Source organism: Sminthopsis crassicaudata, chromosome 5, assembly GCF_048593235.1.
Source record: "Sminthopsis crassicaudata isolate SCR6 chromosome 5, ASM4859323v1, whole genome shotgun sequence".
In the NCBI taxonomy this organism is placed as follows: Eukaryota; Metazoa; Chordata; class Mammalia; order Dasyuromorphia; family Dasyuridae; genus Sminthopsis; species Sminthopsis crassicaudata.
The window spans coordinates 37069850-37141938 of NC_133621.1; the positions used below are offsets into that span (position 1 = coordinate 37069850).

Consider the following 72089-nt stretch of genomic DNA (forward strand, 5'->3'; position numbering starts at 1 on the left):
GGTCTCCAGCGCCCGGATCGCCGTGTCCGTGAGCTTCACGTGCACCACGGTGAGATTGTCCTGGCCCAGGCTCCCGCCAGATAAGCCGTAGCGCCGCTGCTCGCGCAGACCCCCCGCCGCCGGCCCCCCCGTCGCCATGTTAAGCTCCTCAGGAGGCTGCTGCTGCCGCTGCCGCTTCTGCTAGTGCTGCTGCTGCCGCTGCTTCTGAGGCCACTGCTGCTGCTGCCGCTGCTTCTGAGGCCGCTGCTGCTGCTGCCGCTGCTTCTGAGGCCGCAGCTGCTGCTGCCGCAGCTGCTGCTGCCGCTGCTTCTGAGGCCGCTGCTGCTGCTGCTGCTGCTGCCTCTGCTGCTGCTGCTGCTGCTGCCTCTGCTGCTGCTGCTGCCTCCAGCACAGCTCCCCGCGTTGGGCGCTAAATTGGAGTGTCCTGTCTGCTCTCAATTATAAGCCTTCTCTGGGAGGAGGATTTTTCTCTGCTTTTCCTTCCGTTCTTGCGAATCTTCTCTTGTCCAAGCGTCCCCAGTCAGCTCCACCGCAGAATCTGCAATTCCCTTCTTCCGGAATCCTGGCTCCTTAAATACTCCCGGAGAATGGGCTTACAGACCAATCAGCAAGCTCTTGCGAAGGTGTCAACTCCTTTAGAGGTGGCAACTAAAGGTGTCAACTCTGAGCTAGAGAACTGTTAAGTACTGACTTAGCCCCCAGGAAGGAACCTAACGGGAAATAGAGGGAGGAGATAGGGCTCATTGTATGAATCACTCTGATATGAAGGAAGGAAAAATGAAATGAGCAGAACCTGAAGAAATTATCCATAGTAAGCATTATTGCCAGAATGGTCAACAATGAAAGAAATAGATAATCTTTTTTTAAAATCATTTTTATCATTGATCCCTAATCAATCCAATGATCAAAGAGGACTATGAAGATCCCCTCAGGAAAATGTTATCCACCTCTGAGTGAAGATTAAAGTATGTTTAGTTTTACTTTATTATTATACTTGCCTTTTCTTTTGGGGGGAGGCAACACGGTTAATAGGTATTCCATGACCTTACATATATAATCGATAACACAACAGGTGGGGGAGGGTTTAGAAAGAGGAAGAGAATTACGACTCCATTTTTTTAAAGGAATGTTACAAAATGTACAAAAACAATTTTCTTCAAGAATAGCTAAATCTTTTCCAGCTGATCTTTTTTCATGATATTGCTGTTACTGTGTACAATGATCTCTTGAATTTAGTCACTTCACTTTGTATGAGGTCATAGAAGTCTTTCCAAGTTATCTGCAAACTAATGTGTTTGTCATTTCTTCTAGCACTATAGTATTCTGTCACAACCCTATACTACATCTTGTTCAGCCATTCCCCAACTAAAGGGCATCCCCTCAATTTCTAATTCTTTGCTATTATAAAATGATTTTTGGCCAATATTTTCTTCTGTGCTTCAAAGGAAGGGAACAGACAGTCGTAATTGTGGGCCACACCTGAAAATGTTTAACTGTCTATGAAAGCTAATTAAATAGCTGAGGGGTCAAGCTGAGCTGTATGATTTATTAGCCAAATAAAATGAGGCATGATAAATAGGTCAGTGGATCCCCCACTGATCAGTCAGCCCATAGATCCTGAATACAGAGTGAGACAGATTAAAAACAATTAATCAAATAAGATGAATTAATAAAAAAAAAAAAACAAAAAAAAAACTAAACACTTAACCAGGATACAAAATTAGGCAATCAGATTTCTAATTGGAGTAAAGATTCAGGATGTTCCAAATTTTTTTGGGGGGATATTAAACAAATACAATTCCCTAAAATAAGAAAAAGAGATGTCCTCTTCCTCCCTTCCAAGTGTTTATGAACAGTCAAAAACCATGGAAATGATAACTGACCAGATTGGGGTCAGTTTTCAGATAAAACATACCGGTTGATGAAGATAAACCCATGTGAGAAAAGTCCTTGCATAAATCTGTGATGGGCCAGGTTCCCTGGTCAACATAACCGACCTTTTCAGTTAAGGTCTAGGCTTAATAATCTAGTTTCCTGATCATGCAGGTCTAGATTCAGACAATGCAATGAGATTTCCCCCAATTCCCTTGACTGAGTAAAGTTTTCTCACAAGACATATCTTGGACTAGGCTAACTGAACAGAAAAGGAAATGTGCTAGCTCCACAATGAAGTGCCAATAAAGAGGCAGTTTGCTTCACTGCTGTTTGCTGTTCCAATTCCCTCCGGGCTTAAAGAACTTTGTGATGCTATGTGATGCTAGAAGACTTTTGATAAATGTTCAATTTGGGTTGCCAAATCTTAGCACACAAGTATGTCCTTAGTATATACACGTTGAATTGATGAGTGGCATCCACTTGTCAAAAATGGCATGTATGAGATGATCTGAACTTTACAAAATCCCCAGATCTCAGTACAAGGGTTCTTATAGGGCATTAAGTCATACTGTTACCAGAATAGGAATTCTCTTCACCCTATTCCCAACAAGTTGTCCTATTCAGGCTTATTTCTCCTATTAGATGCAAGTTCCTCGAGGGAAGGAGCCATTATGCTAATCTCTCTATTCCCCTTACCCTAAGTGCCCAGCCAGAATATGGGTTTATTTTTTTTTTTTCAAGATCAAGAAGATCTTCATCTTCTTTTTTGTTTCTTAAGTTTGTATAAGTATAACATTTTTGACAGTACATATGCATAGGTAATTTTTTTTTTTACAACCTTATCCCCTGTCCTACCTTTTCTTCCGGGTTTCCCCCTCCTTCCCTCCACCCTCTCCCCTAGATGGCAGGCATTCCCATACATCTTAAATATCTTATAGTATATCCTAGGTACAATATATATGTGCAGAACCCCATTCTGTTGTTGTTGCAAAGGAAGGATTGTATTCTCAAGGTATAAATAATCTGGGAAGAGAAACCAAACCAAACCAGACCAAACCAAACCAAAAACCAATGCTCCTAGTTTACACTCATTTCCCAGTGTCCCTTCTCTGGGTGTAGCTGATTCTGTCCATCATTGACCAATTGGAATTGGATCAGCTCTTCTCTATGTTGAAGATATCCACTTCCATCAGAATACATCCTCATTCAGTATCATTGTTGAAGTTTATAATGATCCCCTCGTTTTACTCGTTTCACTCAGCATCAGTTGATATAAGTCTCTCCAAGCCTCTCCGTATTCCTCCAGTTGGTCATTTCTTACAGAACAATAATATTCCATAACATTCATATACCATAATTTACCCAACCATTCTCCAATTGATGGACATCCATTCATTTTCCAGGTTTAGCCACTATGACAAGGGCTGCCAGAAACATTTTGGCACACCTTTCCCTTCTTTAGTATATCCTTGGGATATAAGCCCAGTAGTAGCAGTGCTGGGTCAAAGGGTATGCACATTGTGATAACTTTTTGGGCATAATTCCACATTGCTCTCCAGAATGGTTGGATTCTTTCACAACTCCACCGACAATGCATCAGTGTCCCAGTTTTCCCACAGCCCCTCCAACGTTCATCGTTATTAGTTCCTGTCATCTTAGCCAATCTGACAGGTGTCCAATGATATCTCAGAGTTGTCTTAATTTGCATTTCTCTGACCAATCGTGGTTTGGAACACTCTTTCATATGAGTGGAAATAGTTTTAATTTCATCATCTGAAAATTGTCTGTTCATATCCTTTGACCATTTATCAATTGGAGAATGGCTTGATTTCTTATAAAGTCAAGTCAATTCTCTGTATAATTTGGAGATGAGCCCTTTATCAGAACCTTTAACTGTAAAAATGTTTACCCAATTTGTTACTTCCCTTCTAATCTTGTTGGCATTAGTTTTGCTTGTGCAGCAACTTTTTAATTTGGCGTCATCAAAATTTTCTATTTTGTGATCAATACTGGTCTCTAGTTCTCCCTTGGACAACAGCTCCTTCCTCCTCCACAAGTCCGAGAGGGAAACCATCCCATGTTCCTCCATTTTATTTATGATTTCGTTCTTTATGCCTAAATCTCGGACCCATTTTGTTCTTATCTTAGTATGGGGTGTTCAATGTGGGTCCATGCCTAGTTTCTGCCATACTAATTTCCAGTTTTCTCAGCAGTTTTTGTCATGTGACTTCTACCAAACATTTAAAGAACAATTAGCCCAATGTTATATAAACTATTTGGGAAAAGAGGGGATGAAGGAAGGTTGAAAACAGAAAGAAAACAATAGACCAATCTCCTTAATGAATATTGATGCTAAAATCTTAAATAAGATATTAGCAAAAAGACTTCAGAAAATCATCCGCAGGATAATACACTATGATCAAGTAGGATTCACACGAGGAATACAGGGCTGGTTTAATATTAGGATAACTATTAGTATAATTAACCATATTAATAATCAAATTAATAAAAACCATATGACTTTGTCAGGAGATGCAGAAAAAACATTTGATAAAATACAACATCCATTCCCACTAAAAAACACTTGAGAGTATAGGAATAAATGGACTATTCCTTAGAATAATCAGGATCAAATATTTCTTTATCCCCAAAAGACAACATCCTTTCCTATTAAAAACACTTGAGGGTATAGGAATAAATGGACTATTCTTTAAAATAGTCAGGAGCATATATTTAAAACTATCAGTAAGCATCATATGTAATGGGGATAACCTGGAACCTTTCCCAGTAAGATCAGAAGTGAAACAAGGTTGCCCACTATCACCATTACTATTCAATAATGTATTAGAAATGCTAGCCTCGGCAATAAAAGTCGTGAAACAGATTAAGGGAATAATTTGCTATTGGCTAAGAAATAGATTAGTGGATCATTGGAACACCTTAGGTTCACAGGACAAAATAGTGTACAACTATAGCAATCTAGAGTTTGACAAACCCAAAGATACCAACTTTTGGGATAAGAATTCATTATTTGAAAAAAGCTGTTGGGAAAAATGGAAATTAGTATGGCAGAAATTAGATATGGACTCACACTTAACACCATATACCAAGGTAAGATCAAAATGAGTCCATGATTTATGCATAAAGAATGAGATCATAAATAGATTAGAGGAATATAGGATAGTTTACCTCTCAGACTTGTGGAAAAGGAAGGAATTTAGGACCAATGGAGAACTAGAGATCATTATTGATCACAAAATAGAAGATTTTGATTACATGAAATTAAAAAACTTTTGTACAAAAAAAACAAAAAAAAACAAAAACAAAAAAACAAAACAAAAAAACTAATGCAAACAAGATTAGAAGGGAAGTAACAAATTGGGAAAATATGTTTACAGATGAAGATTTTGATAAAGGTCTCATTTCCAAAATATATAGAGAACGGACTCTAATTTATAAGAAATCAAACCATTCCCCAATTGATAAATGGTGAAAGGATAGGAACAGAAAATTTTCAGATGATGAAAGTGAAACGACTTCCATTCATATGAAAGAGTGTTCCAAATCACTCTTGATCAAAGAAATACCAATTAAGACTACTCTGAGATACCACTACACTTCTGTCATTTTGGCTAAGATGACAGGAAAAGATCATAATGAATGTTGGAGGGAATGCGGGAAAACTGGGACACTGAGGCCTTGCTGGTGGAGTTGTGAAAGAATCCAGCCATTCTGGAAAGCAATTTGGAACTATGCCCCAAAAGTTATGAAAGTGTGTATATACCCTTTGATTCAGCAGTCCTACTACTGGGCTTATATCCCAAAGAAATACTAAAGAATGGAAAGGGACCTGTATGTGCCAAAATGTTTGTGGCAGCCCTATTTGTAGTGGGTAGAAAATGGAAATTGAATGGATGCCCATCAATTGGAGAATAGTTGGGTGAATTATGCTATATGAATGTTATGGAATAGTATTGCTCTGTAGGAAATGACCAGCAGGGTGAATATAGAGAGGCTTGGAAAGACTTCCAATGAACTGATGCTGAGTGAAATGAGCAGAACCAGGAGATCACTGTACACTACAGCAATACTACTGTATGGAGAAATATTCTGATTGAAGTGGATATCTTCAACAAAGAGAAGATCTGATTCAGTTCCAGTTGAGCAATGATGGACAGAAACAGCTACACCCAGAGAAGGAACACTGGGAGTTGAGTGTAAACTGTTTGCACTATTGTCTTTCCACCCAGGTTACTTGTTCCTTCAGAATACAATTCTTACTGTGCAAGAAGAAGTTTGGTTTTCCACACATATATTGTATCTAGGATATGCTGTTAACACATTTAACATGTGTGGGATTGCCTGTCATCTAGGGGAGGGAGTAGAGGGAGAGAGGGGGAAATTTGGAAAAAATGAATACAAGAAATATTGTGGTAAAAAAATTACAAAATTAAAAAAAAAAAAAACGTAACCCAAAGTTTGCTAATAGTGAAACTTTCAAATGGCCAAGTTTCAATATTTTAGAATCTTCCAGCAATTCATTTGAAATTTTAAATAAATAAGCTTAAGTTTATTCACATCTTCTGGTCTAAGCAGAGGTCTAGTGCTGTTGGTCGAATTCACCTATTAGTCTTTTGATGTGAGCCAACTTGTTATGAAGATAATCACATCTGGATTTTTCTTCGTGGTAATTGGGACTAGCCTTATTGAGCTTCTGATATTCTTTTAAGACCTCTTCATGAAGAGTCTGATACTCTTTGGAGCCTGGAGAAAGACGCTGACGTTTTGCATCAAGTTTCCTAAACCTTGTGGCCACCGTCTCCATTCTGGCATGCAAAGTTCTATACTCATCATACTCTGTATTGAAGTCATCTGTATAATTCTGGCGTTGCTCATGTGAGCCAATAGCAATATATTTTATTAAGTAATCTGGCAGTTCAATAGTTGATGAAGGGTCAGTGGAGGTAGGGCCAACCTCTTTAACTCCATCATTTGAATCCAGACTAGAGCTATTTAGCTTGGCAATTTCCTCTTTCGTCTTAAGGTCTTTCCCCTTTTCCTCAATGGGCTGTTTTTGAATTGGGTCCTTTTCCTTATGTTTTTTAGATTTTTCTTTAGATTTTTTATGTGCCATTGAATGCTTGTCTTCCATGGGCTTTGCACCCTTCGACAGGATTGAATCAGGGGGTGGGATTTCCAAAGAAGTCCTAGAGGTATCTTTGTCCTGCTGGCGCTCAAAGATGCTACCATTTGGACTACAGCTGTCCATAGGTAGATCTTGAGTCCCCCTGCCTTCTGGAGTGCTAGGGGACTTGGAGCTAGACTTTGCAGTCTGAGGAGGATTTGAAACTGGAAGGTGGGTTGAAGGAAGAGGTGGTGGAGTTGGGCTGGCAGCAGTTGGAGGAGGAGGAGGAGGAGGAGGAGGAGGAGGAGGAGAGGGAGGAGGTGATGGGGGTGGGGGTGGAGCCCCAGCATTTTTTTGAAGGGTAGAATTCAAATGACCGTTGCATGTTGGAGGAGCTCTCTTTGTCAGGTGAGATATCCGAGGTTTTTTATTCCTTAAAGGATCTATGAAATCTGAATCCAAGAGGCGTTTCTGAGAAGCAGAAGGCGCAGCCTCTTTCCTAGAACGTTGAGGAGCTTCTGAAGCGCTGGTGCTCGAGTCATTCTGGGGAGATGGATTCAATTTTCTCGATAGCACTAACTCCAGGGACTCTCTCTCTGTCTCATTGTATCCCGGCCAATCTTTTTGGAGCTCTTGAAATACAGAATCCTTTAAGGAATAAGAGAGGTCCTTGGGATTCAGCTTGGCCACCCGTTGAAGGATGGCTCCGAGGGAGTCCTTGTCTTTTGGAGAAACGCCATCTCTCTGTAATCGAGCCAAGAGTTCTGGTTTCTTGTAAGTCTTCAGGGCCAGGAGGTGAATCACCCTGGCCCTGTAGGGCCGCCCAGAAACACTGTCCTTCAGCTGGGTCTTCCGGAGGGTAGGTGCAAGCTCAATAGGAGCTGCCCTTTTTCTCTCGGGGGCTGCCTGTGGCCCAGCTGGAGGCGCTTTCCCAATTTCTTCTCTTCTTCCTGCAATGGGTCCTCCGGCTTTGCTAACGTTTGTCCCTGGGTTCCGGGATTCCTCTTCTGCCTGCCTCCTGCCTTCTCTTGGCACTTGAGAGGAGTCCTTTGTTGCCCTGACTGTAACTTGATCTTGAATAACTCCCAGGCAGTGGAGCTGTGAGGCCCCAGAAGTGGAGACAGTTTGGCGGACGCACTCAAAGCTTTCCTGAGGGTGATCTTTGCCAGGGGTGGACAGGGAGAAGCTAAAGTTCTGCACTTCCTTTGGACGATCCTTTTTGGGAATTCTGAGCAGCCCCTCGAATCCCTGGAACTGAATGGAAGGTCTGGAAGGAGTTCCATGCTTGTGGCTCTGGTAGGTCTCCAGCGCCCGGATCGCCGTGTCCGTGAGCTTCACGTGCACCACGGTGAGATTGTCCTGGCCCAGGCTCCCGCCAGATAAGCCGTAGCGCCGCTGCTCGCGCAGACCCCCCGCCGCCGGCCCCCCCGTCGCCATGTTAAGCTCCTCAGGAGGCTGCTGCTGCCGCTGCCGCTTCTGCTAGTGCTGCTGCTGCCGCTGCTTCTGAGGCCGCTGCTGCTGCTGCCGCTGCTTCTGAGGCCGCTGCTGCTGCTGCTGCCTCCAGCACAGCTCCCCGCGTTGGGCGCTAAATTGGAGTGTCCTGTCTGCTCTCAATTGTAAGCCTTCTCTGGGAGGAGGATTTTTCTCTGCTTTTCCTTCCGTTCTTGCGAATCTTCTCTTGTCCAAGCGTCCCCAGTCAGCTCCACAGCAGAATCTGCAATTCCCTTCTTCCGGAATCCTGGCTCCTTAAATACTCCCGGAGAATGGGCTTACAGACCAATCAGCAAGCTCTTGCGAAGGTGTCAACTCCTTTAGAGGTGGCAACTAAAGGTGTCAACTCTGAGCTAGAGAACTGTTAAGTACTGACTTAGCCCCCAGGAAGGAACCTAACGGGAAATAGAGGGAGGAGATAGCGCTCATTGTATGAATCACTCTGATATGAAGGAAGGAAAAATGAAATGAGCAGAACCTGAAGAAATTATCCATAGTAAGCATTATTGCCAGAATGGTCAACAATGAAAGAAATAGATAATCTTTTTTTAAAATCATTTTTATCATTGATCCCTAATCAATCCAATGATCAAAGAGGACTATGAAGATCCCCTCAGGAAAATGTTATCCACCTCTGAGTGAAGATTAAAGTATGTTTAGTTTTACTTTATTATTATACTTGCCTTTTCTTTTGGGGGGAGGCAACACGGTTAATAGGTATTCCATGACCTTACATATATAATCGATAACACAACAGGTGGGGGAGGGTTTAGAAAGAGGAAGAGAATTACGACTCCATTTTTTAAAGGAATGTTACAAAATGTACAAAAACAATTTTCTTCAAGAATAGCTAAATCTTTTCCAGCTGATCTTTTTTCATGATATTGCTGTTACTGTGTACAATGATCTCTTGAATTTAGTCACTTCACTTTGTATGAGGTCATAGAAGTCTTTCCAAGTTATCTGCAAACTAATGTGTTTGTCATTTCTTCTAGCACTATAGTATTCTGTCACAACCCTATACTACATCTTGTTCAGCCATTCCCCAACTAAAGGGCATCCCCTCAATTTCTAATTCTTTGCTATTATAAAATGATTTTTGGCCAATATTTTCTTCTGTGCTTCAAAGGAAGGGAACAGACAGTCGTAATTGTGGGCCACACCTGAAAATGTTTAACTGTCTATGAAAGCTAATTAAATAGCTGAGGGGTCAAGCTGAGCTGTATGATTTATTAGCCAAATAAAATGAGGCATGATAAATAGGTCAGTGGATCCCCCACTGATCAGTCAGCCCATAGATCCTGAATACAGAGTGAGACAGATTAAAAACAATTAATCAAATAAGACGAATTAATAAAAAAAAAAAAAAACTAAACACTTAACCAGGATACAAAATTAGGCAATCAGATTTCTAATTGGAGTAAAGATTCAGGATGTTCCAAATTTTTTGGGGGGGATATTAAACAAATACAATTCCCTAAAATAAGAAAAAGAGATGTCCTCTTCCTCCCTTCCAAATGTTTATGAACAGTCAAAAACCATGGAAATGATAACTGACCAGATTGGGGCCAGTTTTCAGATAAAACATACCGGTTGATGAAGATGAACCCATGTGAGAAAAGTCCTTGCATAAATCTGTGATGGGCCAGGTTCCCTGGTCAACATAACCGACCTTTTCAGTTAAGGTCTAGGCTTAATAATCTAGTTTCCTGATCATGCAGGTCTAGATTCAGACAATGCAATGAGATTTCCCCCAATTCCCTTGACTGAGTAAAGTTTTCTCACAAGACATATCTTGGACTAGGCTAACTGAACAGAAAAGGAAATGTGCTAGCTCCACAATGAAGTGCCAATAAAGAGGCAGTTTGCTTCACTGCTGTTTGCTGTTCCAATTCCCTCCGGGCTTAAAGAACTTTGTGATGCTATGTGATGCTAGAAGACTTTTGATAAATGTTCAATTTGGGTTGCCAAATCTTAGCACACAAGTATGTCCTTAGTATATACACGTTGAATTGATGAGTGGCATCCACTTGTCAAAAATGGCATGTATGAGATGATCTGAACTTTACAAAATCCCCAGATCTCAGTACAAGGGTTCTTATAGGGCATTAAGTCATACTGTTACCAGAATAGGAATTCTCTTCACCCTATTCCCAACAAGTTGTCCTATTCAGGCTTATTTCTCCTATTAGATGCAAGTTCCTCGAGGGAAGGAGCCATTATGCTAATCTCTCTATTCCCCTTACCCTAAGTGCCCAGCCAGAATATGGGTTTATTTATTTTTTTTCAAGATCAAGAAGATCTTCATCTTCTTTTTTGTTTCTTAAGTTTGTATAAGTATAACATTTTTGACAGTACATATGCATAGGTAATTTTTTTTTTTACAACCTTATCCCCTGTCCTACCTTTTCTTCCGGGTTTCCCCCTCCTTCCCTCCACCCTCTCCCCTAGATGGCAGGCATTCCCATACATCTTAAATATCTTATAGTATATCCTAGGTACAATATATATGTGCAGAACCCCATTCTGTTGTTGTTGCAAAGGAAGGATTGTATTCTCAAGGTATAAATAATCTGGGAAGAGAAACCAAACCAAACCAGACCAAACCAAACCAAAAACCAATGCTCCTAGTTTACACTCATTTCCCAGTGTCCCTTCTCTGGGTGTAGCTGATTCTGTCCATCATTGACCAATTGGAATTGGATCAGCTCTTCTCTATGTTGAAGATATCCACTTCCATCAGAATACATCCTCATTCAGTATCATTGTTGAAGTTTATAATGATCCCCTCGTTTTACTCGTTTCACTCAGCATCAGTTGATATAAGTCTCTCCAAGCCTCTCCGTATTCCTCCAGTTGGTCATTTCTTACAGAACAATAATATTCCATAACATTCATATACCATAATTTACCCAACCATTCTCCAATTGATGGACATCCATTCATTTTCCAGGTTTAGCCACTATGACAAGGGCTGCCAGAAACATTTTGGCACACCTTTCCCTTCTTTAGTATATCCTTGGGATATAAGCCCAGTAGTAGCAGTGCTGGGTCAAAGGGTATGCACATTGTGATAACTTTTTGGGCATAATTCCACATTGCTCTCCAGAATGGTTGGATTCTTTCACAACTCCACCGACAATGCATCAGTGTCCCAGTTTTCCCACAGCCCCTCCAACGTTCATCGTTATTAGTTCCTGTCATCTTAGCCAATCTGACAGGTGTCCAATGATATCTCAGAGTTGTCTTAATTTGCATTTCTCTGACCAATCGTGGTTTGGAACACTCTTTCATATGAGTGGAAATAGTTTTAATTTCATCATCTGAAAATTGTCTGTTCATATCCTTTGACCATTTATCAATTGGAGAATGGCTTGATTTCCTATAAAGTCAAGTCAATTCTCTGTATAATTTGGAGATGAGCCCTTTATCAGAACCTTTAACTGTAAAAATGTTTACCCAATTTGTTACTTCCCTTCTAATCTTGTTGGCATTAGTTTTGCTTGTGCAGCAACTTTTTAATTTGGCGTCATCAAAATTTTCTATTTTGTGATCAATACTGGTCTCTAGTTCTCCCTTGGACAACAGCTCCTTCCTCCTCCACAAGTCCGAGAGGGAAACCATCCCATGTTCCTCCATTTTATTTATGATTTCGTTCTTTATGCCTAAATCTCGGACCCATTTTGTTCTTATCTTAGTATGGGGTGTTCAATGTGGGTCCATGCCTAGTTTCTGCCATACTAATTTCCAGTTTTCTCAGCAGTTTTTGTCATGTGACTTCTACCAAACATTTAAAGAACAATTAGCCCAATGTTATATAAACTATTTGGGAAAAGAGGGGATGAAGGAAGGTTGAAAACAGAAAGAAAACAATAGACCAATCTCCTTAATGAATATTGATGCTAAAATCTTAAATAAGATATTAGCAAAAAGACTTCAGAAAATCATCCGCAGGATAATACCCTATGATCAAGTAGGATTCACACGAGGAATACAGGGCTGGTTTAATATTAGGATAACTATTAGTATAATTAACCATATTAATAATCAAATTAATAAAAACCATATGACTTTGTCAGGAGATGCAGAAAAAACATTTGATAAAATACAACATCCATTCCTACTAAAAAACACTTGAGAGTATAGGAATAAATGGACTATTCCTTAGAATAATCAGGATCAAATATTTCTTTATCCCCAAAAGACAACATCCATTCCTATTAAAAACACTTGAGGGTATAGGAATAAATGGACTATTCTTTAAAATAGTCAGGAGCATATATTTAAAACTATCAGTAAGCATCATATGTAATGGGGATAACCTGGAACCTTTCCCAGTAAGATCAGAAGTGAAACAAGGTTGCCCACTATCACCATTACTATTCAATAATGTATTAGAAATGCTAGCCTCGGCAATAAAAGTCGTGAAACAGATTAAGGGAATAATTTGCTATTGGCTAAGAAATAGATTAGTGGATCATTGGAACACCTTAGGTTCACAGGACAAAATAGTGTACAACTATAGCAATCTAGAGTTTGACAAACCCAAAGATACCAACTTTTGGGATAAGAATTCATTATTTGAAAAAAGCTGTTGGGAAAAATGGAAATTAGTATGGCAGAAATTAGATATGGACTCACACTTAACACCATATACCAAGGTAAGATCAAAATGAGTCCATGATTTATGCATAAAGAATGAGATCATAAATAGATTAGAGGAATATAGGATAGTTTACCTCTCAGACTTGTGGAAAAGGAAGGAATTTAGGACCAATGGAGAACTAGAGATCATTATTGATCACAAAATAGAAGATTTTGATTACATGAAATTAAAAAAACTTTTGTACACAAAAACCAAAAAAAAACAAAAACAAAAAAACAAAACAAAAAAACTAATGCAAACAAGATTAGAAGGGAAGTAACAAATTGGGAAAATATGTTTACAGATGAAGATTTTGATAAAGGTCTCATTTCCAAAATATATAGAGAACGGACTCTAATTTATAAGAAATCAAACCATTCCCCAATTGATAAATGGTCAAAGGATAGGAACAGAAAATTTTCAGATGATGAAAGTGAAACGACTTCCATTCATATGAAAGAGTGTTCCAAATCACTCTTGATCAAAGAAATACCAATTAAGACTACTCTGAGATACCACTACACTTCTGTCATTTTGGCTAAGATGACAGGAAAAGATCATAATGAATGTTGGAGGGAATGCGGGAAAACTGGGACACTGAGGCCTTGCTGGTGGAGTTGTGAAAGAATCCAGCCATTCTGGAAAGCAATTTGGAACTATGCCCCAAAAGTTATGAAAGTGTGTATATACCCTTTGATTCAGCAGTCCTACTACTGGGCTTATATCCCAAAGAAATACTAAAGAATGGAAAGGGACCTGTATGTGCCAAAATGTTTGTGGCAGCCCTATTTGTAGTGGGTAGAAAATGGAAATTGAATGGATGCCCATCAATTGGAGAATAGTTGGGTGAATTATGCTATATGAATGTTATGGAATAGTATTGCTCTGTAGGAAATGACCAGCAGGGTGAATATAGAGAGGCTTGGAAAGACTTCCAATGAACTGATGCTGAGTGAAATGAGCAGAACCAGGAGATCACTGTACACTACAGCAATACTACTGTATGGAGAAATATTCTGATTGAAGTGGATATCTTCAACAAAGAGAAGATCTGATTCAGTTCCAGTTGAGCAATGATGGACAGAAACAGCTACACCCAGAGAAGGAACACTGGGAGTTGAGTGTAAACTGTTTGCACTATTGTCTTTCCACCCAGGTTACTTGTTCCTTCAGAATACAATTCTTACTGTGCAAGAAGAAGTTTGGTTTTCCACACATATATTGTATCTAGGATATGCTGTTAACACATTTAACATGTGTGGGATTGCCTGTCATCTAGGGGAGGGAGTAGAGGGAGAGAGGGGGAAATTTGGAAAAAATGAATACAAGAAATATTGTGGTAAAAAAATTACAAAATTAAAAAAAAAAAAAACGTAACCCAAAGTTTGCTAATAGTGAAACTTTCAAATGGCCAAGTTTCAATATTTTAGAATCTTCCAGCAATTCATTTGAAATTTAAAATAAATAATCTTAAGTTTATTCACATCTTCTGGTCTAAGCAGAGGTCTAGTGCTGTTGGTCGAATTCACCTATTAGTCTTTTGATGTGAGCCAACTTGTTATGAAGATAATCACATCTGGATTTTTCTTCGTGGTAATTGGGACTAGCCTGGTTGAGCTTCTGATATTCTTTTAAGACCTCTTCATGAAGAGTCTGATACTCTTTGGAGCCTGGAGAAAGACGCTGACGTTTTGCATCAAGTTTCCTAAACCTTGTGGCCACCGTCTCCATTCTGGCATGCAAAGTTCTATACTCATCATACTCTGTATTGAAGTCATCTGTATAATTCTGGCGTTGCTCATGTGAGCCAATAGCAATATATTTCATTAAGTAATCTGGCAGTTCAATAGTTGATGAAGGGTCAGTGGAGGTAGGGCCAACCTCTTTAACTCCATCATTTGAATCCAGACTAGAGCTATTTAGCTTGGCAATTTCCTCTTTCGTCTTAAGGTCTTTCCCCTTTTCCTCAATGGGCTGTTTTTGAATTGGGTCCTTTTCCTTATGTTTTTTAGATTTTTCTTTAGATTTTTTATGTGCCATTGAATGCTTGTCTTCCATGGGCTTTGCACCCTTCGACAGGATTGAATCAGGGGGTGGGATTTCCAAAGAAGTCCTAGAGGTATCTTTGTCCTGCTGGCGCTCAAAGATGCTACCATTTGGACTACAGCTGTCCATAGGTAGATCTTGAGTCCCCCTGCCTTCTGGAGTGCTAGGGGACTTGGAGCTAGACTTTGCAGTCTGAGGAGGATTTGAAACTGGAAGGTGGGTTGAAGGAAGAGGTGGTGGAGTTGGGCTGGCAGCAGTTGGAGGAGGAGGAGGAGGAGGAGGAGAGGGAGGAGGTGATGGGGGTGGGGGTGGAGCCCCAGCATTTTTTTGAAGGGTAGAATTCAAATGACCGTTGCATGTTGGATGAGCTCTCTTTGTCAGGTGAGATATCCGAGGTTTTTTATTCCTTAAAGGATCTATGAAATCTGAATCCAAGAGGCGTTTCTGAGAAGCAGAAGGCGCAGCCTCTTTCCTAGAACGTTGAGGAGCTTCTGAAGCGCTGGTGCTCGAGTCATTCTGGGGAGATGGATTCAATTTTCTCGATAGCACTAACTCCAGGGACTCTCTCTCTGTCTCATTGTATCCCGGCCAATCTTTTTGGAGCTCTTGAAATACAGAATCCTTTAAGGAATAAGAGAGGTCCTTGGGATTCAGCTTGGCCACCTGTTGAAGGATGGCTCCGAGGGAGTCCTTGTCTTTTGGAGAAACGCCATCTCTCTGTAATCGAGCCAAGAGTTCTGGTTTCTTGTAAGTCTTCAGGGCCAGGAGGTGAATCACCCTGGCCCTGTAGGGCCGCCCAGAAACACTGTCCTTCAGTTGGGTCTTCCGGAGGGTAGGTGCAGGCTCAATAGGAGCTGCCCTTTTTCTCTCGGGGGCTGCCTGTGGCCCAGCTGGAGGCGCTTTCCCAATTTCTTCTCTTCTTCCTGCAATGGGTCCGCCGGCTTTGCTAACGTTTGTCCCTGGGTTCCGGGATTCCTCTTCTGCCTGCCTCCTGCCTTCTCTTGGCACTTGAGAGGAGTCCTTTGTTGCCCTGACTGTAACTTGATCTTGAATAACTCCCAGGCAGTGGAGCTGTGAGGCCCCAGAAGGGGAGACAGTTTGGCGGACGCACTCAAAGCTTTCCTGAGGGTGATCTTTGCCAGGGGTGGACAGGGAGAAGCCAAAGTTCTGCACTTCCTTTGGACGATCCTTTTTGGGAATTCTGAGCAGCCCCTCGAATCCCTGGAACTGAATGGAAGGTCTGGAAGGAGTTCCATGCTTGTGGCTCTGGTAGGTCTCCAGCGCCCGGATCGCCGTGTCCGTGAGCTTCACGTGCACCACGGTGAGATTGTCCTGGCCCAGGCTCCCGCCAGATAAGCCGTAGCGCCGCTGCTCGCGCAGACCCCCCGCCGCCGGCCCCCCCGTCGCCATGTTAAGCTCCTCAGGAGGCTGCTGCTGCCGCTGCCGCTTCTGCTAGTGCTGCTGCTGCCGCTGCTTCTGAGGCCGCTGCTGCTGCTGCCGCTGCTTCTGAGGCCGCTGCTGCTGCTGCTGCTGCTTCTGAGGCCGCTGCTGCTGCTGCTGCTGCTGCTGCCTCTGCTGCTGCTGCTGCCTCCAGCACAGCTCCCCGCGTTGGGCGCTAAATTGGAGTGTCCTGTCTGCTCTCAATTATAAGCCTTCTCTGGGAGGAGGATTTTTCTCTGCTTTTCCTTCCGTTCTTGCGAATCTTCTCTTGTCCAAGCGTCCCCAGTCAGCTCCACCGCAGAATCTGCAATTCCCTTCTTTCGGAATCCTGGCTCCTTAAATACTCCCGGAGAATGGGCTTACAGACCAATCAGCAAGCTCTTGCGAAGGTGTCAACTCCTTTAGAGGTGGCAACTAAAGGTGTCAACTCTGAGCTAGAGAACTGTTAAGTACTGACTTAGCCCCCAGGAAGGAACCTAACGGGAAATAGAGGGAGGAGATAGCGCTCATTGTATGAATCACTCTGATATGAAGGAAGGAAAAATGAAATGAGCAGAACCTGAAGAAATTATCCATAGTAAGCATTATTGCCAGAATGGTCAACAATGAAAGAAATAGATAATCTTTTTTTAAAATCATTTTTATCATTGATCCCTAATCAATCCAATGATCAAAGAGGACTATGAAGATCCCCTCAGGAAAATGTTATCCACCTCTGAGTGAAGATTAAAGTATGTTTAGTTTTACTTTATTATTATACTTGCCTTTTCTTTTGGGGGGAGGCAACACGGTTAATAGGTATTCCATGACCTTACATATATAATCGATAACACAACAGGTGGGGGAGGGTTTAGAAAGAGGAAGAGAATTACGACTCCATTTTTTTAAAGGAATGTTACAAAATGTACAAAAACAATTTTCTTCAAGAATAGCTAAATCTTTTCCAGCTGATCTTTTTTCATGATATTGCTGTTACTGTGTACAATGATCTCTTGAATTTAGTCACTTCACTTTGTATGAGGTCATAGAAGTCTTTCCAAGTTATCTGCAAACTAATGTGTTTGTCATTTCTTCTAGCACTATAGTATTCTGTCACAACCCTATACTACATCTTGTTCAGCCATTCCCCAACTAAAGGGCATCCCCTCAATTTCTAATTCTTTGCTATTATAAAATGATTTTTGGCCAATATTTTCTTCTGTGCTTCAAAGGAAGGGAACAGACAGTCGTAATTGTGGGCCACACCTGAAAATGTTTAACTGTCTATGAAAGCTAATTAAATAGCTGAGGGGTCAAGCTGAGCTGTATGATTTATTAGCCAAATAAAATGAGGCATGATAAATAGGTCAGTGGATCCCCCACTGATCAGTCAGCCCATAGATCCTGAATACAGAGTGAGACAGATTAAAAACAATTAATCAAATAAGATGAATTAATAAAAAAAAAAAAAAAAACTAAACACTTAACCAGGATACAAAATTAGGCAATCAGATTTCTAATTGGAGTAAAGATTCAGGATGTTCCAAATTTTTTGGGGGGGATATTAAACAAATACAATTCCCTAAAATAAGAAAAAGAGATGTCCTCTTCCTCCCTTCCAAGTGTTTATGAACAGTCAAAAACCATGGAAATGATAACTGACCAGATTGGGGCCAGTTTTCAGATAAAACATACCGGTTGATGAAGATGAACCCATGTGAGAAAAGTCCTTGCATAAATCTGTGATGGGCCAGGTTCCCTGGTCAACATAACCGACCTTTTCAGTTAAGGTCTAGGCTTAATAATCTAGTTTCCTGATCATGCAGGTCTAGATTCAGACAATGCAATGAGATTTCCCCCAATTCCCTTGACTGAGTAAAGTTTTCTCACAAGACATATCTTGGACTAGGCTAACTGAACAGAAAAGGAAATGTGCTAGCTCCACAATGAAGTGCCAATAAAGAGGCAGTTTGCTTCACTGCTGTTTGCTGTTCCAATTCCCTCCGGGCTTAAAGAACTTTGTGATGCTATGTGATGCTAGAAGACTTTTGATAAATGTTCAATTTGGGTTGCCAAATCTTAGCACACAAGTATGTCCTTAGTATATACACGTTGAATTGATGAGTGGCATCCACTTGTCAAAAATGGCATGTATGAGATGATCTGAACTTTACAAAATCCCCAGATCTCAGTACAAGGGTTCTTATAGAGCATTAAGTCATACTGTTACCAGAATAGGAATTCTCTTCACCCTATTCCCAACAAGTTGTCCTATTCAGGCTTATTTCTCCTATTAGATGCAAGTTCCTCGAGGGAAGGAGCCATTATGCTAATCTCTCTATTCCCCTTACCCTAAGTGCCCAGCCAGAATATGGGTTTATTTATTTTTTTTTCAAGATCAAGAAGATCTTCATCTTCTTTTTTGTTTCTTAAGTTTGTATAAGTATAACATTTTTGACAGTACATATGCATAGGTAATTTTTTTTTTTACAACCTTATCCCCTGTCCTACCTTTTCTTCCGGGTTTCCCCCTCCTTCCCTCCACCCTCTCCCCTAGATGGCAGGCATTCCCATACATCTTAAATATCTTATAGTATATCCTAGGTACAATATATATGTGCAGAACCCCATTCTGTTGTTGTTGCAAAGGAAGGATTGTATTCTCAAGGTATAAATAATCTGGGAAGAGAAACCAAACCAAACCAGACCAAACCAAACCAAAAACCAATGCTCCTAGTTTACACTCATTTCCCAGTGTCCCTTCTCTGGGTGTAGCTGATTCTGTCCATCATTGACCAATTGGAATTGCATCAGCTCTTCTCTATGTTGAAGATATCCACTTCCATCAGAATACATCCTCATTCAGTATCATTGTTGAAGTTTATAATGATCCCCTCGTTTTACTCGTTTCACTCAGCATCAGTTGATATAAGTCTCTCCAAGCCTCTCCGTATTCCTCCAGTTGGTCATTTCTTACAGAACAATAATATTCCATAACATTCATATACCATAATTTACCCAACCATTCTCCAATTGATGGACATCCATTCATTTTCCAGGTTTAGCCACTATGACAAGGGCTGCCAGAAACATTTTGGCACACCTTTCCCTTCTTTAGTATATCCTTGGGATATAAGCCCAGTAGTAGCAGTGCTGGGTCAAAGGGTATGCACATTGTGATAACTTTTTGGGCATAATTCCACATTGCTCTCCAGAATGGTTGGATTCTTTCACAACTCCACCGACAATGCATCAGTGTCCCAGTTTTCCCATAGCCCCTCCAACGTTCATCGTTATTAGTTCCTGTCATCTTAGCCAATCTGATAGGTGTCCAATGATATCTCAGAGTTGTCTTAATTTGCATTTCTCTGACCAATCGTGGTTTGGAACACTCTTTCATATGAGTGGAAATAGTTTTAATTTCATCATCTGAAAATTGTCTGTTCATATCCTTTGACCATTTATCAATTGGAGAATGGCTTGATTTCTTATAAAGTCAAGTCAATTCTCTGTATAATTTGGAGATGAGCCCTTTATCAGAACCTTTAACTGTAAAAATGTTTACCCAATTTGTTACTTCCCTTCTAATCTTGTTGGCATTAGTTTTGCTTGTGCAGCAACTTTTTAATTTGGCGTCATCAAAATTTTCTATTTTGTGATCAATACTGGTCTCTAGTTCTCCCTTGGACAACAGCTCCTTCCTCCTCCACAAGTCCGAGAGGGAAACCATCCCATGTTCCTCCATTTTATTTATGATTTCGTTCTTTATGCCTAAATCTCGGACCCATTTTGTTCTTATCTTAGTATGGGGTGTTCAATGTGGGTCCATGCCTAGTTTCTGCCATACTAATTTCCAGTTTTCTCAGCAGTTTTTGTCATGTGACTTCTACCAAACATTTAAAGAACAATTAGCCCAATGTTATATAAACTATTTGGGAAAAGAGGGGATGAAGGAAGGTTGAAAACAGAAAGAAAACAATAGACCAATCTCCTTAATGAATATTGATGCTAAAATCTTAAATAAGATATTAGCAAAAAGACTTCAGAAAATCATCCGCAGGATAATACCCTATGATCAAGTAGGATTCACACGAGGAATACAGGGCTGGTTTAATATTAGGATAACTATTAGTATAATTAACCATATTAATAATCAAATTAGTAAAAACCATATGACTTTGTCAGGAGATGCAGAAAAAACATTTGATAAAATACAACATCCATTCCTACTAAAAAACACTTGAGAGTATAGGAATAAATGGACTATTCCTTAGAATAATCAGGATCAAATATTTCTTTATCCCCAAAAGACAACATCCATTCCTATTAAAAACACTTGAGGGTATAGGAATAAATGGACTATTCTTTAAAATAGTCAGGAGCATATATTTAAAACTATCAGTAAGCATCATATGTAATGGGGATAACCTGGAACCTTTCCCAGTAAGATCAGAAGTGAAACAAGGTTGCCCACTATCACCATTACTGTTCAATAATGTATTAGAAATGCTAGCCTCGGCAATAAAAGTCGTGAAACAGATTAAGGGAATAATTTGCTATTGGCTAAGAAATAGATTAGTGGATCATTGGAACACCTTAGGTTCACAGGACAAAATAGTGTACAACTATAGCAATCTAGAGTTTGACAAACCCAAAGATACCAACTTTTGGGATAAGAATTCATTATTTGAAAAAAGCTGTTGGGAAAAATGGAAATTAGTATGGCAGAAATTAGATATGGACTCACACTTAACACCATATACCAAGGTAAGATCAAAATGAGTCCATGATTTATGCATAAAGAATGAGATCATAAATAGATTAGAGGAATATAGGATAATTTACCTCTCAGACTTGTGGAAAAGGAAGGAATTTAGGACCAATGGAGAACTAGAGATCATTATTGATCACAAAATAGAAGATTTTGATTACATGAAATTAAAAAACTTTTGTACAAAAAAAACAAAAACAAAAAAACAAAACAAAAAAACTAATGCAAACAAGATTAGAAGGGAAGTAACAAATTGGGAAAATATGTTTACCGATGAAGATTTTGATAAAGGTCTCATTTCCAAAATATATAGAGAACGGACTCTAATTTATAAGAAATCAAACCATTCCCCAATTGATAAATGGTCAAAGGATAGGAACAGAAAAATTTCAGATGATGAAAGTGAAACGACTTCCATTCATATGAAAGAGTGTTCCAAAACACTCTTGATCAAAGAAATACCAATTAAGATTACTCTGAGATACCACTACACTTCTGTCATTTTGGCTAAGATGACAGGAAAAGATCATAATGAATGTTGGAGGGAATGCGGGAAAACTGGGACACTGAGGCCTTGCTGGTGGAGTTGTGAAAGAATCCAGCCATTCTGGAAAGCAATTTGGAACTATGCCCCAAAAGTTATGAAAGTGTGTATATACCCTTTGATTCAGCAGTCCTACTACTGGGCTTATATCCCAAAGAAATACTAAAGAATGGAAAGGGACCTGTATGTGCCAAAATGTTTGTGGCAGCCCTATTTGTAGTGGGTAGAAAATGGAAATTGAATGGATGCCCATCAATTGGAGAATAGTTGGGTGAATTATGCTATATGAATGTTATGGAATAGTATTGCTCTGTAGGAAATGACCAGCAGGGTGAATATAGAGAGGCTTGGAGAGACTTCCAATGAACTGATGCTGAGTGAAATGAGCAGAACCAGGAGATCACTGTACACTACAGCAATACTACTGTATGGAGAAATATTCTGATTGAAGTGGATATCTTCAACAAAGAGAAGATCTGATTCAGTTCCAGTTGAGCAATGATGGACAGAAACAGCTACACCCAGAGAAGGAACACTGGGAGTTTAGTCTAAACTGTTTGCACTATTGTCTTTCCACCCAGGTTACTTGTTCCTTCAGAATACAATTCTTACTGTGCAAGAAGAAGTTTGGTTTTCCACACATATATTATATCTAGGATATGCTGTTAACACATTTAACATGTGTGGGATTGCCTGTCATCTAGGGGAGGGAGTAGAGGGAGAGAGGGGGAAATTTGGAAAAAATGAATACAAGAAATATTGTGGTAAAAAAATTACAAAATAAAAAAAAAACGTAACCCAAAGTTTGCTAATAATGAAACTTTCAAATGGCCAAGTTTCAATATTTTAGAATCTTCCAGCAATTCATTTGAAATTTTAAATAAATAAGCTTAAGTTTATTCACATCTTCTGGTCTAAGCAGAGGTCTAGTGCTGTTGGTCGAATTCACCTATTAGTCTTTTGATGTGAGCCAACTTGTTATGAAGATAATCACATCTGGATTTTTCTTCGTGGTAATTGGGACTAGCCTTATTGAGCTTCTGATATTCTTTTAAGACCTCTTCATGAAGAGTCTGATACTCTTTGGAGCCTGGAGAAAGACGCTGACGTTTTGCATCAAGTTTCCTAAACCTTGTGGCCACCGTCTCCATTCTGGCATGCAAAGTTCTATACTCATCATACTCTGTATTGAAGTCATCTGTATAATTCTGGCGTTGCTCATGTGAGCCAATAGCAATATATTTTATTAAGTAATCTAGCAGTTCAATAGTTGATGAAGGGTCAGTGGAGGTAGGGCCAACCTCTTTAACTCCATCATTTGAATCCAGACTAGAGCTATTTAGCTTGGCAATTTCCTCTTTCGTCTTAAGGTCTTTCCCCTTTTCCTCAATGGGCTGTTTTTGAATTGGGTCCTTTTCCTTATGTTTTTTAGATTTTTCTTTAGATTTTTTATGTGCCATTGAATGCTTGTCTTCCATGGGCTTTGCACCCTTCGACAGGATTGAATCAGGGGGTGGGATTTCCAAAGAAGTCCTAGAGGTATCTTTGTCCTGCTGGCGCTCAAAGATGCTACCATTTGGACTACAGCTGTCCATAGGTAGATCTTGAGTCCCCCTGCCTTCTGGAGTGCTAGGGGACTTGGAGCTAGACTTTGCAGTCTGAGGAGGATTTGAAACTGGAAGGTGGGTTGAAGGAAGAGGTGGTGGAGTTGGGCTGGCAGCAGTTGGAGGAGGAGGAGGAGGAGGAGGAGGAGGAGGAGGAGGAGGAGGAGGAGAGGGGAGGAGGTGATGGGGGTGGGGGTGGAGCCCCAGCATTTTTTTGAAGGGTAGAATTCAAATGACCGTTGCATGTTGGAGGAGCTCTCTTTGTCAGGTGAGATATCCGAGGTTTTTTATTCCTTAAAGGATCTATGAAATCTGAATCCAAGAGGCGTTTCTGAGAAGCAGAAGGCGCAGCCTCTTTCCTAGAACGTTGAGGAGCTTCTGAAGCGCTGGTGCTCGAGTCATTCTGGGGAGATGGATTCAATTTTCTCGATAGCACTAACTCCAGGGACTCTCTCTCTGTCTCATTGTATCCCGGCCAATCTTTTTGGAGCTCTTGAAATACAGAATCCTTTAAGGAATAAGAGAGGTCCTTGGGATTCAGCTTGGCCACCTGTTGAAGGATGGCTCCGAGGGAGTCCTTGTCTTTTGGAGAAACGCCATCTCTCTGTAATCGAGCCAAGAGTTCTGGTTTCTTGTAAGTCTTCAGGGCCAGGAGGTGAATCACCCTGGCCCTGTAGGGCCGCCCAGAAACACTGTCCTTCAGCTGGGTCTTCCGGAGGGTAGGTGCAGGCTCAATAGGAGCTGCCCTTTTTCTCTCGGGGGCTGCCTGTGGCCCAGCTGGAGGCGCTTTCCCAATTTCTTCTCTTCTTCCTGCAATGGGTCCGCCGGCTTTGCTAACGTTTGTCCCTGGGTTCCGGGATTCCTCTTCTGCCTGCCTCCTGCCGTCTCTTGGCACTTGAGAGGAGTCCTTTGTTGCCCTGACTGTAACTTGATCTTGAATAACTCCCAGGCAGTGGAGCTGTGAGGCCCCAGAAGTGGAGACAGTTTGGCGGACGCACTCAAAGCTTTCCTGAGGGTGATCTTTGCCAGGGGTGGACAGGGAGAAGCTAAAGTTCTGCACTTCCTTTGGACGATCCTTTTTGGGAATTCTGAGCAGCCCCTCGAATCCCTGGAACTGAATGGAAGGTCTGGAAGGAGTTCCATGCTTGTGGCTCTGGTAGGTCTCCAGCGCCCGGATCGCCGTGTCCGTGAGCTTCACGTGCACCACGGTGAGATTGTCCTGGCCCAGGCTCCCGCCAGATAAGCCGTAGCGCCGCTGCTCGCGCAGACCCCCCGCCGCCGGCCCCCCCGTCGCCATGTTAAGCTCCTCAGGAGGCTGCTGCTGCCGCTGCCGCTTCTGCTAGTGCTGCTGCTGCCGCTGCTTCTGAGGCCGCTGCTGCTGCTGCCGCTGCTTCTGAGGCCGCTGCTGCTGCTGCTGCTGCTGCTGCCTCTGCTGCTGCTGCTGCCTCCAGCACAGCTCCCCGCGTTGGGCGCTAAATTGGAGTGTCCTGTCTGCTCTCAATTATAAGCCTTCTCTGGGAGGAGGATTTTTCTCTGCTTTTCCTTCCGTTCTTGCGAATCTTCTCTTGTCCAAGCGTCCCCAGTCAGCTCCACCGCAGAATCTGCAATTCCCTTCTTCCGGAATCCTGGCTCCTTAAATACTCCCGGAGAATGGGCTTACAGACCAATCAGCAAGCTCTTGCGAAGGTGTCAACTCCTTTAGAGGTGGCAACTAAAGGTGTCAACTCTGAGCTAGAGAACTGTTAAGTACTGACTTAGCCCCCAGGAAGGAACCTAACGGGAAATAGAGGGAGGAGATAGCGCTCATTGTATGAATCACTCTGATATGAAGGAAGGAAAAATGAAATGAGCAGAACCTGAAGAAATTATCCATAGTAAGCATTATTGCCAGAATGGTCAACAATGAAAGAAATAGATAATCTTTTTTTAAAATCATTTTTATCATTGATCCCTAATCAATCCAATGATCAAAGAGGACTATGAAGATCCCCTCAGGAAAATGTTATCCACCTCTGAGTGAAGATTAAAGTATGTTTAGTTTTACTTTATTATTATACTTGCCTTTTCTTTTGGGGGGAGGCAACACGGTTAATAGGTATTCCATGACCTTACATATATAATCGATAACACAACAGGTGGGGGAGGGTTTAGAAAGAGGAAGAGAATTACGACTCCATTTTTTTAAAGGAATGTTACAAAATGTACAAAAACAATTTTCTTCAAGAATAGCTAAATCTTTTCCAGCTGATCTTTTTTCATGATATTGCTGTTACTGTGTACAATGATCTCTTGAATTTAGTCACTTCACTTTGTATGAGGTCATAGAAGTCTTTCCAAGTTATCTGCAAACTAATGTGTTTGTCATTTCTTCTAGCACTATAGTATTCTGTCACAACCCTATACTACATCTTGTTCAGCCATTCCCCAACTAAAGGGCATCCCCTCAATTTCTAATTCTTTGCTATTATAAAATGATTTTTGGCCAATATTTTCTTCTGTGCTTCAAAGGAAGGGAACAGACAGTCGTAATTGTGGGCCACACCTGAAAATGTTTAACTGTCTATGAAAGCTAATTAAATAGCTGAGGGGTCAAGCTGAGCTGTATGATTTATTAGCCAAATAAAATGAGGCATGATAAATAGGTCAGTGGATCCCCCACTGATCAGTCAGCCCATAGATCCTGAATACAGAGTGAGACAGATTAAAAACAATTAATCAAATAAGATGAATTAAAAAAAAAAAAAAAAAAAACTAAACACTTAACCAGGATACAAAATTAGGCAATCAGATTTCTAATTGGAGTAAAGATTCAGGATGTTCCAAATTTTTTGGGGGGGATATTAAACAAATACAATTCCCTAAAATAAGAAAAAGAGATGTCCTCTTCCTCCCTTCCAAGTGTTTATGAACAGTCAAAAACCATGGAAATGATAACTGACCAGATTGGGGCCAGTTTTCAGATAAAACATACCGGTTGATGAAGATGAACCCATGTGAGAAAAGTCCTTGCATAAATCTGTGATGGGCCAGGTTCCCTGGTCAACATAACCGACCTTTTCAGTTAAGGTCTAGGCTTAATAATCTAGTTTCCTGATCATGCATGTCTAGATTCAGACAATGCAATGAGATTTCCCCCAATTCCCTTGACTGAGTAAAGTTTTCTCACAAGACATATCTTGGACTAGGCTAACTGAACAGAAAAGGAAATGTGCTAGCTCCACAATGAAGTGCCAATAAAGAGGCAGTTTGCTTCACTGCTGTTTGCTGTTCCAATTCCCTCCGGGCTTAAAGAACTTTGTGATGCTATGTGATGCTAGAAGACTTTTGATAAATGTTCAATTTGGGTTGCCAAATCTTAGCACACAAGTATGTCCTTAGTATATACACGTTGAATTGATGAGTGGCATCCACTTGTCAAAAATGGCATGTATGAGATGATCTGAACTTTACAAAATCCCCAGATCTCAGTACAAGGGTTCTTATAGGGCATTAAGTCATACTGTTACCAGAATAGGAATTCTCTTCACCCTATTCCCAACAAGTTGTCCTATTCAGGCTTATTTCTCCTATTAGATGCAAGTTCCTCGAGGGAAGGAGCCATTATGCTAATCTCTCTATTCCCCTTACCCTAAGTGCCCAGCCAGAATATGGGTTTATTTTTTTTTTTCAAGATCAAGAAGATCTTCATCTTCTTTTTTGTTTCTTAAGTTTGTATAAGTATAACATTTTTGACAGTACATATGCATAGGTAATTTTTTTTTTACAACCTTATCCCCTGTCCTACCTTTTCTTCCGGGTTTCCCCCTCCTTCCCTCCACCCTCTCCCCTAGATGGCAGGCATTCCCATACATCTTAAATATCTTATAGTATATCCTAGGTACAATATATATGTGCAGAACCCCATTCTGTTGTTGTTGCAAAGGAAGGATTGTATTCTCAAGGTATAAATAATCTGGGAAGAGAAACCAAACCAAACCAGACCAAACCAAACCAAAAACCAATGCTCCTAGTTTACACTCATTTCCCAGTGTCCCTTCTCTGGGTGTAGCTGATTCTGTCCATCATTGACCAATTGGAATTGGATCAGCTCTTCTCTATGTTGAAGATATCCACTTCCATCAGAATACATCCTCATTCAGTATCATTGTTGAAGTTTATAATGATCCCCTCGTTTTACTCGTTTCACTCAGCATCAGTTGATATAAGTCTCTCCAAGCCTCTCCGTATTCCTCCAGTTGGTCATTTCTTACAGAACAATAATATTCCATAACATTCATATACCATAATTTACCCAACCATTCTCCAATTGATGGACATCCATTCATTTTCCAGGTTTAGCCACTATGACAAGGGCTGCCAGAAACATTTTGGCACACCTTTCCCTTCTTTAGTATATCCTTGGGATATAAGCCCAGTAGTAGCACTGCTGGGTCAAAGGGTATGCACATTGTGATAACTTTTTGGGCATAATTCCACATTGCTCTCCAGAATGGTTGGATTCTTTCACAACTCCACCGACAATGCATCAGTGTCCCAGTTTTCCCACAGCCCCTCCAACGTTCATCGTTATTAGTTCCTGTCATCTTAGCCAATCTGACAGGTGTCCAATGATATCTCAGAGTTGTCTTAATTTGCATTTCTCTGACCAATCGTGGTTTGGAACACTCTTTCATATGAGTGGAAATAGTTTTAATTTCATCATCTGAAAATTGTCTGTTCATATCCTTTGACCATTTATCAATTGGAGAATGGCTTGATTTCTTATAAAGTCAAGTCAATTCTCTGTATAATTTGGAGATGAGCCCTTTATCAGAACCTTTAACTGTAAAAATGTTTACCCAATTTGTTACTTCCCTTCTAATCTTGTTGGCATTAGTTTTGCTTGTGCAGCAACTTTTTAATTTGGCGTCATCAAAATTTTCTATTTTGTGATCAATACTGGTCTCTAGTTCTCCCTTGGACAACAGCTCCTTCCTCCTCCACAAGTCCGAGAGGGAAACCATCCCATGTTCCTCCATTTTATTTATGATTTCGTTCTTTATGCCTAAATCTCGGACCCATTTTGTTCTTATCTTAGTATGGGGTGTTCAATGTGGGTCCATGCCTAGTTTCTGCCATACTAATTTCCAGTTTTCTCAGCAGTTTTTGTCATGTGACTTCTACCAAACATTTAAAGAACAATTAGCCCAATGTTATATAAACTATTTGGGAAAAGAGGGGATGAAGGAAGGTTGAAAACAGAAAGAAAACAATAGACCAATCTCCTTAATGAATATTGATGCTAAAATCTTAAATAAGATATTAGCAAAAAGACTTCAGAAAATCATCCGCAGGATAATACCCTATGATCAAGTAGGATTCACACGAGGAATACAGGGCTGGTTTAATATTAGGATAACTATTAGTATAATTAACCATATTAATAATCAAATTAATAAAAACCATATGACTTTGTCAGGAGATGCAGAAAAAACATTTGATAAAATACAACATCCATTCCTACTAAAAAACACTTGAGAGTATAGGAATAAATGGACTATTCCTTAGAATAATCAGGATCAAATATTTCTTTATCCCCAAAAGACAACATCCATTCCTATTAAAAACACTTGAGGGTATAGGAATAAATGGACTATTCTTTAAAATAGTCAGGAGCATATATTTAAAACTATCAGTAAGCATCATATGTAATGGGGATAACCTGGAACCTTTCCCAGTAAGATCAGAAGTGAAACAAGGTTGCCCACTATCACCATTACTGTTCAATAATGTATTAGAAATGCTAGCCTCGGCAATAAAAGTCGTGAAACAGATTAAGGGAATAATTTGCTATTGGCTAAGAAATAGATTAGTGGATCATTGGAACACCTTAGGTTCACAGGACAAAATAGTGTACAACTATAGCAATCTAGAGTTTGACAAACCCAAAGATACCAACTTTTGGGATAAGAATTCATTATTTGAAAAAAGCTGTTGGGAAAAATGGAAATTAGTATGGCAGAAATTAGATATGGACTCACACTTAACACCATATACCAAGGTAAGATCAAAATGAGTCCATGATTTATGCATAAAGAATGAGATCATAAATAGATTAGAGGAATATAGGATAGTTTACCTCTCAGACTTGTGGAAAAGGAAGGAATTTAGGACCAATGGAGAACTAGAGATCATTATTGATCACAAAATAGAAGATTTTGATTACATGAAATTAAAAAACTTTTGTACAAAAAAAACAAAAACAAAAAAACAAAACAAAAAAACTAATGCAAACAAGATTAGAAGGGAAGTAACAAATTGGGAAAATATGTTTACCGATGAAGATTTTGATAAAGGTCTCATTTCCAAAATATATAGAGAACGGACTCTAATTTATAAGAAATCAAACCATTCCCCAATTGATAAATGGTCAAAGGATAGGAACAGAAAAATTTCAGATGATGAAAGTGAAACGACTTCCATTCATATGAAAGAGTGTTCCAAAACACTCTTGATCAAAGAAATACCAATTAAGATTACTCTGAGATACCACTACACTTCTGTCATTTTGGCTAAGATGACAGGAAAAGATCATAATGAATGTTGGAGGGAATGCGGGAAAACTGGGACACTGAGGCCTTGCTGGTGGAGTTGTGAAAGAATCCAGCCATTCTGGAAAGCAATTTGGAACTATGCCCCAAAAGTTATGAAAGTGTGTATATACCCTTTGATTCAGCAGTCCTACTACTGGGCTTATATCCCAAAGAAATACTAAAGAATGGAAAGGGACCTGTATGTGCCAAAATGTTTGTGGCAGCCCTATTTGTAGTGGGTAGAAAATGGAAATTGAATGGATGCCCATCAATTGGAGAATAGTTGGGTGAATTATGCTATATGAATGTTATGGAATAGTATTGCTCTGTAGGAAATGACCAGCAGGGTGAATATAGAGAGGCTTGGAGAGACTTCCAATGAACTGATGCTGAGTGAAATGAGCAGAACCAGGAGATCACTGTACACTACAGCAATACTACTGTATGGAGAAATATTCTGATTGAAGTGGATATCTTCAACAAAGAGAAGATCTGATTCAGTTCCAGTTGAGCAATGATGGACAGAAACAGCTACACCCAGAGAAGGAACACTGGGAGTTTAGTCTAAACTGTTTGCACTATTGTCTTTCCACCCAGGTTACTTGTTCCTTCAGAATACAATTCTTACTGTGCAAGAAGAAGTTTGGTTTTCCACACATATATTATATCTAGGATATGCTGTTAACACATTTAACATGTGTGGGATTGCCTGTCATCTAGGGGAGGGAGTAGAGGGAGAGAGGGGGAAATTTGGAAAAAATGAATACAAGAAATATTGTGGTAAAAAAATTACAAAATAAAAAAAAAACGTAACCCAAAGTTTGCTAATAATGAAACTTTCAAATGGCCAAGTTTCAATATTTTAGAATCTTCCAGCAATTCATTTGAAATTTTAAATAAATAAGCTTAAGTTTATTCACATCTTCTGGTCTAAGCAGAGGTCTAGTGCTGTTGGTCGAATTCACCTATTAGTCTTTTGATGTGAGCCAACTTGTTATGAAGATAATCACATCTGGATTTTTCTTCGTGGTAATTGGGACTAGCCTGGTTGAGCTTCTGATATTCTTTTAAGACCTCTTCATGAAGAGTCTGATACTCTTTGGAGCCTGGAGAAAGACGCTGACGTTTTGCATCAAGTTTCCTAAACCTTGTGGCCACCGTCTCCATTCTGGCATGCAAAGTTCTATACTCATCATACTCTGTATTGAAGTCATCTGTATAATTCTGGCGTTGCTCATGTGAGCCAATAGCAATATATTTTATTAAGTAATCTGGCAGTTCAATAGTTGATGAAGGGTCAGTGGAGGTAGGGCCAACCTCTTTAACTCCATCATTTGAATCCAGACTAGAGCTATTTAGCTTGGCAATTTCCTCTTTCGTCTTAAGGTCTTTCCCCTTTTCCTCAATGGGCTGTTTTTGAATTGGGTCCTTTTCCTTATGTTTTTTAGATTTTTCTTTAGATTTTTTATGTGCCATTGAATGCTTGTCTTCCATGGGCTTTGCACCCTTCGACAGGATTGAATCAGGGGGTGGGATTTCCAAAGAAGTCCTAGAGGTATCTTTGTCCTGCTGGCGCTCAAAGATGCTACCATTTGGACTACAGCTGTCCATAGGTAGATCTTGAGTCCCCCTGCCTTCTGGAGTGCTAGGGGACTTGGAGCTAGACTTTGCAGTCTGAGGAGGATTTGAAACTGGAAGGTGGGTTGAAGGAAGAGGTGGTGGAGTTGGGCTGGCAGCAGTTGGAGGAGGAGGAGGAGGAGGAGGAGGAGGAGGAGGAGAAGGAGGAGGAGGAGAGGGAGGAGGTGATGGGGGTGGGGGTGGAGCCCCAGCATTTTTTTGAAGGGTAGAATTCAAATGACCGTTGCATGTTGGAGGAGCTCTCTTTGTCAGGTGAGATATCCGAGGTTTTTTATTCCTTAAAGGATCTATGAAATCTGAATCCAAGAGGCGTTTCTGAGAAGCAGAAGGCGCAGCCTCTTTCCTAGAACGTTGAGGAGCTTCTGAAGCGCTGGTGCTCGAGTCATTCTGGGGAGATGGATTCAATTTTCTCGATAGCACTAACTCCAGGGACTCTCTCTCTGTCTCATTGTATCCCGGCCAATCTTTTTGGAGCTCTTGAAATACAGAATCCTTTAAGGAATAAGAGAGGTCCTTGGGATTCAGCTTGGCCACCTGTTGAAGGATGGCTCCGAGGGAGTCCTTGTCTTTTGGAGAAACGCCATCTCTCTGTAATCGAGCCAAGAGTTCTGGTTTCTTGTAAGTCTTCAGGGCCAGGAGGTGAATCACCCTGGCCCTGTAGGGCCGCCCAGAAACACTGTCCTTCAGCTGGGTCTTCCGGAGGGTAGGTGCAGGCTCAATAGGAGCTGCCCTTTTTCTCTCGGGGGCTGCCTGTGGCCCAGCTGGAGGCGCTTTCCCAATTTCTTCTCTTCTTCCTGCAATGGGTCCGCCGGCTTTGCTAACGTTTGTCCCTGGGTTCCGGGATTCCTCTTCTGCCTGCCTCCTGCCTTCTCTTGGCACTTGAGAGGAGTCCTTTGTTGCCCTGACTGTAACTTGATCTTGAATAACTCCCAGGCAGTGGAGCTGTGAGGCCCCAGAAGTGGAGACAGTTTGGCGGACGCACTCAAAGCTTTCCTGAGGGTGATCTTTGCCAGGGGTGGACAGGGAGAAGCTAAAGTTCTGCACTTCCTTTGGACGATCCTTTTTGGGAATTCTGAGCAGCCCCTCGAATCCCTGGAACTGAATGGAAGGTCTGGAAGGAGTTCCATGCTTGTGGCTCTGGTAGGTCTCCAGCGCCCGGATCGCCGTGTCCGTGAGCTTCACGTGCACCACGGTGAGATTGTCCTGGCCCAGGCTCCCGCCAGATAAGCCGTAGCGCCGCTGCTCGCGCAGACCCCCCGCCGCCGGCCCCCCCGTCGCCATGTTAAGCTCCTCAGGAGGCTGCTGCTGCCGCTGCCGCTTCTGCTAGTGCTGCTGCTGCCGCTGCTTCTGAGGCCGCTGCTGCTGCTGCCGCTGCTTCTGAGGCCGCTGCTGCTGCTGCTGCTGCTGCCTCTGCTGCTGCTGCTGCCTCCAGCACAGCTCCCCGCGTTGGGCGCTAAATTGGAGTGTCCTGTCTGCTCTCAATTATAAGCCTTCTCTGGGAGGAGGATTTTTCTCTGCTTTTCCTTCCGTTCTTGCGAATCTTCTCTTGTCCAAGCGTCCCCAGTCAGCTCCACCGCAGAATCTGCAATTCCCTTCTTCCGGAATCCTGGCTCCTTAAATACTCCCGGAGAATGGGCTTACAGACCAATCAGCAAGCTCTTGCGAAGGTGTCAACTCCTTTAGAGGTGGCAACTAAAGGTGTCAACTCTGAGCTAGAGAACTGTTAAGTACTGACTTAGCCCCCAGGAAGGAACCTAACGGGAAATAGAGGGAGGAGATAGCGCTCATTGTATGAATCACTCTGATATGAAGGAAGGAAAAATGAAATGAGCAGAACCTGAAGAAATTATCCATAGTAAGCATTATTGCCAGAATGGTCAACAATGAAAGAAATAGATAATCTTTTTTTAAAATCATTTTTATCATTGATCCCTAATCAATCCAATGATCAAAGAGGACTATGAAGATCCCCTCAGGAAAATGTTATCCACCTCTGAGTGAAGATTAAAGTATGTTTAGTTTTACTTTATTATTATACTTGCCTTTTCTTTTGGGGGGAGGCAACACGGTTAATAGGTATTCCATGACCTTACATATATAATCGATAACACAACAGGTGGGGGAGGGTTTAGAAAGAGGAAGAGAATTACGACTCCATTTTTTTAAAGGAATGTTACAAAATGTACAAAAACAATTTTCTTCAAGAATAGCTAAATCTTTTCCAGCTGATCTTTTTTCATGATATTGCTGTTACTGTGTACAATGATCTCTTGAATTTAGTCACTTCACTTTGTATGAGGTCATAGAAGTCTTTCCAAGTTATCTGCAAACTAATGTGTTTGTCATTTCTTCTAGCACTATAGTATTCTGTCACAACCCTATACTACATCTTGTTCAGCCATTCCCCAACTAAAGGGCATCCCCTCAATTTCTAATTCTTTGCTATTATAAAATGATTTTTGGCCAATATTTTCTTCTGTGCTTCAAAGGAAGGGAACAGACAGTCGTAATTGTGGGCCACACCTGAAAATGTTTAACTGTCTATGAAAGCTAATTAAATAGCTGAGGGGTCAAGCTGAGCTGTATGATTTATTAGCCAAATAAAATGAGGCATGATAAATAGGTCAGTGGATCCCCCACTGATCAGTCAGCCCATAGATCCTGAATACAGAGTGAGACAGATTAAAAACAATTAATCAAATAAGATGAATTAATAAAAAAAAAAAAACTAAACACTTAACCAGGATACAAAATTAGGCAATCTGATTTCTAATTGGAGTAAAGAGTAAGGATGTTCCAATTTGTGGGGGGGATATTTAACAAATACAATTCCCTAAAATCAGAAAAAGAGATGTCCTCTTCCTCCCTTCCAAGTGTTTGTGAACAGTCAAAAAACATGGAAATGATAACTGACTGACCAGATTGGGGCCAGTTTTCAGATAAAACATACCGGTTGATGAAGATGAACCCATGTGAGAAAAGTCCTTGCATAAATCTGTGATGGGCCAGGTTCCCTGGTCAACATAACCGACCTTTTCAGTTAAGGTCTAGGCTTAATAATCTAGTTTCCTGATCATGCAGGTCTAGATTCAGACAATGCAATGAGATTTCCCCCAATTCCCTTGACTGAGTAAAGTTTTCTCACAAGACATATCTTGGACTAGGCTAACTGAACAGAAAAGGAAATGTGCTAGCTCCACAATGAAGTGCCAATAAAGAGGCAGTTTGCTTCACTGCTGTTTGCTGTTCCAATTCCCTCCGGGCTTAAAGAACTTTGTGATGCTATGTGATGCTAGAAGACTTTTGATAAATGTTCAATTTGGGTTGCCAAATCTTAGCACACAAGTATGTCCTTAGTATATACACGTTGAATTGATGAGTGGCATCCACTTGTCAAAAATGGCATGTATGAGATGATCTGAACTTTACAAAATCCCCAGATCTCAGTACAAGGGTTCTTATAGGGCATTAAGTCATACTGTTACCAGAATAGGAATTCTCTTCACCCTATTCCCAACAAGTTGTGCTATTCAGGCTTATTTCTCCTATTAGATGCAAGTTCCTTGAGGGAAGGAGCCATTATGCTAATCTCTCTATTCCCCTTACCCTAAGTGCCCAGCCAGAATATGGGTTTATTTTTTTTTTTTCAAGATCAAGAAGATCTTCATCTTCTTTTTTGTTTCTTAAGTTTTTATAAGTATAACATTTTTGACAGTACATATGCATAGGTAATTTTTTTTTTACAACCTTATCCCCTGTCCTACCTTTTCTTCCGGGTTTCCCCCTCCTTCCCTCCACCCTCTCCCCTAGATGGCAGGCATTCCCATACATCTTAAATATCTTATAGTATATCCTAGGTACAATATATATGTGCAGAACCCCATTCTGTTGTTGTTGCAAAGGAAGGATTGTATTCTCAAGGTATAAATAATCTGGGAAGAGAAACCAAACCAAACCAGACCAAACCAAACCAAAAACCAATGCTCCTAGTTTACACTCATTTCCCAGTGTCCCTTCTCTGGGTGTAGCTGATTCTGTCCATCATTGACCAATTGGAATTGGATCAGCTCTTCTCTATGTTGAAGATATCCACTTCCATCAGAATACATCCTCATTCAGTATCATTGTTGAAGTTTATAATGATCCCCTCGTTTTACTCGTTTCACTCAGCATCAGTTGATATAAGTCTCTCCAAGCCTCTCCGTATTCCTCCAGTTGGTCATTTCTTACAGAACAATAATATTCCATAACATTCATATACCATAATTTACCCAACCATTCTCCAATTGATGGACATCCATTCATTTTCCAGGTTTAGCCACTATGACAAGGGCTGCCAGAAACATTTTGGCACACCTTTCCCTTCTTTAGTATATCCTTGGGATATAAGCCCAGTAGTAGCAGTGCTGGGTCAAAGGGTATGCACATTGTGATAACTTTTGGGGCATAATTCCACATTGCTCTCCAGAATGGTTGGATTCTTTCACAACTCCACCGACAATGCATCAGTGTCCCAGTTTTCCCACAGCCCCTCCAACGTTCATCGTTATTAGTTCCTGTCATCTTAGCCAATCTGACAGGTGTCCAATGATATCTCAGAGTTGTCTTAATTTGCATTTCTCTGACCAATCGTGGTTTGGAACACTCTTTCATATGAGTGGAAATAGTTTTAATTTCATCATCTGAAAATTGTCTGTTCATATCCTTTGACCATTTATCAATTGGAGAATGGCTTGATTTCCTATAAAGTCAAGTCAATTCTCTGTATAATTTGGAGATGAGCCCTTTATCAGAACCTTTAACTGTAAAAATGTTTACCCAATTTGTTACTTCCCTTCTAATCTTGTTGGCATTAGTTTTGCTTGTGCAGCAACTTTTTAATTTGGCGTCATCAAAATTTTCTATTTTGTGATCAATACTGGTCTCTAGTTCTCCCTTGGACAACAACTCTTTCCTCCTCCACAAGTCCGAGAGGGAAACCATCCCATGTTCCTCCATTTTATTTATGATTTCGTTCTTTATGCCTAAATCTCGGACCCATTTTGTTCTTATCTTAGTATGGGGTGTTCAATGTGGGTCCATGCCTAGTTTCTGCCATACTAATTTCCAGTTTTCTCAGCAGTTTTTGTCATGTGACTTCTACCAAACATTTAAAGAACAATTAGCCCAATGTTATATAAACTATTTGGGAAAAGAGGGGATGAAGGAAGGTTGAAAACAGAAAGAAAACAATAGACCAATCTCCTTAATGAATATTGATGCTAAAATCTTAAATAAGATATTAGCAAAAAGACTTCAGAAAATCATCCGCAGGATAATACCCTATGATCAAGTAGGATTCACACGAGGAATACAAAGCTGGTTTAATATTAGGATAACTATTAGTATAATTAACCATATTAATAATCAAATTAATAAAAACCATATGACTTTGTCAGGAGATGCAGAAAAAACATTTGATAAAATACAACATCCATTCCTACTAAAAAACACTTGAGAGTATAGGAATAAATGGACTATTCCTTAGAATAATCAGGATCAAATATTTCTTTATCCCCCAAAGACAACATCCATTCCTATTAAAAACACTTGAGGGTATAGGAATAAATGGACTATTCTTTAAAATAGTCAGGAGCATATATTTAAAACTATCAGTAAGCATCATATGTAATGGGGATAACCTGGAACCTTTCCCAGTAAGATCAGAAGTGAAACAAGGTTGCCCACTATCACCATTACTATTCAATAATGTATTAGAAATGCTAGCCTCGGCAATAAAAGTCGTGAAACAGATTAAGGGAATAATTTGCTATTGGCTAAGAAATAGATTAGTGGATCATTGGAACACCTTAGGTTCACAGGACAAAATAGTGTACAACTATAGCAATCTAGAGTTTGACAAACCCAAAGATACCAACTTTTGGGATAAGAATTCATTATTTGAAAAAAGCTGTTGGGAAAAATGGAAATTAGTATGGCAGAAATTAGATATGGACTCACACTTAACACCATATACCAAGGTAAGATCAAAATGAGTCCATGATTTATGCATAAAGAATGAGATCATAAATAGATTAGAGGAATATAGGATAGTTTACCTCTCAGACTTGTGGAAAAGGAAGGAATTTAGGACCAATGGAGAACTAGAGATCATTATTGATCACAAAATAGAAGATTTTGATTACATGAAATTAAAAAACTTTTGTACAAAAAAAACAAAACAAAAACAAAACAAAAAAAAACTAATGCAAACAAGATTAGAAGGGAAGTAACAAATTGGGAAAATATGTTTACAGATGAAGATTTTGATAAAGGTCTCATTTCCAAAATATATAGAGAACGGACTCTAATTTATAAGAAATCAAACCATTCCCCAATTGATAAATGGTCAAAGGATAGGAACAGAAAATTTTCAGATGATGAAAGTGAAACGACTTCCATTCATATGAAAGAGTGTTCCAAATCACTCTTGATCAAAGAAATACCAATTAAGACTACTCTGAGATACCACTACACTTCTGTCATTTTGGCTAAGATGACAGGAAAAGATCATAATGAATGTTGGAGGGAATGCGGGAAAACTGGGACACTGAGGCCTTGCTGGTGGAGTTGTGAAAGAATCCAGCCATTCTGGAAAGCAATTTGGAACTATGCCCAAAAATTTATGAAAGTGTGTATATACCCTTTGATTCAGCAGTCCTACTACTGGGCTTATATCCCAAAGAAATACTAAAGAATGGAAAGGGACCTGTATGTGCCAAAATGTTTGTGGCAGCCCTATTTGAAGTGGGTAGAAAATGGAAATTGAATGGATGCCCATCAATTGGAAAATAGTTGGGTGAATTATGCTATATGAATGTTATGGAATAGTATTGCTCTGTAGGAAATGATCAGCAGGGTGAATATAGAGAGGCTTGGAAAGACTTCCAATGAACTGATGCTGAGTGAAATGAGCAGAACCAGGAGATCACTGTACACTACAGCAATATTACTGTATGGAGAAATATTCTGATTGAAGTGGATATCTTCAACAAAGAGAAGATCTGATTCAGTTCCAGTTGAGCAATGATGGACAGAAACAGCTACACCCAGAGAAGGAACACTGGGAGTTGAGTGTAAACTGTTTGCACTATTGTCTTTCCACCCAGGTTACTTGTTCCTTCAGAATACAATTCTTACTGTGCAAGAAGAAGTTTGGTTTTCCACACATATATTGTATCTAGGATATGCTGTTAACACATTTAACATGTGTGGGATTGCCTGTCATCTAGGGGAGGGAGTAGAGGGAGAGAGGGGGAAATTTGGAAAAAAAGAATACAAGAAATATTGTGGTAAAAAAATTACAAAATAAAAAAAAAAAAAACGTAACCCAAAGTTTGCTAATAGTGAAAATTTCAAATGGCCAAGTTTCAATATTTTAGAATCTTCCAGCAATTCATTTGAAATTTTAAATAAATAAGCTTAAGTTTATTCACATCTTCTGGTCTAAGCAGAGGTCTAGTGCTGTTGGTCGAATTCACCTATTAGTCTTTTGATGTGAGCCAACTTGTTATGAAGATAATCACATCTGGATTTTTCTTCATGGTAATTGGGACTAGCCTGATTGAGCTTCTGATATTCTTTTAAGACCTCTTCATGAAGAGTCTGATACTCTTTGGAGCCTGGAGAAAGACGCTGACGTTTTGCATCAAGTTTCCTAAACCTTGTGGCCACCGTCTCCATTCTGGCATGCAAAGTTCTATACTCATCATACTCTGTATTGAAGTCATCTGTATAATTCTGGCGTTGCTCATGTGAGCCAATAGCAATATATTTTATTAAGTAATCTGGCAGTTCAATAGTTGATGAAGGGTCAGTGGAGGTAGGGCCAACCTCTTTAACTCCATCATTTGAATCCAGACTAGAGCTATTTAGCTTGGCAATTTCCTCTTTCGTCTTAAGGTCTTTCCCCTTTTCCTCAATGGGCTGTTTTTTGAATTGGGTCCTTTTCCTTATGTTTTTTAGATTTTTCTTTAGATTTTTTATGTGCCATTGAATGCTTGTCTTCCATGGGCTTTGCACCCTTCGACAGGATTGAATCAGGGGGTGGGATTTCCAAAGAAGTCCTAGAGGTATCTTTGTCCTGCTGGCGCTCAAAGATGCTACCATTTTGGACTACAGCTGTCCATAGGTAGATCTTGAGTCCCCCTGCCTTCTGGAGTGCTAGGGGACTTGGAGCTAGACTTTGCAGTCTGAGGAGGATTTGAAACTGGAAGGTGGGTTGAAGGAAGAGGTGGTGGAGTTGGGCTGGCAGCAGTTGGAGGAGGAGGAGGAGGAGGAGGAGGAGGAGGAGGAGGAGGAGAGGGAGGAGGTGATGGGGGTGGGGGTGGAGCCCCAGCATTTTTTTGAAGGGTAGAATTCAAATGACCGTTGCATGTTGGAGGAGCTCTCTTTGTCAGGTGAGATATCCGAGGTTTTTTATTCCTTAAAGGATCTATGAAATCTGAATCCAAGAGGCGTTTCTGAGAAGCAGAAGGCGCAGCCTCTTTCCTAGAACGTTGAGGAGCTTCTGAAGCGCTGGTGCTCGAGTCATTCTGGGGAGATGGATTCAATTTTCTCGACAGCACTAACTCCAGGGACTCTCTCTCTGTCTCATTGTATCCCGGCCAATCTTTTTGGAGCTCTTGAAATACAGAATCCTTTAAGGAATAAGAGAGGTCCTTGGGATTCAGCTTGGCCACCTGTTGAAGGATGGCTCCGAGGGAGTCCTTGTCTTTTGGAGAAACGCCATCTCTCTGTAATCGAGCCAAGAGTTCTGGTTTCTTGTAAGTCTTCAGGGCCAGGAGGTGAATCACCCTGGCCCTGTAGGGCCGCCCAGAAACACTGTCCTTCAGCTGGGTCTTCCGGAGGGTAGGTGCAGGCTCAATAGGAGCTGCCCTTTTTCTCTCGGGGGCTGCCTGTGGCCCAGCTGGAGGCGCTTTCCCAATTTCTTCTCTTCTTCCTGCAATGGGTCCGCCGGCTTTGCTAACGTTTGTCCCTGGGTTCCGGGATTCCTCTTCTGCCTGCCTCCTGCCTTCTCTTGGCACTTGAGAGGAGTCCTTTGTTGCCCTGACTGTAACTTGATCTTGCATAACTCCCAGGCAGTGGAGCTGTGAGGCCCCAGAAGTGGAGACAGTTTGGCGGACGCACTCAAAGCTTTCCTGAGGGTGATCTTTGCCAGGGGTTGACAGGGAGAAGCTAAAGTTCTGCACTTCCTTTGGATGATCCTTTTTGGGAATTCTGAGCAGCCCCTCGAATCCCTGGAACTGAATGGAAGGTCTGGAAGGAGTTCCATGCTTGTGGCTCTGGTAGGTCTCCAGCGCCCGGATCGCCGTGTCCGTGAGCTTCACGTGCACCACGGTGAGATTGTCCTGGCCCAGGCTCCCGCCAGATAAGCCGTAGCGCCGCTGCTCGCGCAGACCCCCCGCCGCCGGCCCCCCCGTCGCCATGTTAAGCTCCTCAGGAGGCTGCTGCTGCCGCTGCTTCTGAGGCCGCTGTTGCTGCTGCTGCCGCTGCTTCTGAGGCCGCTGTTGCTGCTGCTGCTGCTGCTGCTGCTGCTGCTGCTGCTGCTGCTGCTGCCTCTGCTGCTGCTGCTGCTGCCTCTGCTGCTGCTGCTGCCTCCAGCACAGCTCCCCGCGTTGGGCGCTAAATTGGAGTGTCCTGTCTGCTCTCAATTATAAGCCTTCTCTGGGAGGAGGATTTTTCTCTGCTTTTCCTTCCGTTCTTGCGAATCTTCTCTTGTCCAAGCGTCCCCAGTCAGCTCCACCGCAGAATCTGCAATTCCCTTCTTCCGGAATCCTGGCTCCTTAAATACTCCCGGAGAATGGGCTTACAGACCAATCAGCAAGCTCTTGCGAAGGTGTCAACTCCTTTAGAGGTGGCAACTAAAGGTGTCAACTCTGAGCTAGAGAACTGTTAAGTACTGACTTAGCCCCCAGGAAGGAACCTAACGGGAAATAGAGGGAGGAGATAGCGCTCATTGTATGAATCACTCTGATATGAAGGAAGGAAAAATGAAATGAGCAGAACCTGAAGAAATTATCCATAGTAAGCATTATTGCCAGAATGGTCAACAATGAAAGAAATAGATAATCTTTTTTTAAAATCATTTTTATCATTGATCCCTAATCAATCCAATGATCAAAGAGGACTATGAAGATCCCCTCAGGAAAATGTTATCCACCTCTGAGTGAAGATTAAAGTATGTTTAGTTTTACTTTATTATTATACTTGCCTTTTCTTTTGGGGGGAGGCAACACGGTTCATAGGTATTCTATGACGTTACATATATAATCGATAACACAACAGGTGGGGGAGGGTTTAGAAAGAGGAAGAGAATTACGACTCCATTTTTTTAAAGGAATGTTACAAAATGTACAAAAACAATTTTCTTCAAGAATAGCTAAATCTTTTCCAGCTGATCTTTTTTCATGATATTGCTGTTACTGTGTACAATGATCTCTTGAATTTAGTCACTTCACTTTGTATGAGGTCATAGAAGTCTTTCCAAGTTATCTGCAAACTAATGTGTTTGTCATTTCTTCTAGCACTATAGTATTCTATCACAACCCTATACTACATCTTGTTCAGCCATTCCCCAACTAAAGGGCATCCCCTCAATTTCTAATTCTTTGCTATTATAAAATGATTTTTGGCCAATATTTTCTTCTGTGCTTCAAAGGAAGGGAACAGACAGTCGTAATTGTGGGCCACACCTGAAAATGTTTAACTGTCTATGAAAGCTAATTAAATAGCTGAGGGGTCAAGCTGAGCTGTATGATTTATTAGCCAAATAAAATGAGGCATGATAAATAGGTCAGTGGATCCCCCACTGATCAGTCAGCCCATAGATCCTGAATACAGAGTGAGACAGATTAAAAACAATTAATCAAATAAGATGAATTAATAAAAAAAAAAAAAAAAAAACTAAACACTTAACCAGGATACAAAATGAGGCAATCAGATTTCTAATTGGAGTAAAGATTAAGGATGTTCCAAATTTTTTGGGGGGGATATTAAACAAATACAATTCCCTAAAATAAGAAAAAGAGATGTCCTCTTCCTCCCTTCCAAGTGTTTGTGAACAGTCAAAAAACATGGAAATGATAACTGACCAGATTGGGGCCAGTTTTCAGATAAAACATACCGGTTGATGAAGATGAACCCATGTGAGAAAAGTCCTTGCATAAATCTGTGATGGGCCAGGTTCCCTGGTCAACATAACCGACCTTTTCAGTTAAGGTCTAGGCTTAATAATCTAGTTTCCTGATCATGCAGGTCTAGATTCAGACAATGCAATGAGATTTCCCCCAATTCCCTTGACTGAGTAAAGTTTTCTCACAAGACATATCTTGGACTAGGCTAACTGAACAGAAAAGGAAATGTGCTAGCTCCACAATGAAGTGCCAATAAAGAGGCAGTTTGCTTCACTGCTGTTTGCTGTTCCAATTCCCTCCGGGCTTAAAGAACTTTGTGATGCTATGTGATGCTAGAAGACTTTTGATAAATGTTCAATTTGGGTTGCCAAATCTTAGCACACAAGTATGTCCTTAGTATATACACGTTGAATTGATGAGTGGCATCCACTTGTCAAAAATGGCATGTATGAGATGATCTGAACTTTACAAAATCCCCAGATCTCAGTACAAGGGTTCTTATAGGGCATTAAGTCATACTGTTACCAGAATAGGAATTCTCTTCACCCTATTCCCAACAAGTTGTCCTATTCAGGCTTATTTCTCCTATTAGATGCAAGTTCCTTGAGGGAAGGAGCCATTATGCTAATCTCTCTATTCCCCTTACCCTAAGTGCCCAGCCAGAATATGGGTTTATTTATTTTTTTTCAAGATCAAGAAGATCTTCATCTTCTTTTTTGTTTCTTAAGTTTTTATAAGTATAACATTTTTGACAGTACATATGCATAGGTAATTTTTTTTTTACAACCTTATCCCCTGTCCTACCTTTTCTTCCGGGTTTCCCCCTCCTTCCCTCCACCCTCTCCCCTAGATGGCAGGCATTCCCATACATCTTAAATATCTTATAGTATATCCTAGGTACAATATATATGTGCAGAACCCCATTCTGTTGTTGTTGCAAAGGAAGGATTGTATTCTCAAGGTATAAATAATCTGGGAAGAGAAACCAAACCAAACCAGACCAAACCAAACCAAAAACCAATGCTCCTAGTTTACACTCATTTCCCAGTGTCCCTTCTCTGGGTGTAGCTGATTCTGTCCATCATTGACCAATTGGAATTGGATCAGCTCTTCTCTATGTTGAAGATATCCACTTCCATCAGAATACATCCTCATTCAGTATCATTGTTGAAGTTTATAATGATCCCCTCGTTTTACTCGTTTCACTCAGCATCAGTTGATATAAGTCTCTCCAAGCCTCTCCGTATTCCTCCAGTTGGTCATTTCTTACAGAACAATAATATTCCATAACATTCATATACCATAATTTACCCAACCATTCTCCAATTGATGGACATCCATTCATTTTCCAGGTTTAGCCACTATGACAAGGGCTGCCAGAAACATTTTGGCACACCTTTCCCTTCTTTAGTATATCCTTGGGATATAAGCCCAGTAGTAGCACTGCTGGGTCAAAGGGTATGCACATTGTGATAACTTTTTGGGCATAATTCCACATTGCTCTCCAGAATGGTTGGATTCTTTCACAACTCCACCGACAATGCATCAGTGTCCCAGTTTTCCCACAGCCCCTCCAACGTTCATCGTTATTAGTTCCTGTCATCTTAGCCAATCTGACAGGTGTCCAATGATATCTCAGAGTTGTCTTAATTTGCATTTCTCTGACCAATCGTGGTTTGGAACACTCTTTCATATGAGTGGAAATAGTTTTAATTTCATCATCTGAAAATTGTCTGTTCATATCCTTTGACCATTTATCAATTGGAGAATGGCTTGATTTCCTATAAAGTCAAGTCAATTCTCTGTATAATTTGGAGATGAGCCCTTTATCAGAACCTTTAACTGTAAAAATGTTTACCCAATTTGTTACTTCCCTTCTAATCTTGTTGGCATTAGTTTTGCTTGTGCAGCAACTTTTTAATTTGGCGTCATCAAAATTTTCTATTTTGTGATCAATACTGGTCTCTAGTTCTCCCTTGGACAACAACTCCTTCCTCCTCCACAAGTCCGAGAGGGAAACCATCCCATGTTCCTCCATTTTATTTATGATTTCGTTCTTTATGCCTAAATCTCGGACCCATTTTGTTCTTATCTTAGTATGGGGTGTTCAATGTGGGTCCATGCCTAGTTTCTGCCATACCAATTTCCAGTTTTCTCAGCAGTTTTTGTCATGTGACTTCTACCAAACATTTAAAGAACAATTAGCCCAATGTTATATAAACTATTTGGGAAAAGAGGGGATGAAGGAAGGTTGAAAACAGAAAGAAAACAATAGACCAATCTCCTTAATGAATATTGATGCTAAAATCTTAAATAAGATATTAGCAAAAAGACTTCAGAAAATCATCCGCAGGATAATACACTATGATCAAGTAGGATTCACACGAGGAATACAGGGCTGGTTTAATATTAGGATAACTATTAGTGTAATTAACCATATTAATAATCAAATTAATAAAAACCATATGACTTTGTCAGGAGATGCAGAAAAAACATTTGATAAAATACAACATCCATTCCTACTAAAAAACACTTGAGAGTATAGGAATAAATGGACTATTCCTTAGAATAATCAGGATCAAATATTTCTTTATCCCCAAAAGACAACATCCTTTCCTATTAAAAACACTTGAGGGTATAGGAATAAATGGACTATTCTTTAAAATAGTCAGGAGCATATATTTAAAACTATCAGTAAGCATCATATGTAATGGGGATAACCTGGAACCTTTCCCAGTAAGATCAGAAGTGAAACAAGGTTGCCCACTATCACCATTACTATTCAATAATGTATTAGAAATGCTAGCCTCGGCAATAAAAGTCGTGAAACAGATTAAGGGAATAATTTGCTATTGGCTAAGAAATAGATTAGTGGATCATTGGAACACCTTAGGTTCACAGGACAAAATAGTGTACAACTATAGCAATCTAGAGTTTGACAAACCCAAAGATACCAACTTTTGGGATAAGAATTCATTATTTGAAAAAAGCTGTTGGGAAAAATGGAAATTAGTATGGCAGAAATTAGATATGGACTCACACTTAACACCATATACCAAGGTAAGATCAAAATGAGTCCATGATTTATGCATAAAGAATGAGATCATAAATAGATTAGAGGAATATAGGATAGTTTACCTCTCAGACTTGTGGAAAAGGAAGGAATTTAGGACCAATGGAGAACTAGAGATCATTATTGATCACAAAATAGAAGATTTTGATTACATGAAATTAAAAAACTTTTGTACAAAAAAAACAAAACAAAAACAAAACAAAACAAAAAAACTAATGCAAACAAGATTAGAAGGGAAGTAACAAATTGGGAAAATATGTTTACAGATGAAGATTTTGATAAAGGTCTCATTTCCAAAATATATAGAGAACGGACTCTAATTTATAAGAAATCAAACCATTCCCCAATTGATAAATGGTCAAAGGATAGGAACAGAAAATTTTCAGATGATGAAAGTGAAACGACTTCCATTCATATGAAAGAGTGTTCCAAATCACTCTTGATCAAAGAAATACCAATTAAGACTACTCTGAGATACCACTACACTTCTGTCATTTTGGCTAAGATGACAGGAAAAGATCATAATGAATGTTGGAGGGAATGCGGGAAAACTGGGACACTGAGGCCTTGCTGGTGGAGTTGTGAAAGAATCCAGCCATTCTGGAAAGCAATTTGGAACTATGCCCAAAAAGTTATGAAAGTGTGTATATACCCTTTGATTCAGCAGTCCTACTACTGGGCTTATATCCCAAAGAAATACTAAAGAATGGAAAGGGACCTGTATGTGCCAAAATGTTTGTGGCAGCCCTATTTGAAGTGGGTAGAAAATGGAAATTGAATGGATGCCCATCAATTGGAAAATAGTTGGGTGAATTATGCTATATGAATGTTATGGAATAGTATTGCTCTGTAGGAAATGACCAGCAGGGTGAATATAGAGAGGCTTGGAAAGACTTCCAATGAACTGATGCTGAGTGAAATGAGCAGAACCAGGAGATCACTGTACACTACAGCAATACTACTGTATGGAGAAATATTCTGATTGAAGTGGATATCTTCAACAAAGAGAAGATCTGATTCAGTTCCAGTTGAGCAATGATGGACAGAAACAGCTACACCCAGAGAAAGAACACTGGGAGTTGAGTGTAAACTGTTTGCACTATTGTCTTTCCAGCCAGGTTACTTGTTCCTTCAGAATACAATTCTTACTGTGCAAGAAGAAGTTTGGTTTTCCACACATATATTGTATCTAGGATATGCTGTTAACACATTTAACATGTGTGGGATTGCCTGTCATCTAGGGGAGGGAGTAGAGGGAGAGAGGGGGAAATTTGGAAAAAAAGAATACAAGAAATATTGTGGTAAAAAAATTACAAAATAAAAAAAAAAACGTAACCCAAAGTTTGCTAATAGTGAAACTTTCAAATGGCCAAGTTTCAATATTTTAGAATCTTCCAGCAATTCATTTGAAATTTTAAATAAATAAGCTTAAGTTTATTCACATCTTCTGGTCTAAGCAGAGGTCTAGTGCTGTTGGTCGAATTCACCTATTAGTCTTTTGATGTGAGCCAACTTGTTATGAAGATAATCACATCTGGATTTTTCTTCATGGTAATTGGGACTAGCCTGATTGAGCTTCTGATATTCTTTTAAGACCTCTTCATGAAGAGTCTGATACTCTTTGGAGCCTGGAGAAAGACGCTGACGTTTTGCATCAAGTTTCCTAAACCTTGTGGCCACCGTCTCCATTCTGGCATGCAAAGTTCTATACTCATCATACTCTGTATTGAAGTCATCTGTATAATTCTGGCGTTGCTCATGTGAGCCAATAGCAATATATTTTATTAAGTAATCTGGCAGTTCAATAGTTGATGAAGGGTCAGTGGAGGTAGGGCCAACCTCTTTAACTCCGTCATTTGAATCCAGACTAGAGCTATTTAGCTTGGCAATTTCCTCTTTCGTCTTAAGGTCTTTCCCCTTTTCCTCAATGGGCTGTTTTTGAATTGGGTCCTTTTCCTTATGTTTTTTAGATTTTTCTTTAGATTTTTTATGTGCCATTGAATGCTTGTCTTCCATGGGCTTTGCACCCTTCGACAGGATTGAATCAGGGGGTGGGATTTCCAAAGAAGTCCTAGAGGTATCTTTGTCCTGCTGGCGCTCAAAGATGCTACCATTTGGACTACAGCTGTCCATAGGTAGATCTTGAGTCCCCCTGCCTTCTGGAGTGCTAGGGGACTTGGAGCTAGACTTTGCAGTCTGAGGAGGATTTGAAACTGGAAGGTGGGTTGAAGGAAGAGGTGGTGGAGTTGGGCTGGCAGCAGTTGGAGGAGGAGGAGGAGGAGGAGGAGGAGGAGGAGAGGGAGGAGGTGATGGGGGTGGGGGTGGAGCCCCAGCATTTTTTTGAAGGGTAGAATTCAAATGACCGTTGCATGTTGGATGAGCTCTATTTGTCAGGTGAGATATCCGAGGTTTTTTATTCCTTAAAGGATCTATGAAATCTGAATCCAAGAGGCGTTTCTGAGAAGCAGAAGGCGCAGCCTCTTTCCTAGAACGTTGAGGAGCTTCTGAAGCGCTGGTGCTCGAGTCATTCTGGGGAGATGGATTCAATTTTCTCGATAGCACTAACTCCAGGGACTCTCTCTCTGTCTCATTGTATCCCGGCCAATCTTTTTGGAGCTCTTGAAATACAGAATCCTTTAAGGAATAAGAGAGGTCCTTGGGATTCAGCTTGGCCACCTGTTGAAGGATGGCTCCGAGGGAGTCCTTGTCTTTTGGAGAAACGCCATCTCTCTGTAATCGAGCCAAGAGTTCTGGTTTCTTGTAAGTCTTCAGGGCCAGGAGGTGAATCACCCTGGCCCTGTAGGGCCGCCCAGAAACACTGTCCTTCAGCTGGGTCTTCCGGAGGGTAGGTGCAGGCTCAATAGGAGCTGCCCTTTTTCTCTCGGGGGCTGCCTGTGGCCCAGCTGGAGGCGCTTTCCCAATTTCTTCTCTTCTTCCTGCAATGGGTCCGCCGGCTTTGCTAACGTTTGTCCCTGGGTTCCGGGATTCCTCTTCTGCCTGCCTCCTACCTTCTCTTGGCACTTGAGAGGAGTCCTTTGTTGCCCTGACTGTAACTTGATCTTGAATAACTCCCAGGCAGTGGAGCTGTGAGGCCCCAGAAGTGGAGACAGTTTGGCGGACGCACTCAAAGCTTTCCTGAGGGTGATCTTTGCCAGGGGTTGACAGGGAGAAGCTAAAGTTCTGCACTTCCTTTGGACGATCCTTTTTGGGAATTCTGAGCAGCCCCTCGAATCCCTGGAACTGAATGGAAGGTCTGGAAGGAGTTTCATGCTTGTGGCTCTGGTAGGTCTCCAGCGCCCGGATCGCCGTGTCCGTGAGCTTCACGTGCACCACGGTGAGATTGTCCTGGCCCAGGCTCCCGCCAGATAAGCCGAAGCGCCGCTGCTCGCGCAGACCCCCCGCCGCCGGCCCCCCCGTCGCCATGTTAAGCTCCTCAGGAGGCTGCTGCTGCCGCTGCCGCTTCTGCTAGTGCTGCTGCTGCCGCTGCTTCTGAGGCCGCTGCTGCTGCTGCCGCTGCTTCTGAGGCCGCTGCTGCTGCTGCCGCTGCTTCTGAGGCCGCTGCTGCTGCTGCTGCTGCTGCCTCTGCTGCTGCTGCTGCCTCCAGCACAGCTCCCCGCGATGGGCGCTAAATTGGAGTGTCCTGTCTGCTCTCAATTATAAGCCTTCTCTGGGAGGAGGATTTTTCTCTGCTTTTCCTTCCGTTCTTGCGAATCTTCTCTTGTCCAAGCGTCCCCAGTCAGCTCCACCGCAGAATCTGCAATTCCCTTCTTCCGGAATCCTGGCTCCTTAAATACTCCCGGAGAATGGGCTTACAGACCAATCAGCAAGCTCTTGCGAAGGTGTCAACTCCTTTAGAGGTGGCAACTAAAGGTGTCAACTCTGAGCTAGAGAACTGTTAAGTACTGACTTAGCCCCCAGGAAGGAACCTAACGGGAAATAGAGGGAGGAGATAGCGCTCATTGTATGAATCACTCTGATATGAAGGAAGGAAAAATGAAATGAGCAGAACCTGAAGAAATTATCCATAGTAAGCATTATTGCCAGAATGGTCAACAATGAAAGAAATAGATAATCTTTTTTTAAAATCATTTTTATCATTGATCCCTAATCAATCCAATGATCAAAGAGGACTATGAAGATCCCCTCAGGAAAATGTTATCCACCTCTGAGTGAAGATTAAAGTATGTTTAGTTTTACTTTATTATTATACTTGCCTTTTCTTTTGGGGGGAGGCAACACGGTTAATAGGTATTCCATGACCTTACATATATAATCGATAACACAACAGGTGGGGGAGGGTTTAGAAAGAGGAAGAGAATTACGACTCCATTTTTTTAAAGGAATGTTACAAAATGTACAAAAACAATTTTCTTCAAGAATAGCTAAATCTTTTCCAGCTGATCTTTTTTCATGATATTGCTGTTACTGTGTACAATGATCTCTTGAATTTAGTCACTTCACTTTGTATGAGGTCATAGAAGTCTTTCCAAGTTATCTGCAAACTAATGTGTTTGTCATTTCTTCTAGCACTATAGTATTCTGTCACAACCCTATACTACATCTTGTTCAGCCATTCCCCAACTAAAGGGCATCCCCTCAATTTCTAATTCTTTGCTATTATAAAATGATTTTTGGCCAATATTTTCTTCTGTGCTTCAAAGGAAGGGAACAGACAGTCGTAATTGTGGGCCACACCTGAAAATGTTTAACTGTCTATGAAAGCTAATTAAATAGCTGAGGGGTCAAGCTGAGCTGTATGATTTATTAGCCAAATAAAATGAGGCATGATAAATAGGTCAGTGGATCCCCCACTGATCAGTCAGCCCATAGATCCTGAATACAGAGTGAGACAGATTAAAAACAATTAATCAAATAAGATGAATTAATAAAAAAAAAAAAAAACTAAACACTTAACCAGGATACAAAATTAGGCAATCAGATTTCTAATTGGAGTAAAGATTCAGGATGTTCCAAATTTTTTGGGGGGGATATTAAACAAATACAATTCCCTAAAATAAGAAAAAGAGATGTCCTCTTCCTCCCTTCCAAGTGTTTATGAACAGTCAAAAACCATGGAAATGATAACTGACCAGATTGGGGTCAGTTTTCAGATAAAACATACCGGTTGATGAAGATAAACCCATGTGAGAAAAGTCCTTGCATAAATCTGTGATGGGCCAGGTTCCCTGGTCAACATAACCGACCTTTTCAGTTAAGGTCTAGGCTTAATAATCTAGTTTCCTGATCATGCAGGTCTAGATTCAGACAATGCAATGAGATTTCCCCCAATTCCCTTGACTGAGTAAAGTTTTCTCACAAGACATATCTTGGACTAGGCTAACTGAACAGAAAAGGAAATGTGCTAGCTCCACAATGAAGTGCCAATAAAGAGGCAGTTTGCTTCACTGCTGTTTGCTGTTCCAATTCCCTCCGGGCTTAAAGAACTTTGTGATGCTATGTGATGCTAGAAGACTTTTGATAAATGTTCAATTTGGGTTGCCAAATCTTAGCACACAAGTATGTCCTTAGTATATACACGTTGAATTGATGAGTGGCATCCACTTGTCAAAAATGGCATGTATGAGATGATCTGAACTTTACAAAATCCCCAGATCTCAGTACAAGGGTTCTTATAGGGCATTAAGTCATACTGTTACCAGAATAGGAATTCTCTTCACCCTATTCCCAACAAATTGTCCTATTCAGGCTTATTTCTCCTATTAGATGCAAGTTCCTCGAGGGAAGGAGCCATTATGCTAATCTCTCTATTCCCCTTACCCTAAGTGCCCAGCCAGAATATGGGTTTATTTTTTTTTTTTCAAGATCAAGAAGATCTTCATCTTCTTTTTTGTTTCTTAAGTTTGTATAAGTATAACATTTTTGACAGTACATATGCATAGGTAATTTTTTTTTTTTACAACCTTATCCCCTGTCCTACCTTTTCTTCCGGGTTTCCCCCTCCTTCCCTCCACCCTCTCCCCTAGATGGCAGGCATTCCCATACATCTTAAATATCTTATAGTATATCCTAGGTACAATATATATGTGCAGAACCCCATTCTGTTGTTGTTGCAAAGGAAGGATTGTATTCTCAAGGTATAAATAATCTGGGAAGAGAAACCAAACCAAACCAGACCAAACCAAACCAAAAACCAATGCTCCTAGTTTACACTCATTTCCCAGTGTCCCTTCTCTGGGTGTAGCTGATTCTGTCCATCATTGACCAATTGGAATTGGATCAGCTCTTCTCTATGTTGAAGATATCCACTTCCATCAGAATACATCCTCATTCAGTATCATTGTTGAAGTTTATAATGATCCCCTCGTTTTACTCGTTTCACTCAGCATCAGTTGATATAAGTCTCTCCAAGCCTCTCCGTATTCCTCCAGTTGGTCATTTCTTACAGAACAATAATATTCCATAACATTCATATACCATAATTTACCCAACCATTCTCCAATTGATGGACATCCATTCATTTTCCAGGTTTAGCCACTATGACAAGGGCTGCCAGAAACATTTTGGCACACCTTTCCCTTCTTTAGTATATCCTTGGGATATAAGCCCAGTAGTAGCAGTGCTGGGTCAAAGGGTATGCACATTGTGATAACTTTTTGGGCATAATTCCACATTGCTCTCCAGAATGGTTGGATTCTTTCACAACTCCACCGACAATGCATCAGTGTCCCAGTTTTCCCACAGCCCCTCCAACGTTCATCGTTATTAGTTCCTGTCATCTTAGCCAATCTGACAGGTGTCCAATGATATCTCAGAGTTGTCTTAATTTGCATTTCTCTGACCAATCGTGGTTTGGAACACTCTTTCATATGAGTGGAAATAGTTTTAATTTCATCATCTGAAAATTGTCTGTTCATATCCTTTGACCATTTATCAATTGGAGAATGGCTTGATTTCTTATAAAGTCAAGTCAATTCTCTGTATAATTTGGAGATGAGCCCTTTATCAGAACCTTTAACTGTAAAAATGTTTACCCAATTTGTTACTTCCCTTCTAATCTTGTTGGCATTAGTTTTGCTTGTGCAGCAACTTTTTAATTTGGCGTCATCAAAATTTTCTATTTTGTGATCAATACTGGTCTCTAGTTCTCCCTTGGACAACAGCTCCTTCCTCCTCCACAAGTCCGAGAGGGAAACCATCCCATGTTCCTCCATTTTATTTATGATTTCGTTCTTTATGCCTAAATCTCGGACCCATTTTGTTCTTATCTTAGTATGGGGTGTTCAATGTGGGTCCATGCCTAGTTTCTGCCATACTAATTTCCAGTTTTCTCAGCAGTTTTTGTCATGTGACTTCTACCAAACATTTAAAGAACAATTAGCCCAATGTTATATAAACTATTTGGGAAAAGAGGGGATGAAGGAAGGTTGAAAACAGAAAGAAAACAATAGACCAATCTCCTTAATGAATATTGATGCTAAAATCTTAAATAAGATATTAGCAAAAAGACTTCAGAAAATCATCCGCAGGATAATACCCTATGATCAAGTAGGATTCACACGAGCAATACAGGGCTGGTTTAATATTAGGATAACTATTAGTATAATTAACCATATTAATAATCAAATTAATAAAAACCATATGACTTTGTCAGGAGATGCAGAAAAAACATTTGATAAAATACAACATCCATTCCTACTAAAAAACACTTGAGAGTATAGGAATAAATGGACTATTCCTTAGAATAATCAGGATCAAATATTTCTTTATCCCCAAAAGACAACATCCATTCCTATTAAAAACACTTGAGGGTATAGGAATAAATGGACTATTCTTTAAAATAGTCAGGAGCATATATTTAAAACTATCAGTAAGCATCATATGTAATGGGGATAACCTGGAACCTTTCCCAGTAAGATCAGAAGTGAAACAAGGTTGCCCACTATCACCATTACTGTTCAATAATGTATTAGAAATGCTAGCCTCGGCAATAAAAGTCGTGAAACAGATTAAGGGAATAATTTGCTATTGGCTAAGAAATAGATTAGTGGATCATTGGAACACCTTAGGTTCACAGGACAAAATAGTGTACAACTATAGCAATCTAGAGTTTGACAAACCCAAAGATACCAACTTTTGGGATAAGAATTCATTATTTGAAAAAAGCTGTTGGGAAAAATGGAAATTAGTATGGCAGAAATTAGATATGGACTCACACTTAACACCATATACCAAGGTAAGATCAAAATGAGTCCATGATTTATGCATAAAGAATGAGATCATAAATAGATTAGAGGAATATAGGATAGTTTACCTCTCAGACTTGTGGAAAAGGAAGGAATTTAGGACCAATGGAGAACTAGAGATCATTATTGATCACAAAATAGAAGATTTTGATTACATGAAATTAAAAAACTTTTGTACAAAAAAAACAAAAACAAAAAAACAAAACAAAAAAACTAATGCAAACAAGATTAGAAGGGAAGTAACAAATTGGGAAAATATGTTTACCGATGAAGATTTTGATAAAGGTCTCATTTCCAAAATATATAGAGAACGGACTCTAATTTATAAGAAATCAAACCATTCCCCAATTGATAAATGGTCAAAGGATAGGAACAGAAAAATTTCAGATGATGAAAGTGAAACGACTTCCATTCATATGAAAGAGTGTTCCAAAACACTCTTGATCAAAGAAATACCAATTAAGATTACTCTGAGATACCACTACACTTCTGTCATTTTGGCTAAGATGACAGGAAAAGATCATAATGAATGTTGGAGGGAATGCGGGAAAACTGGGACACTGAGGCCTTGCTGGTGGAGTTGTGAAAGAATCCAGCCATTCTGGAAAGCAATTTGGAACTATGCCCCAAAAGTTATGAAAGTGTGTATATACCCTTTGATTCAGCAGTCCTACTACTGGGCTTATATCCCAAAGAAATACTAAAGAATGGAAAGGGACCTGTATGTGCCAAAATGTTTGTGGCAGCCCTATTTGTAGTGGGTAGAAAATGGAAATTGAATGGATGCCCATCAATTGGAGAATAGTTGGGTGAATTATGCTATATGAATGTTATGGAATAGTATTGCTCTGTAGGAAATGACCAGCAGGGTGAATATAGAGAGGCTTGGAGAGACTTCCAATGAACTGATGCTGAGTGAAATGAGCAGAACCAGGAGATCACTGTACACTACAGCAATACTACTGTATGGAGAAATATTCTGATTGAAGTGGATATCTTCAACAAAGAGAAGATCTGATTCAGTTCCAGTTGAGCAATGATGGACAGAAACAGCTACACCCAGAGAAGGAACACTGGGAGTTTAGTGTAAACTGTTTGCACTATTGTCTTTCCACCCAGGTTACTTGTTCCTTCAGAATACAATTCTTACTGTGCAAGAAGAAGTTTGGTTTTCCACACATATATTATATCTAGGATATGCTGTTAACACATTTAACATGTGTGGGATTGCCTGTCATCTAGGGGAGGGAGTAGAGGGAGAGAGGGGGAAATTTGGAAAAAATGAATACAAGAAATATTGTGGTAAAAAAATTACAAAATAAAAAAAAAACGTAACCCAAAGTTTGCTAATAATGAAACTTTCAAATGGCCAAGTTTCAATATTTTAGAATCTTCCAGCAATTCATTTGAAATTTTAAATAAATAAGCTTAAGTTTATTCACATCTTCTGGTCTAAGCAGAGGTCTAGTGCTGTTGGTCGAATTCACCTATTAGTCTTTTGATGTGAGCCAACTTGTTATGAAGATAATCACATCTGGATTTTTCTTCGTGGTAATTGGGACTAGCCTGGTTGAGCTTCTGATATTCTTTTAAGACCTCTTCATGAAGAGTCTGATACTCTTTGGAGCCTGGAGAAAGACGCTGACGTTTTGCATCAAGTTTCCTAAACCTTGTGGCCACCGTCTCCATTCTGGCATGCAAAGTTCTATACTCATCATACTCTGTATTGAAGTCATCTGTATAATTCTGGCGTTGCTCATGTGAGCCAATAGCAATATATTTTATTAAGTAATCTGGCAGTTCAATAGTTGATGAAGGGTCAGTGGAGGTAGGGCCAACCTCTTTAACTCCATCATTTGAATCCAGACTAGAGCTATTTAGCTTGGCAATTTCCTCTTTCGTCTTAAGGTCTTTCCCCTTTTCCTCAATGGGCTGTTTTTGAATTGGGTCCTTTTCCTTATGTTTTTTAGATTTTTCTTTAGATTTTTTATGTGCCATTGAATGCTTGTCTTCCATGGGCTTTGCACCCTTCGACAGGATTGAATCAGGGGGTGGGATTTCCAAAGAAGTCCTAGAGGTATCTTTGTCCTGCTGGCGCTCAAAGATGCTACCATTTGGACTACAGCTGTCCATAGGTAGATCTTGAGTCCCCCTGCCTTCTGGAGTGCTAGGGGACTTGGAGCTAGACTTTGCAGTCTGAGGAGGATTTGAAACTGGAAGGTGGGTTGAAGGAAGAGGTGGTGGAGTTGCGCTGGCAGCAGTTGGAGGAGGAGGAGGAGGAGGAGGAGGAGGAGCAGGAGGAGGAGGAGGAGGAGGAGAGGGAGGAGGTGATGGGGGTGGGGGTGGAGCCCAGCATTTTTTTGAAGGGTAGAATTCAAATGACCGTTGCATGTTGGAGGAGCTCTATTTGTCAGGTGAGATATCCGAGGTTTTTTATTCCTTAAAGGATCTATGAAATCTGAATCCAAGAGGCGTTTCTGAGAAGCAGAAGGCGCAGCCTCTTTCCTAGAACGTTGAGGAGCTTCTGAAGCGCTGGTGCTCGAGTCATTCTGGGGAGATGGATTCAATTTTCTCGATAGCACTAACTCCAGGGACTCTCTCTCTGTCTCATTGTATCCCGGCCAATCTTTTTGGAGCTCTTGAAATACAGAATCCTTTAAGGAATAAGAGAGGTCCTTGGGATTCAGCTTGGCCACCTGTTGAAGGATGGCTCCGAGGGAGTCCTTGTCTTTTGGAGAAACGCCATCTCTCTGTAATCGAGCCAAGAGTTCTGGTTTCTTGTAAGTCTTCAGGGCCAGGAGGTGAATCACCCTGGCCCTGTAGGGCCGCCCAGAAACACTGTCCTTCAGCTGGGTCTTCCGGAGGGTAGGTGCAGGCTCAATAGGAGCTGCCCTTTTTCTCTCGGGGGCTGCCTGTGGCCCAGCTGGAGGCGCTTTCCCAATTTCTTCTCTTCTTCCTGCAATGGGTCCGCCGGCTTTGCTAACGTTTGTCCCTGGGTTCCGGGATTCCTCTTCTGCCTGCCTCCTGCCTTCTCTTGGCACTTGAGAGGAGTCCTTTGTTGCCCTGACTGTAACTTGATCTTGAATAACTCCCAGGCAGTGGAGCTGTGAGGCCCCAGAAGTGGAGACAGTTTGGCGGACGCACTCAAAGCTTTCCTGAGGGTGATCTTTGCCAGGGGTGGACAGGGAGAAGCTAAAGTTCTGCACTTCCTTTGGACGATCCTTTTTGGGAATTCTGAGCAGCCCCTCGAATCCCTGGAACTGAATGGAAGGTCTGGAAGGAGTTCCATGCTTGTGGCTCTGGTAGGTCTCCAGCGCCCGGATCGCCGTGTCCGTGAGCTTCACGTGCACCACGGTGAGATTGTCCTGGCCCAGGCTCCCGCCAGATAAGCCGTAGCGCCGCTGCTCGCGCAGACCCCCCGCCGCCGGCCCCCCCGTCGCCATGTTAAGCTCCTCAGGAGGCTGCTGCTGCCGCTGCCGCTTCTGCTAGTGCTGCTGCTGCCGCTGCTTCTGAGGCCGCTGCTGCTGCTGCCGCTGCTTCTGAGGCCGCTGCTGCTGCTGCTGCTGCTGCTGCCTCTGCTGCTGCTGCTGCCTCCAGCACAGCTCCCCGCGTTGGGCGCTAAATTGGAGTGTCCTGTCTGCTCTCAATTATAAGCCTTCTCTGGGAGGAGGATTTTTCTCTGCTTTTCCTTCCGTTCTTGCGAATCTTCTCTTGTCCAAGCGTCCCCAGTCAGCTCCACCGCAGAATCTGCAATTCCCTTCTTCCGGAATCCTGGCTCCTTAAATACTCCCGGAGAATGGGCTTACAGACCAATCAGCAAGCTCTTGCGAAGGTGTCAACTCCTTTAGAGGTGGCAACTAAAGGTGTCAACTCTGAGCTAGAGAACTGTTAAGTACTGACTTAGCCCCCAGGAAGGAACCTAACGGGAAATAGAGGGAGGAGATAGCGCTCATTGTATGAATCACTCTGATATGAAGGAAGGAAAAATGAAATGAGCAGAACCTGAAGAAATTATCCATAGTAAGCATTATTGCCAGAATGGTCAACAATGAAAGAAATAGATAATCTTTTTTTAAAATCATTTTTATCATTGATCCCTAATCAATCCAATGATCAAAGAGGACTATGAAGATCCCCTCAGGAAAATGTTATCCACCTCTGAGTGAAGATTAAAGTATGTTTAGTTTTACTTTATTATTATACTTGCCTTTTCTTTTGGGGGGAGGCAACACGGTTAATAGGTATTCCATGACCTTACATATATAATCGATAACACAACAGGTGGGGGAGGGTTTAGAAAGAGGAAGAGAATTACGACTCCATTTTTTTAAAGGAATGTTACAAAATGTACAAAAACAATTTTCTTCAAGAATAGCTAAATCTTTTCCAGCTGATCTTTTTTCATGATATTGCTGTTACTGTGTACAATGATCTCTTGAATTTAGTCACTTCACTTTGTATGAGGTCATAGAAGTCTTTCCAAGTTATCTGCAAACTAATGTGTTTGTCATTTCTTCTAGCACTATAGTATTCTGTCACAACCCTATACTACATCTTGTTCAGCCATTCCCCAACTAAAGGGCATCCCCTCAATTTCTAATTCTTTGCTATTATAAAATGATTTTTGGCCAATATTTTCTTCTGTGCTTCAAAGGAAGGGAACAGACAGTCGTAATTGTGGGCCACACCTGAAAATGTTTAACTGTCTATGAAAGCTAATTAAATAGCTGAGGGGTCAAGCTGAGCTGTATGATTTATTAGCCAAATAAAATGAGGCATGATAAATAGGTCAGTGGATCCCCCACTGATCAGTCAGCCCATAGATCCTGAATACAGAGTGAGACAGATTAAAAACAATTAATCAAATAAGATGAATTAATAAAAAAAAAAAAAAAAACTAAACACTTAACCAGGATACAAAATTAGGCAATCAGATTTCTAATTGGAGTAAAGATTCAGGATGTTCCAAATTTTTTGGGGGGGATATTAAACAAATACAATTCCCTAAAATAAGAAAAAGAGATGTCCTCTTCCTCCCTTCCAAGTGTTTATGAACAGTCAAAAACCATGGAAATGATAACTGACCAGATTGGGGCCAGTTTTCAGATAAAACATACCGGTTGATGAAGATGAACCCATGTGAGAAAAGTCCTTGCATAAATCTGTGATGGGCCAGGTTCCCTGGTCAACATAACCGACCTTTTCAGTTAAGGTCTAGGCTTAATAATCTAGTTTCCTGATCATGCAGGTCTAGATTCAGACAATGCAATGAGATTTCCCCCAATTCCCTTGACTGAGTAAAGTTTTCTCACAAGACATATCTTGGACTAGGCTAACTGAACAGAAAAGGAAATGTGCTAGCTCCACAATGAAGTGCCAATAAAGAGGCAGTTTGCTTCACTGCTGTTTGCTGTTCCAATTCCCTCCGGGCTTAAAGAACTTTGTGATGCTATGTGATGCTAGAAGACTTTTGATAAATGTTCAATTTGGGTTGCCAAATCTTAGCACACAAGTATGTCCTTAGTATATACACGTTGAATTGATGAGTGGCATCCACTTGTCAAAAATGGCATGTATGAGATGATCTGAACTTTACAAAATCCCCAGATCTCAGTACAAGGGTTCTTATAGGGCATTAAGTCATACTGTTACCAGAATAGGAATTCTCTTCACCCTATTCCCAACAAGTTGTCCTATTCAGGCTTATTTCTCCTATTAGATGCAAGTTCCTCGAGGGAAGGAGCCATTATGCTAATCTCTCTATTCCCCTTACCCTAAGTGCCCAGCCAGAATATGGGTTTATTTTTTTTTTTTCAAGATCAAGAAGATCTTCATCTTCTTTTTTGTTTCTTAAGTTTGTATAAGTATAACATTTTTGACAGTACATATGCATAGGTAATTTTTTTTTTTTACAACCTTATCCCCTGTCCTACCTTTTCTTCCGGGTTTCCCCCTCCTTCCCTCCACCCTCTCCCCTAGATGGCAGGCATTCCCATACATCTTAAATATCTTATAGTATATCCTAGGTACAATATATATGTGCAGAACCCCATTCTGTTGTTGTTGCAAAGGAAGGATTGTATTCTCAAGGTATAAATAATCTGGGAAGAGAAACCAAACCAAACCAGACCAAACCAAACCAAAAACCAATGCTCCTAGTTTACACTCATTTCCCAGTGTCCCTTCTCTGGGTGTAGCTGATTCTGTCCATCATTGACCAATTGGAATTGGATCAGCTCTTCTCTATGTTGAAGATATCCACTTCCATCAGAATACATCCTCATTCAGTATCATTGTTGAAGTTTATAATGATCCCCTCGTTTTACTCGTTTCACTCAGCATCAGTTGATATAAGTCTCTCCAAGCCTCTCCGTATTCCTCCAGTTGGTCATTTCTTACAGAACAATAATATTCCATAACATTCATATACCATAATTTACCCAACCATTCTCCAATTGATGGACATCCATTCATTTTCCAGGTTTAGCCACTATGACAAGGGCTGCCAGAAACATTTTGGCACACCTTTCCCTTCTTTAGTATATCCTTGGGATATAAGCCCAGTAGTAGCAGTGCTGGGTCAAAGGGTATGCACATTGTGATAACTTTTGGGGCATAATTCCACATTGCTCTCCAGAATGGTTGGATTCTTTCACAACTCCACCGACAATGCATCAGTGTCCCAGTTTTCCCACAGCCCCTCCAACGTTCATCGTTATTAGTTCCTGTCATCTTAGCCAATCTGACAGGTGTCCAATGATATCTCAGAGTTGTCTTAATTTGCATTTCTCTGACCAATCGTGGTTTGGAACACTCTTTCATATGAGTGGAAATAGTTTTAATTTCATCATCTGAAAATTGTCTGTTCATATCCTTTGACCATTTATCAATTGGAGAATGGCTTGATTTCTTATAAAGTCAAGTCAATTCTCTGTATAATTTGGAGATGAGCCCTTTATCAGAACCTTTAACTGTAAAAATGTTTACCCAATTTGTTACTTCCCTTCTAATCTTGTTGGCATTAGTTTTGCTTGTGCAGCAACTTTTTAATTTGGCGTCATCAAAATTTTCTATTTTGTGATCAATACTGGTCTCTAGTTCTCCCTTGGACAACAGCTCCTTCCTCCTCCACAAGTCCGAGAGGGAAACCATCCCATGTTCCTCCATTTTATTTATGATTTCGTTCTTTATGCCTAAATCTCGGACCCATTTTGTTCTTATCTTAGTATGGGGTGTTCAATGTGGGTCCATGCCTAGTTTCTGCCATACTAATTTCCAGTTTTCTCAGCAGTTTTTGTCATGTGACTTCTACCAAACATTTAAAGAACAATTAGCCCAATGTTATATAAACTATTTGGGAAAAGAGGGGATGAAGGAAGGTTGAAAACAGAAAGAAAACAATAGACCAATCTCCTTAATGAATATTGATGCTAAAATCTTAAATAAGATATTAGCAAAAAGACTTCAGAAAATCATCCGCAGGATAATACCCTATGATCAAGTAGGATTCACACGAGCAATACAGGGCTGGTTTAATATTAGGATAACTATTAGTATAATTAACCATATTAATAATCAAATTAATAAAAACCATATGACTTTGTCAGGAGATGCAGAAAAAACATTTGATAAAATACAACATCCATTCCTACTAAAAAACACTTGAGAGTATAGGAATAAATGGACTATTCCTTAGAATAATCAGGATCAAATATTTCTTTATCCCCAAAAGACAACATCCATTCCTATTAAAAACACTTGAGGGTATAGGAATAAATGGACTATTCTTTAAAATAGTCAGGAGCATATATTTAAAACTATCAGTAAGCATCATATGTAATGGGGATAACCTGGAACCTTTCCCAGTAAGATCAGAAGTGAAACAAGGTTGCCCACTATCACCATTACTGTTCAATAATGTATTAGAAATGCTAGCCTCGGCAATAAAAGTCGTGAAACAGATTAAGGGAATAATTTGCTATTGGCTAAGAAATAGATTAGTGGATCATTGGAACACCTTAGGTTCACAGGACAAAATAGTGTACAACTATAGCAATCTAGAGTTTGACAAACCCAAAGATACCAACTTTTGGGATAAGAATTCATTATTTGAAAAAAGCTGTTGGGAAAAATGGAAATTAGTATGGCAGAAATTAGATATGGACTCACACTTAACACCATATACCAAGGTAAGATCAAAATGAGTCCATGATTTATGCATAAAGAATGAGATCATAAATAGATTAGAGGAATATAGGATAGTTTACCTCTCAGACTTGTGGAAAAGGAAGGAATTTAGGACCAATGGAGAACTAGAGATCATTATTGATCACAAAATAGAAGATTTTGATTACATGAAATTAAAAAACTTTTGTACAAAAAAAACAAAAACAAAAAAACAAAACAAAAAAACTAATGCAAACAAGATTAGAAGGGAAGTAACAAATTGGGAAAATATGTTTACCGATGAAGATTTTGATAAAGGTCTCATTTCCAAAATATATAGAGAACGGACTCTAATTTATAAGAAATCAAACCATTCCCCAATTGATAAATGGTCAAAGGATAGGAACAGAAAAATTTCAGATGATGAAAGTGAAACGACTTCCATTCATATGAAAGAGTGTTCCAAAACACTCTTGATCAAAGAAATACCAATTAAGATTACTCTGAGATACCACTACACTTCTGTCATTTTGGCTAAGATGACAGGAAAAGATCATAATGAATGTTGGAGGGAATGCGGGAAAACTGGGACACTGAGGCCTTGCTGGTGGAGTTGTGAAAGAATCCAGCCATTCTGGAAAGCAATTTGGAACTATGCCCCAAAAGTTATGAAAGTGTGTATATACCCTTTGATTCAGCAGTCCTACTACTGGGCTTATATCCCAAAGAAATACTAAAGAATGGAAAGGGACCTGTATGTGCCAAAATGTTTGTGGCAGCCCTATTTGTAGTGGGTAGAAAATGGAAATTGAATGGATGCCCATCAATTGGAGAATAGTTGGGTGAATTATGCTATATGAATGTTATGGAATAGTATTGCTCTGTAGGAAATGACCAGCAGGGTGAATATAGAGAGGCTTGGAGAGACTTCCAATGAACTGATGCTGAGTGAAATGAGCAGAACCAGGAGATCACTGTACACTACAGCAATACTACTGTATGGAGAAATATTCTGATTGAAGTGGATATCTTCAACAAAGAGAAGATCTGATTCAGTTCCAGTTGAGCAATGATGGACAGAAACAGCTACACCCAGAGAAGGAACACTGGGAGTTTAGTGTAAACTGTTTGCACTATTGTCTTTCCACCCAGGTTACTTGTTCCTTCAGAATACAATTCTTACTGTGCAAGAAGAAGTTTGGTTTTCCACACATATATTATATCTAGGATATGCTGTTAACACATTTAACATGTGTGGGATTGCCTGTCATCTAGGGGAGGGAGTAGAGGGAGAGAGGGGGAAATTTGGAAAAAATGAATACAAGAAATATTGTGGTAAAAAAATTACAAAATAAAAAAAAAAACGTAACCCAAAGTTTGCTAATAATGAAACTTTCAAATGGCCAAGTTTCAATATTTTAGAATCTTCCAGCAATTCATTTGAAATTTTAAATAAATAAGCTTAAGTTTATTCACATCTTCTGGTCTAAGCAGAGGTCTAGTGCTGTTGGTCGAATTCACCTATTAGTCTTTTGATGTGAGCCAACTTGTTATGAAGATAATCACATCTGGATTTTTCTTCGTGGTAATTGGGACTAGCCTGGTTGAGCTTCTGATATTCTTTTAAGACCTCTTCATGAAGAGGTCTGATACTCTTTGGAGCCTGGAGAAAGACGCTGACGTTTTGCATCAAGTTTCCTAAACCTTGTGGCCACCGTCTCCATTCTGGCATGCAAAGTTCTATACTCATCATACTCTGTATTGAAGTCATCTGTATAATTCTGGCGTTGCTCATGTGAGCCAATAGCAATATATTTTATTAAGTAATCTGGCAGTTCAATAGTTGATGAAAGGGTCAGTGGAGGTAGGGCCAACCTCTTTAACTCCATCATTTGAATCCAGACTAGAGCTATTTAGCTTGGCAATTTCCTCTTTCGTCTTAAGGTCTTTCCCCTTTTCCTCAATGGGCTGTTTTTGAATTGGGTCCTTTTCCTTATGTTTTTTAGATTTTTCTTTAGATTTTTTATGTGCCATTGAATGCTTTGTCTTCCATGGGCTTTGCACCCTTCGACAGGATTGAATCAGGGGGTGGGATTTCCAAAGAAGTCCTAGAGGTATCTTTGTCCTGCTGGCGCTCAAAGATGCTACCATTTGGACTACAGCTGTCCATAGGTAGATCTTGAGTCCCCCTGCCTTCTGGAGTGCTAGGGGGGACTTGGAGCTAGACTTTGCAGTCTGAGGAGGATTTGAAACTGGAAGGTGGGTTGAAGGAAGAGGTGGTGGAGTTGCGCTGGCAGCAGTTGGAGGAGGAGGAGGAGGAGGAGGAGGAGGAGGAGGAGGAGGAGGAGGAGGAGGAGGAGGAGGAGAGGGGAGGAGGTGATGGGGGTGGGGGTGGAGCCCCAGCATTTTTTTGAAGGGTAGAATTCAAATGACCGTTGCATGTTGGAGGAGCTCTATTTGTCAGGTGAGATATCCGAGGTTTTTTATTCCTTAAAGGATCTATGAAATCTGAATCCAAGAGGCGTTTCTGAGAAGCAGAAGGCGCAGCCTCTTTCCTAGAACGTTGAGGAGCTTCTGAAGCGCTGGTACTCGAGTCATTCTGGGGAGATGGATTCAATTTTCTCGATAGCACTAACTCCAGGGACTCTCTCTCTGTCTCATTGTATCCCGGCCAATCTTTTTGGAGCTCTTGAAATACAGAATCCTTTAAGGAATAAGAGAGGTCCTTGGGATTCAGCTTGGCCACCTGTTGAAGGATGGCTCCGAGGGAGTCCTTGTCTTTTGGAGAAAACGCCATCTCTCTGTAATCGAGCCAAGAGTTCTGGTTTCTTGTAAGTCTTCAGGGCCAGGAGGTGAATCACCCTGGCCCTGTAGGGCCGCCCAGAAAACACTGTCCTTCAGCTGGGGTCTTCCGGGAGGGTAGGTGCAGGCTCAATAGGAGCTGCCCTTTTTCTCTCGGGGGCTGCCTGTGGCCCCAGCTGGAGGCGCTTTCCCAATTTCTTCTCTTCTTCCTGCAATGGGTCCGCCGGCTTTGCTAACGTTTGTCCCTGGGTTCCGGGATTCCTCTTCTGCCTGCCTCCTGCCTTCTCTTGGCACTTGAGAGGAGTCCTTTGTTGCCCTGACTGTAACTTGATCTTGAATAACTCCCAGGCAGTGGAGCTGTGAGGCCCCAGAAGTGGAGACAGTTTGGCGGACGCACTCAAAGCTTTCCTGAGGGTGATCTTTGCCAGGGGTGGACAGGGAGAAGCTAAAGTTCTGCACTTCCTTTGGACGATCCTTTTTGGGAATTCTGAGCAGCCCCTCGAATCCCTGGAACTGAATGGAAGGTCTGGAAGGAGTTCCATGCTTGTGGCTCTGGTAGGTCTCCAGCGCCCGGATCGCCGTGTCCGTGAGCTTCACGTGCACCACGGTGAGATTGTCCTGGCCCAGGCTCCCGCCAGATAAGCCGTAGCGCCGCTGCTCGCGCAGACCCCCCGCCGCCGGCCCCCCCGTCGCCATGTTAAGCTCCTCAGGAGGCTGCTGCTGCCGCTGCCGCTTCTGCTAGTGCTGCTGCTGCCGCTGCTTCTGAGGCCGCTGCTGCTGCTGCCGCTGCTTCTGAGGCCGCTGCTGCTGCTGCTGCTGCTGCTGCCTCTGCTGCTGCTGCTGCCTCCAGCACAGCTCCCCGCGTTGGGCGCTAAATTGGAGTGTCCTGTCTGCTCTCAATTATAAGCCTTCTCTGGGAGGAGGATTTTTCTCTGCTTTTCCTTCCGTTCTTGCGAATCTTCTCTTGTCCAAGCGTCCCCAGTCAGCTCCACCGCAGAATCTGCAATTCCCTTCTTCCGGAATCCTGGCTCCTTAAATACTCCCGGAGAATGGGCTTACAGACCAATCAGCAAGCTCTTGCGAAGGTGTCAACTCCTTTAGAGGTGGCAACTAAAGGTGTCAACTCTGAGCTAGAGAACTGTTAAGTACTGACTTAGCCCCCAGGAAGGAACCTAACGGGAAATAGAGGGAGGAGATAGCGCTCATTGTATGAATCACTCTGATATGAAGGAAGGAAAAATGAAATGAGCAGAACCTGAAGAAATTATCCATAGTAAGCATTATTGCCAGAATGGTCAACAATGAAAGAAATAGATAATCTTTTTTTAAAATCATTTTTATCATTGATCCCTAATCAATCCAATGATCAAAGAGGACTATGAAGATCCCCTCAGGAAAATGTTATCCACCTCTGAGTGAAGATTAAAGTATGTTTAGTTTTACTTTATTATTATACTTGCCTTTTCTTTTGGGGGGAGGCAACACGGTTAATAGGTATTCCATGACCTTACATATATAATCGATAACACAACAGGTGGGGGAGGGTTTAGAAAGAGGAAGAGAATTACGACTCCATTTTTTTAAAGGAATGTTACAAAATGTACAAAAACAATTTTCTTCAAGAATAGCTAAATCTTTTCCAGCTGATCTTTTTTCATGATATTGCTGTTACTGTGTACAATGATCTCTTGAATTTAGTCACTTCACTTTGTATGAGGTCATAGAAGTCTTTCCAAGTTATCTGCAAACTAATGTGTTTGTCATTTCTTCTAGCACTATAGTATTCTGTCACAACCCTATACTACATCTTGTTCAGCCATTCCCCAACTAAAGGGCATCCCCTCAATTTCTAATTCTTTGCTATTATAAAATGATTTTTGGCCAATATTTTCTTCTGTGCTTCAAAGGAAGGGAACAGACAGTCGTAATTGTGGGCCACACCTGAAAATGTTTAACTGTCTATGAAAGCTAATTAAATAGCTGAGGGGTCAAGCTGAGCTGTATGATTTATTAGCCAAATAAAATGAGGCATGATAAATAGGTCAGTGGATCCCCCACTGATCAGTCAGCCCATAGATCCTGAATACAGAGTGAGACAGATTAAAAACAATTAATCAAATAAGATGAATTAATAAAAAAAAAAAAAAAAACTAAACACTTAACCAGGATACAAAATTAGGCAATCAGATTTCTAATTGGAGTAAAGATTCAGGATGTTCCAAATTTTTTGGGGGGGATATTAAACAAATACAATTCCCTAAAATAAGAAAAAGAGATGTCCTCTTCCTCCCTTCCAAGTGTTTATGAACAGTCAAAAACCATGGAAATGATAACTGACCAGATTGGGGCCAGTTTTCAGATAAAACATACCGGTTGATGAAGATGAACCCATGTGAGAAAAGTCCTTGCATAAATCTGTGATGGGCCAGGTTCCCTGGTCAACATAACCGACCTTTTCAGTTAAGGTCTAGGCTTAATAATCTAGTTTCCTGATCATGCAGGTCTAGATTCAGACAATGCAATGAGATTTCCCCCAATTCCCTTGACTGAGTAAAGTTTTCTCACAAGACATATCTTGGACTAGGCTAACTGAACAGAAAAGGAAATGTGCTAGCTCCACAATGAAGTGCCAATAAAGAGGCAGTTTGCTTCACTGCTGTTTGCTGTTCCAATTCCCTCCGGGCTTAAAGAACTTTGTGATGCTATGTGATGCTAGAAGACTTTTGATAAATGTTCAATTTGGGTTGCCAAATCTTAGCACACAAGTATGTCCTTAGTATATACACGTTGAATTGATGAGTGGCATCCACTTGTCAAAAATGGCATGTATGAGATGATCTGAACTTTACAAAATCCCCAGATCTCAGTACAAGGGTTCTTATAGGGCATTAAGTCATACTGTTACCAGAATAGGAATTCTCTTCACCCTATTCCCAACAAGTTGTCCTATTCAGGCTTATTTCTCCTATTAGATGCAAGTTCCTCGAGGGAAGGAGCCATTATGCTAATCTCTCTATTCCCCTTACCCTAAGTGCCCAGCCAGAATATGGGTTTATTTATTTTTTTTTCAAGATCAAGAAGATCTTCATCTTCTTTTTTGTTTCTTAAGTTTGTATAAGTATAACATTTTTGACAGTACATATGCATAGGTAATTTTTTTTTTACAACCTTATCCCCTGTCCTACCTTTTCTTCCGGGTTTCCCCCTCCTTCCCTCCACCCTCTCCCCTAGATGGCAGGCATTCCCATACATCTTAAATATCTTATAGTATATCCTAGGTACAATATATATGTGCAGAACCCCATTCTGTTGTTGTTGCAAAGGAAGGATTGTATTCTCAAGGTATAAATAATCTGGGAAGAGAAACCAAACCAAACCAGACCAAACCAAACCAAAAACCAATGCTCCTAGTTTACACTCATTTCCCAGTGTCCCTTCTCTGGGTGTAGCTGATTCTGTCCATCATTGACCAATTGGAATTGGATCAGCTCTTCTCTATGTTGAAGATATCCACTTCCATCAGAATACATCCTCATTCAGTATCATTGTTGAAGTTTATAATGATCCCCTCGTTTTACTCGTTTCACTCAGCATCAGTTGATATAAGTCTCTCCAAGCCTCTCCGTATTCCTCCAGTTGGTCATTTCTTACAGAACAATAATATTCCATAACATTCATATACCATAATTTACCCAACCATTCTCCAATTGATGGACATCCATTCATTTTCCAGGTTTAGCCACTATGACAAGGGCTGCCAGAAACATTTTGGCACACCTTTCCCTTCTTTAGTATATCCTTGGGATATAAGCCCAGTAGTAGCAGTGCTGGGTCAAAGGGTATGCACATTGTGATAACTTTTTGGGCATAATTCCACATTGCTCTCCAGAATGGTTGGATTCTTTCACAACTCCACCGACAATGCATCAGTGTCCCAGTTTTCCCACAGCCCCTCCAACGTTCATCGTTATTAGTTCCTGTCATCTTAGCCAATCTGACAGGTGTCCAATGATATCTCAGAGTTGTCTTAATTTGCATTTCTCTGACCAATCGTGGTTTGGAACACTCTTTCATATGAGTGGAAATAGTTTTAATTTCATCATCTGAAAATTGTCTGTTCATATCCTTTGACCATTTATCAATTGGAGAATGGCTTGATTTCCTATAAAGTCAAGTCAATTCTCTGTATAATTTGGAGATGAGCCCTTTATCAGAACCTTTAACTGTAAAAATGTTTACCCAATTTGTTACTTCCCTTCTAATCTTGTTGGCATTAGTTTTGCTTGTGCAGCAACTTTTTAATTTGGCGTCATCAAAATTTTCTATTTTGTGATCAATACTGGTCTCTAGTTCTCCCTTGGACAACAGCTCCTTCCTCCTCCACAAGTCCGAGAGGGAAACCATCCCATGTTCCTCCATTTTATTTATGATTTCGTTCTTTATGCCTAAATCTCGGACCCATTTTGTTCTTATCTTAGTATGGGGTGTTCAATGTGGGTCCATGCCTAGTTTCTGCCATACTAATTTCCAGTTTTCTCAGCAGTTTTTGTCATGTGACTTCTACCAAACATTTAAAGAACAATTAGCCCAATGTTATATAAACTATTTGGGAAAAGAGGGGATGAAGGAAGGTTGAAAACAGAAAGAAAACAATAGACCAATCTCCTTAATGAATATTGATGCTAAAATCTTAAATAAGATATTAGCAAAAAGACTTCAGAAAATCATCCGCAGGATAATACCCTATGATCAAGTAGGATTCACACGAGCAATACAGGGCTGGTTTAATATTAGGATAACTATTAGTATAATTAACCATATTAATAATCAAATTAATAAAAACCATATGACTTTGTCAGGAGATGCAGAAAAAACATTTGATAAAATACAACATCCATTCCTACTAAAAAACACTTGAGAGTATAGGAATAAATGGACTATTCCTTAGAATAATCAGGATCAAATATTTCTTTATCCCCAAAAGACAACATCCATTCCTATTAAAAACACTTGAGGGTATAGGAATAAATGGACTATTCTTTAAAATAGTCAGGAGCATATATTTAAAACTATCAGTAAGCATCATATGTAATGGGGATAACCTGGAACCTTTCCCAGTAAGATCAGAAGTGAAACAAGGTTGCCCACTATCACCATTACTATTCAATAATGTATTAGAAATGCTAGCCTCGGCAATTAAAGTCGTGAAACAGATTAAGGGAATAATTTGCTATTGGCTAAGAAATAGATTAGTGGATCATTGGAACACCTTAGGTTCACAGGACAAAATAGTGTACAACTATAGCAATCTAGAGTTTGACAAACCCAAAGATACCAACTTTTGGGATAAGAATTCATTATTTGAAAAAAGCTGTTGGGAAAAATGGAAATTAGTATGGCAGAAATTAGATATGGACTCACACTTAACACCATATACCAAGGTAAGATCAAAATGAGTCCATGATTTATGCATAAAGAATGAGATCATAAATAGATTAGAGGAATATAGGATAGTTTACCTCTCAGACTTGTGGAAAAGGAAGGAATTTAGGACCAATGGAGAACTAGAGATCATTATTGATCACAAAATAGAAGATTTTGATTACATGAAATTAAAAAACTTTTGTACAAAAAAAACAAAAACAAACAAAAACAAAAAAAACAAAACAAAAAAACTAATGCAAACAAGATTAGAAGGGAAGTAACAAATTGGGAAAATATGTTTACAGATGAAGATTTTGATAAAGGTCTCATTTCCAAAATATATAGAGAACGGACTCTAATTTATAAGAAATCAAACCATTCTCCAATTGATAAATGGTCAAAGGATAGGAACAGAAAATTTCAGATGATGAAAGTGAAACGATTTCCATTCATATGAAAGAGTGTTCCAAATCACTCTTGATCAAAGAAATACAAATTAAGACTACTCTGAGATACCACTACACTTCTGTCATTTTGGCTAAAATGACAGGAAAAGATCATAATGAATGTTGGAGGGAATGCGGGAAAACTGGGACACTGAGGCCTTGCTGGTGGAGTTGTGAAAGAATCCAGCCATTCTGGAAAGCAATTTGGAACTATGCCCAAAAAGTTATGAAAGTGTGTATATACCCTTTGATTCAGCAGTCCTACTACTGGGCTTATATCCCAAAGAAATACTAAAGAATGGAAAGGGACCTGTATGTGCCAAAATGTTTGTGGCAGCCCTATTTGTAGTGGGTAGAAAATGGAAATTGAATGGATGCCCATCAATTGGAGAATAGTTGGGTGAATTATGCTATATGAATGTTATGGAATAGTATTTCTCTGTAGGAAATGACCAGCAGGGTGAATATAGAGAGGCTTGGAAAGACTTCCAATGAACTGATGCTGAGTGAAATGAGCAGAACCAGGAGATCACTGTACACTACAGCAATACTACTGTATGGAGAAATATTCTGATTGAAGTGGATATCTTCAACAAAGAGAAGATCTGATTCAGTTCCAGTTGAGCAATGATGGACAGAAACAGCTACACCCAGAGAAGGAACACTGGGAGTTGAGTGTAAACTGTTTGCACTATTGTCTTTCCACCCAGGTTACTTGTTCCTTCAGAATACAATTCTTACTGTGCAAGAAGAAGTTTGGTTTTCCACACATATATTGTATCTAGGATATGCTGTTAACACATTTAACATGTGTGGGATTGCCTGTCATCTAGGGGAGGGAGTAGAGGGAGAGAGGGGGAAATTTGGAAAAAATGAATACAAGAAATATTGTGGTAAAAAAATTACAAAATTAAAAAAAAAAAAAAAGTAACCCAAAGTTTGCTAATAGTGAAACTTTCAAATGGCCAAGTTTCAATATTTTAGAATCTTCCAGCAATTCATTTGAAATTTTAAATAAATAAGCTTAAGTTTATTCACATCTTCTGGTCTAAGCAGAGGTCTAGTGCTGT

The 72089-nt window shown here is 40.5% G+C and overlaps 8 pseudogenes; all 8 read right to left on the reverse strand.

The window, feature by feature from the left end:
* LOC141543815 (RNA polymerase II elongation factor ELL2 pseudogene) overlaps nucleotides 1-138 on the reverse strand; it is a 1959-nt pseudogene extending 1821 nt beyond the window's left edge.
* Nucleotides 139-6475: 6337 nt separating this feature from the next.
* On the reverse strand, nucleotides 6476-8437 carry LOC141543816 (RNA polymerase II elongation factor ELL2 pseudogene; annotated as a pseudogene).
* A 6205-nt stretch (nucleotides 8438-14642) lies between these two features.
* Nucleotides 14643-16592, reverse strand: LOC141543817 (RNA polymerase II elongation factor ELL2 pseudogene; annotated as a pseudogene).
* A 6250-nt stretch (nucleotides 16593-22842) lies between these two features.
* LOC141543818 (RNA polymerase II elongation factor ELL2 pseudogene) lies at nucleotides 22843-24817 on the reverse strand (annotated as a pseudogene).
* A 6217-nt stretch (nucleotides 24818-31034) lies between these two features.
* Nucleotides 31035-33011, reverse strand: LOC141543819 (RNA polymerase II elongation factor ELL2 pseudogene; annotated as a pseudogene).
* Nucleotides 33012-39687: 6676 nt separating this feature from the next.
* On the reverse strand, nucleotides 39688-41197 carry LOC141543820 (RNA polymerase II elongation factor ELL2 pseudogene; annotated as a pseudogene).
* A 6244-nt stretch (nucleotides 41198-47441) lies between these two features.
* On the reverse strand, nucleotides 47442-49400 carry LOC141543821 (RNA polymerase II elongation factor ELL2 pseudogene; annotated as a pseudogene).
* Nucleotides 49401-55645: 6245 nt separating this feature from the next.
* LOC141543822 (RNA polymerase II elongation factor ELL2 pseudogene) lies at nucleotides 55646-57624 on the reverse strand (annotated as a pseudogene).
* Nucleotides 57625-72089: the final 14465 nt, after the last annotated feature.